This window comes from Talpa europaea (assembly GCF_964194135.1).
Source record: "Talpa europaea genome assembly, chromosome: X".
In the NCBI taxonomy this organism is placed as follows: domain Eukaryota; kingdom Metazoa; phylum Chordata; class Mammalia; order Eulipotyphla; family Talpidae; genus Talpa; species Talpa europaea.
The window spans coordinates 13,010,009-13,072,407 of NC_140081.1; the positions used below are offsets into that span (position 1 = coordinate 13,010,009).

At 42.9% G+C, this 62,399-nt stretch overlaps 1 protein-coding gene across 1 annotated transcript; it reads left to right on the plus strand.

Moving 5' to 3' along the window:
* Positions 1–2,470: 2,470 nt before the first annotated feature.
* On the plus strand, positions 2,471–57,871 carry PDK3 (pyruvate dehydrogenase kinase 3; the record flags this gene model as incomplete). The annotated part of the gene is made up of 12 exons (XM_084258096.1): positions 2,471–2,576; positions 27,243–27,384; positions 31,902–31,973; positions 34,111–34,295; positions 35,552–35,641; positions 41,720–41,797; positions 48,913–48,989; positions 50,261–50,362; positions 50,745–50,855; positions 53,746–53,859; positions 55,587–55,726; positions 57,841–57,871. The coding sequence occupies 12 exons, from the start codon at positions 2,471–2,473 to the stop codon at positions 57,869–57,871; spliced, it is 1,248 nt and encodes a 415-aa protein (XP_084114222.1).
* Positions 57,872–62,399: the final 4,528 nt, after the last annotated feature.

The following is a 62,399-nucleotide window of genomic DNA, read 5'->3' on the forward strand; positions in this document are numbered from 1 at the left end:
AGTAGCCTAGTTATGGAAACAACCTCAGTGCCAAGGCCAGATGAGGGGATTAAGATGTGGTGTATACACACAACGGGCTACCACTCGCCATTGTGACAAGAGCGAAATACCACTCTTGCCATTTGTGACAGCATGGATGGAACTGGAAGGGATGACGCTAAGTAAAATAAGCCAGGAGGACAAAGACAACTACTGGATGGTTTCACTCATCTGTGGCATATAAAGAAACAAAACAAAGACTTCAACAGAACCAAACCAAAAATCAACTCAAGAAATCTGACTATAGAATTGAGGCTACTAGAGGGGAAGGGGAAGGTGGAGAGCAAAGGGTGGAGGGGGCCCAATGGACTGTGGGGTAGAGGACAACGTGTTGGTGGGGGTTCTTGTGTGGGGGTGCGTATGGTGAGGTGTGAACCTCTAAATCATATACAGTGCTGTCAACCAATGTCACCTCAATCAAGAGTAATACTAAATTTCACAAAAGAAGAGACATGGTCATTTATGTAGCATTCCACCATCAAGGTGACCAAGATGTACTTGAAAACCTGGAAGTGTGGAAGGCCACTGGGGTGTCTTTTAGTGTGTGCGTTACTTTAAGTTCAGAGTCAAGATGTAACTTGAGCAAAAAATTGTGGGCATAAGCATCCGGTGAGGGCACAAAGACTAGCTAGCTACATACCAATAATCAGTGAGAAAACCAGTCCAATCAGACCAAAGGAGTGGTTTCCAGTTACACTTACCTTTCCTGAGAGAACATTCTACCTTTTAGTTGATGTGTACCCACTGCCAGAAATAAAATCGGGTTTGGTGGAAAGGGTAATCAAGCAGAGCTTCATATATTTACATACATGAAGCAGGAAGTTGCCTCTTGGAACGGAAAGTTCCCTCGGTGTGGGCTTGCCCACAGTAGCAGCCACGGCTACCTTGACCCCCTTCACAAACAATAAAGTCTATGATAGAGGGGTGACAAGCTCCTGCATACAAAGTGTTTAAAACCTTACCGTTCCTGCAATTCGGGGCTCAGACTTTTGGGAGCTATTCCACTGGGCCCGCGGGTGTGACAATTCAATCTCCTGCTCTCCACCTCTCTGAGTGCCGCCTGATTTCTCAGGGAAATTGCCATAACATTAGGAAATCGTCATTTCCTATAGTGAGCTCCGAGTTCAAGTTTAGTCTTACAAAGAATGCCCAACACACGTCGTGTAGCAGAGACTTCGCCCAAAGCATTGGTGCTGGTTTGGTGAAGCTGAAGAGTTGGGGAGCTGCCCTGTGGTGGAGGTGGTGTTGAGGGGTCAGGAAAGATAGTGCCAGTGACCTTAAATTTGACCCTATCCAATGGTAATGGTGGTAGGGGCATGCGGCAGAGTCGTGACTTTATAATTCATCTTGTGCAAAGGTGTTGGCCCCGATGGGTGAAAAGAGGTCGCGAGGGCCTCCCCGGTGGCGCAGCGGTTGAGCGCTGGGTTGCGAAGCTGCCCGCAGCCTCTGCAGCGCCGGTTCGATCCCCGGCTGCTCCCCGGACACCGGAGGAGGGTCCCACATGGCGCGCAGACCTCTCCTGCCGCCCGCTGCTCCCCTCAGCAGTGCACTTCGGTCCTTCTGCCTGCTCTGCTCCCCGCTCTGGCTCTGGTGAATTCTCTCACCCTACCGTGCTTCTGACTGTACCCAGTGCTTGTATAAACAAATAAATCTTAAAAAAAAAAAAAAAGAGGTCGCGAAATAGATTCAGGATCCTAACAGTCCTGTCTGAAGGTGTTCATAAGAGTGGAGGTGGGCGGGCGTGCGGGGCACAAAACAGTAACATTGCAATCCTGTCAAAATTAGGGGGTGGGGGGGCGAAACCAGCCAACAGTTAAATGGTAAATAGAATATGAAAGTGCAAGTGGCAAGATGGTACCAACACCCTGAGATCGCGGGTCAGTCTATCCCGGAGAGCTTCCCGGAAGAGGTGTCTCGCTCAGCAGGGATTCTGGGCGTGGGGCTCGGGCCTCCTCCCAGTCCCCGGACACCTTCGCCACCTTTCGGCCGCGGCCGACCCAGCCCGCGCGGGGGGCGGGGTGGGGGGCGTGGCCGGCCGGCGGCGTCCCAGGGGCCGGGGCTGGGGGGGCCGGCGGGGGGAAGTGCCCGCGCCCGCGCGGGGCGACACCGGCCGCGAGAAAACCCCGGCGGCGGCGGCGGCCAATCGGCGGCCTGCGCGTGCGGCCGCGCGCCCCCCGCGCCCCCCGCGCCCCGCGTACGTGCGGCGGCTGGCTCCGCCCACCGGGGCGGGGCCCGGGAAAGCCGCGGGCGGCCGGCAGCGGCGACCCGGGACCAGCGGCGGCTCCGGAGGCGGCGGCGGCACCCGCGGCGCCGAGGCCCAGGCGGAGGCCGGGTGCGCGCTCGGCGGACGTGCCGGATCCGCGCGGCTCGGCTGCGCCGGCCCCCGCGGCCGCCCGGGCGTCGGAGCTGGTGTGTGCGCGGCCCGGCCAGGATGCGGCTGTTCCGGTGGCTGCTGAAGCAGCCGGTGCCCAAACAGATCGAGCGCTACTCGCGCTTCTCGCCGTCGCCGCTCTCCATCAAGCAGTTCCTGGACTTCGGTGAGTGCGGAGCCGCGGGGCCCCGCGGTCGCCACGGCCCCCGGGTCGCGGGGCCGACGCCTTCCGGGCCTGTCGCCGCCGCCGCGCGTCTCCGCTGCGAGGCAGAGTCCGTGGGAACCGCGGGCGGAGCTCGGGAGGTCCGGGGGTTCGAATTTCGGGGCAGAGAGGGGCCGGGCCTGGCACCCACCCGCCGGCGGGGGGCTTACCCGGAGACACTGAAACCGTATCCGGATCCTCATCTCGGCCGGGACTCCTGAGACCCGCCAGGGCTGGCCTCACCTCCACTTGACGCAGAGCTCACCTTCCTTCAAAGTTCGGAGCGGACTGGGGGTGGCTTTTTACCGGTGTTGTTTGTGGACGATCGTTTCGTCGGGGCCGGGGCTGTTTAGAAACACCTCGAGGTGGGGTCAGTTAGGCAGCGGCGTCTTACTCCTTTTCTGCTCGAGGCGCTTCTATGCGGCCGAGCGCAGGACTCGAACTGTCGTCTTTGTAGTCTGGTAAAGCAGTTAGAGGCCTGGACTGCTGGCGCCTGAGCACCGGGGGGCGGGAGGAGGTGGGGGAAGGGTGCAGGGGGCGCAGCGCTCCGACGGGTGGGCCCCCTGCGTCCCAGCAGGCTCTGAGCCCGCGGGCCTCTCGCGCCTCTCCTTTCGCCCCCCCCCCACCTTCTCCCTCGTAGGGTGGGCTGGTGGACAGGTTCCGTGGATGGAGGTGGGGGGCAGACCCCCGGACCCCCAACCTGCTCGAGGCCTGCGATGGAACTCGATTCCACCACCTGCTGTGGAGCTGATCGCGCTCCCCCCAGCGGTGCGGTTTCAACGCCGAATCCTGGCAGTTGGGGAATGCGAAGGCGCTGGCGGTGAAACGCCCGAAAGTGAGAAGTGCGCATCCAGGTGTCGAAAGGAAAAGAAAATGGAGCTGCAAAGACGTCCAGGCGCTCGAGGGAAAGAGGCGCCTGTTCATTTCATCATTTTGGCGTAAAATGACAAGGGGTGGTGTCAGGTGGGCAGACAAAGTTCCGGGAAGACCGAGATGCCAAATTTGATAGTGTCGGTGGGAAGGGAGGAAGGAGTAGGTTGAAACGCTAAGACCACATGAAAATTTAAGATCGGTTGGTCAGAAAACGATGACGAAACTCAGAGTTCTATGGCATGTGGATTTTTTGCATCGTAAACTTCACTCCCTTAAGCTTTGGGCTAGTTTTACTTTCTACCATCTCTCGCCACTTGTTAGAATTTTAGACGTTAGAAGCAGCTCCTTAGTTTAGGAAGAAAATATTTAGAAAGAAAATGTCGCCATTGCTATAAATAGCATGTTTTCCATCTCGTATTTATGCTTTGGGAAGATTCTGAAGACATCAGCCTTTCATAAACTGAGCCAGGTTAAGGTTAATTACAAGAGAAGGACCCAAATGCATCCAGAGTCTTCCAGTTCTTACCACGCTCAAAGTTGAAGTAATAGTTTTAATGACTTGGTTAAATTTCACTGGATGTATTTCTATAGCAGCGCGTATCTACCCATGTTAATAGGTGTCTGGGCATGGATGTTATTTGAGTAGGAAAACCACAGCGCAGATGGTGTTTTCATGGAAAACCCATGGGACTGGTATCTGGAAGTAAATGTTCTCGTTCTTCCTCTGCCATTAGCTCATGAGTGTGGCCTTGGCTGAGTGACTAAACCTCACTGGGGTCATTTTCCTCACTAATAAAATGTGTGGATCATAGCAGGTCACCTCTAAAGCACACCTCGAAAAACTGGGTGAATAATTTCAAAGGAAAAGGGTGAGCTTTTCAAAATGATCAAGTCTTTTGATAAAGATCCCCCATCTAGGGCTTCTGACCTATCTTGGGGGGACAGGGAGGAATACACTAATGTAAATAATGCAAGAAGCCGAATAATTGAAGTCTTTTCCTTATAAGGAAGCTCATCAGGGAGCTATGTATCACTGTAGTGGACTTTGCTAGAAACTATAAGCCTGGTTTGTAATATCCAGAGATGAATCAGATAGCAGGCAGCCTGTTTTAATGACATGCCAATTAACAGAAGCAGGTCCTTACACAAAGGCCATCTCTCCTTCTACCTTAGTTCTCAGTTCTCTCTCTCTCTCTCTCTCTCTCTCTCTCTCTCTCTCTCTCTCTCTCTCTCTCAGCTCTATTTGGGCAGTGAAGTGGGGGTTGGAGACATTAGAATGGCTGTGGGGATATTTTTAACGTGAGGAGGAAGAAGAGTAGGGGGCTCTATACCCCCAACGGTTTGGAGAAAACTGCAGGAGAGGGCCACCTCAAATGCTTAAGGGGCCAGATGGGGAGCTGCAAATGACTGCAAGAAGCCAACCAGCTGGGGTCTATGGCAGTGCCCCAGGTATGTGCCACCTCGGGAGAGGCAGCTGATTGGTACCAATTTACTGTTTTAAAAGACCAGTGGCTTAAACAAAATGGACGCCTAGAGCCTCTTGACTCATGGGTTGCCATTTTGTGAACTGTATGACTCTCTTGGCTACTTTAGAAATGAGCTGTAAGTTTTTGGCTAGATTAACTAGACAGGGGCCAGAGAAAGAATATACATGGAATTTCATGTTTTATAGTGTCTTAGAATGATGTCAACAAAAAAAATGTAGTTCCTGTAGCCATTGAACTTAGCTTTATTAGACTTGTGTATCCACACTGGTAAATAAGGAGATTGTCTTGCTTAAGAATGAATTGTTTCTCAATGGGGACAGGTCATTGTTGGGGGGGATGTGGTGCTGTGCATTGTGGCAGCAGCTTTCCTTTGCCCCTGCCCACCTAGTGCCAGTAGCAACTTCCACCCACATCCCATTTGTGAGGCCTAGACATGTCCTCTGGGGGAGCAAAATCACCCTCTGTTAAAGACCTCTGATGTAAAGCATTTTAGACCAGCAGTTTTCATGCTGGACCCTTCTCCCCAAACATCTAATATAGTCTGGGGGTGGGGTGCAGGGCATTGGTATTTTTAGAAGATCCCCAGGTTGTTCCAAAGCATAACCAGAGTTCTTGAAACTCCCTCTGATTAGACCTTCTGCACCTCGAGTGCTATCTATCCCCTTTTCATTGGTGTGCTGTGTGCTGCCATGCCCTTTAAAAGAATAAAAGTTTCCTGAACTCAGTCTTTACTTGAAGTAAGGCCTTCACACAGCTAGCAAGTGTAGAAGGTATCGCAAGTGTCCTGTGTGGATTGTGAGTTTATGGTAGTAGTGCATTCTAAATGGTGGGGGTTGTTTGAGATTTTCTTTTTGGTAGAAGATTATATTCATATGATTCCAAATTCAAAAGGTACAAAAAGACATAGAAAAGTCAGCTTTCTGCTTTTGTCCACTTTGCCTCCCTGTCTTTGGCATACATGGCAGTTTGTTAAATACCTTTGCCTATACCTTTTTAAATTTAATATCTTAGAAAACTTTCCATATCTGTATCTGCAGAACTTCCTTTTACTTTTTTATCACTTCCAAGGATTAGCCCATTAGCAAACTCCCTGTTGATGGCAAGTAGGTTGTTTGCAATCTTTGCTGCGTGCGACAACTAGAGCTGCAGTGAATTGCTGCATGCATTATTTCATGCACGTATGAGTGTGTATATAGGACAGGTTTCTAAACATGAGGATCACTTCATCAAAGGGTATATGCACTTGAAATTTTGGTAAACATTGCCAGATTGCTTTCCATAGGTTGATCTGTTTACCTTCTCACTAGAAGTTTGAGCTTGCCAATTTTCCTCATACTTTGTCACACTGTTGTCAAACTTATTAATTGAAGAATGGTATCTAGATAGGATTTTTTTTCTCCTTGAGTAAACATTTTTTTAAGATTTTGGTTATTTTGAAATTTTAACCATATACAGACGTATATGGAACATAATGTGATGTTAGTCTCTAAATGTTTGCAGACTGTTAGATTTTTCTTATCAATGTCATACCTGTTTCACCAAAAAAAAAAAGTGTTCTCTTTCTATGCCAAGAACAATTCATCTTTCAAATTATATATTCTTTTTTTTTTTTTTTTTTGTGGGACCCTCGCTGGTGGCCGGGAACGAACTGGCGCTGCAGAGGCTGCGGGCACCAGGGGCTCAACTGCTGCGCCACCAGGGGAGGCCCTCAAATTATATATTCTTTAAAGATTTCATGGATTCCCCACCACCACCACCACCACCAAACCTTTTAAACCTAGCGTGTTAGAGGGACTATTGCTTTTTGACAGCTTTCTCTATTCTGTGGCATTGATCTGCATCGATTTTTTTGTTCTGGAGTGTGTTTTGATACATTTCTAGAGACTATTACTCCAGTCATGAAGATTTTGAAGTCATTTTGCATAACTAACATTGTAGTCTCTTTTCAGTCTTAATTTTCTCTGTCTCTGCCCCCTTTCTTTCTTTTGTATTTGTTTTCCTGCCCCCTTTATTATATTAGATGGTGATTTATTTGATTGGACTCTTATTTTATGAGTTGTTTTCTAGTTAATTAATGTCCACCTTGACTTTATTAATTCCCTCTGATTTGTTGGGGTTTATTTTATTTGTTCTTTTTGAATTGGGTACTTATTTTCTTTCTGTTTTGTTGTTTATCTCAGTATTTAAAGCTATAGTTATCCCTCTGAATACTGCTTTAGCTGCTGGTGTGTATAATATTTGAACCTGCCCACCCTGTGAACTAAGAGTTATTTGAGTTTTTTTAATTGCCTGTGTAGCTACATCCCATATTTTTTTAAATTAAAAAAATTATTTTTGAAGATTTTATTTATTTATACAAGAACCAGGGTACAGGCCAGATGTACGGGAGGGTGAGAGGATTCACCAGAGACAGAGCGGGGAACAGAATAGGCAGACTGAAGAAATACACTGAGGGGGAGCAGCAGGCGAGACAGGAGAGGTCTGCTGTGCCATGTAGGTTTCTCCCCGGCTGGCCAGGATCGAACCCGCGCTGCAGAGGCTGCGGACAGCTTCACAGTGCGATGCTTAACCACCTGTGCCACCAGAGAGGCCCAAATTTTTTAATAAATTAATTTTTTAATTTTTTACATCATTGTTCATTTTTAAACATTATTTGCTTCCCCCCCCCTCAGGTGTAGTCCACATAGAGTTTCCTTCACCAGTGCACCCGTGCACCATCACCACAGTCCCCTGTGCTCCTCCCTCCCTCCCTTTGATCCCTTTCCCTCCTCCTCCCCTGCAGGATGTCTCTGATTTATAATTGTTTTTGCTTGATACATCCCATATTTTGATTCATGTTTAGTTTTGTTGCACTGTGAGCAGGGAATGTTGTCTGCATTATTATTTCTTTAATTTATTGACATTTACATTGTGTTCCAATATGTGGTCATTTCCTGTGAATATTTTTTAGGCAACCAAAAGCAGTGAATATTCATTTCTCAGGTTACAGTTTGCTGTACCAGAGCTACCGTATTAATTATGTTATTTAAGTTTTCTACACCTCTACTTTTTTGATGTGTCATTGTCTGAGAGAAGTTAGTCTCCTAATAATATGATTCTATTTCTCCATATATGTCCTATAGTTTTTGCTTTATGCCTATTAATGATACGTTTGTGGCTTAGATAGTAACCATCATGTCCTCCTTGTGAGATATACCCTTTACCCAGTGTGTCCTTTTACTAGTTTAGTGTTGTAGCCCTGACCTCAATTTAGTTAATATTGAGATCTAGATCCCTGTTTTCCTTCTGGTTACATTTTCCAGTATAGCATGGCCATCCTTTAATTCTTCCGTCTTTCTGAATAATTTTGTTTTAAATACTGTCTGGAAATGCAGTATAAAGTTGGGTGCAGTTTTGAGTCAGACTTTCCCTTTTATGTGGTAGTTTAACTTATCTGTATGTATTGAAATGGCATTTCTCATCTCTAGTAATAAACATCTGTAACTCTCTTTGATGAGTTTCTATTTGTAATACTGTGATTTTCCTTCCACATTCTAGCTTTGTTTGTTTTTTTTTTTTTTAAGATTTATTTATTTATTTATACAAACACTGGATACAGTCAGAAGCGCAGGATGGTGAGAGAATTCACCAGAGCCAGAGCGGGAAACAGAGCAGGCAGACCGACGAAATACACTACTGAGGGGAGCAGCGGGCGTGGCAGGAGAGGGCTGCGAGCCATGTGGGACCCTCGCCCCGGTAACTGGGGTTTGAACCGGCGCTGCAGAGGCTGCAGGCAGCTTCGCAGCCCAGTGCTCAACCACTGTGCCACAAGGGGAGGCCCTATATTTGCTTTGTTTAATCACATTCCTTTTAATAATTAGGCTTGCATTTTTGGTTGTAGTGGTTATCTTTATCATGAATCCTCACTTCTGCACATTCTTTGTCCAGTACGGTCGCCACTAGTCACATGTACATTTTGAACCCTTGAAGGGTGGCTAGTATGACAGAGAAACTGAGTTGATTTAACTAAAGTTAAAATTCATAGTTAATTCATAGTTAATTGAAAACTTCTAAGTATGTTTAGAACAATTTGGATATGAGACTGTACCTTGTCAACTATAAATTTGATGGAATCTAACTATAGATCAATTATTTCTGATAGAAATTTGGCTTCTAATCTGAGATGTGCTGAGAGCCTACGACACTGGATTTTAAGACTTTATTAAATAGTAAAATCTCTCACTATATCTTTGTGTTGATTACATGTTGAAATGATAATATTTTGGGTATGTTGGATTAAATACAATAATATCAAAAATTTTACCTCTTTCCTTTTATGTTAAAGTGACTGCTGGAAAATTTTAAATTACATTTCTATTGGACAGTGCAGCTTCAGATCGTATTTATTAATTCCTTATTAGGAATAATAGAAACATTGCATCATAATGTCCAGAATAAAATGTATTGATTTTAGTGCCTAATGCAACTTTTACATATCTTGTGTCATTATTTTTTCCCTATAAACCTGTTACTCTCAGGATTTGGGGACCAATGTATTGTCTTTGAATGGCAGTTAATGTTATGGTGGTTCACTGTTATACTTGCAAAAGTTTGAATTCTGTCTTAAGTAGCTATGAATGAAAAGTTCTCTATGATAGAAGAAAAGGAGACCTTGAACTGTCATGACACAAATTTTAGATAGACCCTCCTGAATCTTGAATGAATTCATAGGAAATGGTTCACATTGTCATTTGGAGATGCTTTTCATCTTCAGCCTCACTTTGTCCGATTCTGGTTCCTTCATCAACACTTTATCACCTCCCCACAGACTTGCTTCCTCTTGGCTTTATTTCCCAGTTCCTTTGCACTTGTCTTTTGCACAGCTGCACTTGTATTAATCTACTGGCACCTCCTTTTATTTCATTTTGTTCTAAACTGTTTCCCCAGAGGGCAGTGCTCGCCTCTTCTTTGTAGCCTCTCCCAGCTTCCTCAGCTGTCTGCTCTCTGCTCAGAGTGGGCGAGCCATAAATGGTGATTACTGACTCCAAGGAAAGGTTATTAAACATTATGTCACTTCAGTCAGTTGTTAGAGAAGTTTAAGCTTCCACATCGTCCCCACATTTAAATATAGCATCTCCCAAATAAAACCACCAGAAAGCAGGTTGTCTGACAACTCTGCCTTCTTTTCAGAGGAGATTTCTACTGTAGTCACACCTCACACCTGTTTAGGGAACCTTGGAGCCTTTGGCGATTAAAGGCAGAGGCCTGCTTTGATGATTCTTGAGGCTTAGGGGCCAGCCGCCTCTTCTTTTCCTTTAGAAAGTATTTTAAGGTTCTGGTACCCACTGAGAAGTGGACTTTGGTTCCAAATGACTGGTCTTCGAAATGCCTTGGTTTTTTAAAGTTGTTTTGCTCCTTGAAGCCTCATTACCACTGGGGAGGACAGTGATTTTCTTTCTGGAGAAGATGAAGAAGGTTTTGTTTCCGTTTAAAATTGTATTAGGAAAAGGGCAAAACGGTCATATTCTGTTTCTGAGTGTGTTGATTTTGTACCTTTATATACGTGTACATGACGCACCTTTTCTGGAAGCAGTTTTTTTTTTTTTTCCTGTGAGGAGTTGCCACTCTTTAGACTGCTTGTTTGGAGACAGAAGCCAACTTTCCAGAATTGAAGAGGGAAGAACACACTTTAATTTAGGGTAAAAATAATCTAACTTGGCCTAATGCATTTTGGTCAGTGTTTAAATTTACAGAAAGAATTGGCCTTCTGAGCCATAATGATCTGAGAGGATGGATTTCAGCATTACGTGGTCTGTCAGGCTCTGGGAACTAATGGTGTAGCTCGGCTTTATTGTCTTTGCAGTTCTGTGTATTTTTGAAGGGGAGACACAGCCCCACTTACTGATGTCTTAATGACTGAGTGGTTTCTTCCCATTAAATTTTGGAAAATTGATCACTCTTGGCAAGGCTTCGGAAACCTTGATTTGGTTACTGGATGGAATCAGAAAATACCATGGCTTTTCCTTTTCCATTATATTCCGTTGGCATTCAGTTATTTTACTTCTGCGACAATCTGGTTTCAGAGCTGAGCAAATCCTTTTATTTTAGGAAAACCTTAGTCTAAGGTAGGTTGTCAACCTGTGGTCTGATGATCTGCCACCTGTTTATTTTCTTTTAATTAACAGACCGTTTTTCAGAGTAGTTTATGTTCACAGAAAAATTGGGCAGAATGTGCAGGGAACTCCCATAACTGTCTTCCCCCCTGTACGGGCAGGAATGGACACGGTGCAGGTTTTCTAGATCCAGCAGATCGGGTAAAGGAGGTGTCAGAATCCTCAGTGGCTTTTTGCAGGTTTTTATTGGGATTACCACGTACACAGCAGGCAGGGGTGCTGGGGGGCCGGGAGGCTGGCAGGCCTCCCAGCCCCCAGCAAGTCTTCACTCTATCTGGGCTCTCCGGCGTTCTTTCGGCTTCTGCTTTTCTTGCTTCTCTCTCGGCTTCTCTTTCGGCTTCTACTGGTGTCCCTGTGATGCCGCCCTTAAAAACCCAGTTGAATCCCATCTACCTATGCCCACACCCTACTCCAGGTGCCCGCCATCAGGCATGCATTCGGGACTACAGTGTTCCGTCATCTATCCTAATGGCAAGAGGGCAGAAAAGCCTGATACCTTTTACCTTACCCTACACCCCCAAACACAACTTTCCCCACCATCAGCTTTCACAAGTGTGGAACATTTGTTATAACTGAACCAACAATGACTGGTCATTATCCTACAGAGCCCATAGTTTACTCCAGACTTCCCTCTTAGTGTTGTACATGCTGTGAGTCTTGACCACACTTGTTTTTGTAAATAAAGTTTTATTGAAACACAGCTGCACCCATTGGTTACATATCGTCTGTGCCTTCTTTTGTTCCACAACAGCAGAGTTGAGTAGTTGCTCAGAGACTGGCCCACAAAGCCAAACATATTTGCAGTCTGGCCCCTTACAGAAAGTTTGTGATCTCTAGCCTGTGATGATTTGGATCCCTTTTGAAGAAGCACGCACTGATTGCTCTTAATTTGTATTTAGATGTGATAAAGCTGTTTCTCCTGTATGCTGGTAACTGTAAACCTTGGTTGTCTGCATTGATTTTGAGGTAGCAAAGACCTTTCCAGGTAATCATACCTACAGGGTATGTGCCCTGAGTGGAATTACCTGGTGAAAGGCTTTGGGGGATTTTTTAGCTTATACTGCAGGGCTGTCAGCAAAGTTTAAGTGTACCAGTTTCTCCACAGCCTGCCAAAATGAGGTTTTATGATTTTAATTGTATAACCATTAAGATGGAAGATGAAAGTTCTATTTTTTCCCCCTTGTGGGTTTATTGTCTACATTTTGGTGTGTATAAAGTGGTCTTAACCATTTAGTAACTGGATTCTGGAATTTTTATCATTTGTATGAATTCTTTGTGTCTATTCAGCATAGTAAGCTACTGTGCTGTGTAAGTATTGTTTCCCATTGTTCTTCTTATATTTGGGAAAGTAATTATCAAAATATACAATTAAAGGCATTTGGAAAGACTATCTCCTATAATTCATTCATTTTTTTTTGTGATAGCCTCACAGCTTTTGCCCATATATTTACTTGTGTTAATACTGAGTATTGGTTTTCTTTATATTCAGTGCATAGTCTGAGTTTTTTTTATAGTCAGTCATTTACAGTGCTTTTATCATAGTCAGACTTAACCACTTATGGCAGTTTGTAAATTGTTACTGAATCTCTCTGGAATTTATTGCCATTTCTAACTGGACTTTTGTGGCTAAGTCAGTTTTGTTCTGTTCTCTGTCGAGTTGCACAGCAATCTTTACCAAGACCCCAAATCTTTCTCTGTTGTTTCTGTTTTATCACATAGTAAGTTCATAGACTAGTTTATATCTGTGGATTCTATTAGGTCTGATTTCTTAAAAAAAGATTTATTTATGCATACAAGAGCTGGGGTACAAGGCCAGAGGTGTGGGGGGTGAGAGGATTCACCAGAGACAGAGTGGGGAGCAGAACAGGCAGATCTACTGAAATACACTGCTGAGGGGAGCAGCAAGCGAGACAGGAGAGGTTTGCTGCGCCATGTGGGTCAGCTCCCTGGCTGGGAATTGAACTCGTGCTGCAGTGGCTGCTGATAGCTTGATAGCACTGAGACTTCACTGCTGTACTACCAGGGAGGCCCCCAATTTTTCTGAGTTTAACTAAATATCATATGTCAGCCTTTGTCTTGTAATTTGTGTTGAAATTTGATGAAGGCGGTTCCTTACTTATTACCCTAGAATTTTACAAATTCTTGTTGTTCTTGCCATTTATTCTTCTTTGGAAATTAGTTAACATAATAGAAAATGTGCTTAGGGGGCTGTGGGTGGGTTTCCTGGCATCACTAAAACTATCCTGAAAGCAGTTAGCCCATTTCACCATTATGGCAGAAGGGGCCAGCCTGCCTCTTTACTCCCCTCCAGGAAGGCAGAGTTGGGCTTGATTGTGACCAGGGTAGGTGTCCTTCATATCCCACAAGGATATGTGGTTATAAGTTGATGGTAGATTATTTCCCTAAGAATTCCCCCAGGCAGTCATGAGTTTATTTTTATTCTTAGACTTGATCTGCGATTCCACTGGAGCAAATGAGTGCTGCCAGTGTTGTTTTCTTTCTTACCTGGAAGTCAGTATGTAATAGTTTTAGTGTTGGGAATACATCAGTATCTCTAACGTTTTCTCAAAGCATGAAGTTAAATATTTCCCTGTGTATTATTGGCCATAAAATTAGTGGAGCCCTTTGAAAATTACATCTTTCCCCAACAAATTATTCATTTCATACACCAGAGCTACTTAGGATTCTCTCTGAACCTTTCTTTGAATCTCTTCCAGAAGAGTATGTTTCCTTCAGCTCGGAGCCAGATATCAATACCTGACTGTGAACTTTCCACACGTTTCATTTATTTCTTCTCCTGCTCCTGAAATTAAATAGAAAGGAAATGGTAATTGCTGTATTGCTGTTCCTATACTTGTCAGGTAATGTGCTCAAGTGAGCACTTCATTTCTAATAAGCCCTTAAGCTTCTTGCTCACAGTGAGTCCCCCCTTTCTCTGAAATCTGCCCTCCTCACACTGGGCACTGCTTTGATTAGTGCTCTGGACAACTTCCCGTGTCATCTCTGGCTGGCACATTCCTAGTCCTGCTTCTAAAATCTGAGCGTGGCTCCAGTAAAGCTGTTCAAGAGGGAAAATGAAAATGGACTCTATAGAAACCAAAGAAGACTCAATAGGCATCGCCGAGTCCTTGCCAACATTGGTATAAAATATGGTATTACTCAGTTATCACACTAGTCATGTGTTTTACAGATTAGGGAACAGAGATTCAGAATAGGTAAGAAAATGACCTGCTCATCTTACTGGCCTCCTGTAGCCGAGAAAGTAGGTAAAGGGTTGGGGTGGCTCAGGAACTAAGCAAAGTGGAGGAGAGGATGGCAGGTGCAGCGGCACCTTGTGAAGCCACCACATCCTGCAGCTCTGCCATTTCCTCATGTGCGTGTGCAGCGAGTTTTACCTTCCCCATTTACGATCACCTAAAAGAGAAAGAAAAAGGTAGTTGATGACGCCGACAAGTCTCCTGAGACTATGAAGACGTTTGCGGTCAGTTTCCTGCAAGACTGAAAGTAAACTCAAATGTGAAAACAAAGACTAACAGTAGAGGGGTAAATGGGAAAGCTTCGGGTGCTTAATCACCTCTGACTGAGCCTGTGCCACTCTTTGATTGCCGTTTTCTGTGATTAGACACTGGTCAGTGCTTCTTGGTCCTGGCTGCTCCTGAGGGTCACCTGGGAGCACCTCAAACTAGTGATACCAGCCCGCCCCCCCATCCCCCGCCCCATACAAGCCAGTTAATTCAATCCTGCGGCTCTGGTATAGGCACTGGTATTTTTCAGTTGTCCAGGTGATTGTAAATGTGCTTCCAGCGTTAAGAAGCAAAGAAGTTTTGGATCTGCTACAATTTTTGCTCAAGCCCAAAGCTATGAACCACTTCAGGGGTAGTCTGTGGAATGGTTCAGGAGCCCATCAGCATTAGCTGAAATTTTTGATTGGGAAGAACACATGCATTTATATGTGCTAGCCAAACTTTATGACTCTGTGAGTTTGTGGCATGATTTCCTGTGTCCCTACCTCTCCCCTGGAGGCTTGCGTGATAGGGCTGCTTTCTGGGAATGTATGAGGTGCTAACCCGATTTTCCTTCATCCAAAGTGTTCTTGGAGGCTCTCTGGATAGAGAACACAAGTGTAAATGTGTGTACTCTCTTTCTGAATTTCTACCTCCGTTCTCCTTGTCTGCTTATTCCTAGCAGGGCTCTCTCTAGATTTATCCTAGAATTTGTATGATGAGGCCAGGTGCAGGATAAATAACTTTAAAGGGTAGAGAGATACAAACCAAAGCCTTATCCTCTTAGATTCATTCAGTGGGAGGTTTTGCTCAGAGCTGACCTGGCTAACCTCTCCCCAGTTTCATGCCTGGGAAGTAGAAGTCCCGAGTAACAGAGAGACTGCCCAGACCGTCCACAAGCTGTTGATAGAACATCGTGGCTGCTTCTTCCAGAGTGGACCAAAAGGTATTCTTTCTTGGAGGGAAGGGGACTTGCTCTCTTCCAGACACAATAGTAGGCAGATTAGCTTACATTCTCACCACATGCAGTTGAAGTGGTTGTTTCGAGTTCTTGGATGAAGATGCTACTTAGATGATTTAAGTATCCTGCCTAAGCAAGGATGGGGTAAAAACCACAGTTAAAGTTTGGGTAGGTTGACCTTTTATTTTATATTTTTTAAAGATTTATTTATTTATTTATACAAGCGCTGGGTACAGTCAGAAGCGTGGAAGGGTGAGAGAATTCACTGGAGCCAGAGCGGGAAACTGAACAGGCAGACTGACGAAATACACTGCTGAGGGGAGCAGCGGGCGTGGCAGGAGAGGTCTGTTGCGCCATGTGGGACCCTCGCCTGTGGCGGGGGATTGAACCGGTGCTGCAGAGGCTGCAGGCAGCTTTGCAGCCCAGCGCTCAACCGCTGCACCACCCAGGAAGCCCTGACCTTTTATTTTTTATCTGTTTTTTACTGGCAAAGGTGAGCACTTTATTCAAGGCTACTATAGTAGTGACTCCCTGAAAATTTTTTAGTTGAGGTTTTATTTAGGGTATGGCTTAGAGAAAGTTCTTGAACTGAGTGGGGTGGTGGTACAGCATGTCCATTTTCAACATTCCTGTGATTTTTTTTTCATGATTGGCCAACCATGGTTTAGTGTGGTCATTGCTTATGTGTTTTTATTTGCTATTGTTCTTGTTGTTTTGATGTTTACATATAAGGTTTATTTTTATTAAAATAATTTCAACTTAATATTCATGATATTTTGGGCAAGTTTAAGTGATTCAACTTAAGCTTAAACACGACTCTACGTCTTTTCTGATTTGGTCACTATGTAAAAAAAAACCTAGCATTAAAATAAAATTTGGATTTATTATTTCACGATTCAAACTTTGTAAAATTCTTATGCTGGTAATAGACCTTGTGAATTGTTATTGTTTCCATAAAGGTTTTTTTTTAAAGATTTATTTATTGCTATTGAAGTACCATTGTTTTACATCCTTGCCAGAGTCTTGCCAAAATACAGTCTCCCCCCTCAGGTGTGGTTACCATGGCTCTCCCACCAGTGCGGCCCCTGTGCTCCTCCACCATAATTCTCCTCCACTGTGCCGACTGAGCTTTTAAACCTGTGCTCTCTTCACCCAACACCATATACCATATCATTTAACTTACCCCAACCATTGCCCCAATGCAATTCTTTTTTTTTTTTTTTTTTGTGGGACCCTCGCCGACGGCGGGAATGAACCGGAAGCTGCGGGCAGAGGCTGTGGGCAGCCTCGCAGCCCAGTGTTCAACCACTGTGCCACCAGGGGAGCCCCCCCCCCCAATGCAATTCTTTATAGCAAGCGGAGTTTCTATTTAGTAACGCTGAGGTTTTGTCTCCATTTGTTCTGTTAGGCCATCGAGAAATTGCATAATCTAATATTCATTTACTCTTGTTTCCCAACTATCAGACAGATACCCATTTCATTTACTTACACTAAAGGCAGTTTTTATTCTGAGAATCACCACCATTTGTTAGTCTGCCTGCTGTCTTCGGGAATCTGGACACAGTCTGTGTAGACATGCACTCACCCTGATTTCTGGTGCTTACGGCAGCATGAGTTTGGGCGGATCACTTAATCCCACTGTGTTTTAGTGCACTTATCTGCAAAATAGAAATGATAGCATCTAATCATCGACTTGTTACACAGATGACATTGAGATTGTGCAGTGCAGGCATGGCACATGGTCGGTGCCCAGTAGATGCTGGTTATGCTTTTATTATGGCAAGTTAGTGACACAGCATTTCTTGGATGAAGTCAGCTTCCTGCTAAGAATAAAAACATAGGTAGCTCTTAACCTTGACTGTTAATTATCTTAGTTGTTGGCTGAAGGTCCTAGCTATATAAGCTGATCATTTTCCAAGAAACACAGCATTTTCAGTTCAGCCTGTGCTTTGCAAGTGAGTGCCTTTGGGTCCTCTTCATCCACGGTAATAGTTAACTTGACATTTTGCCTCAATTTAACCTGGAAGAGTACAGTGTGACCTTAACTATTCCTGCTTCCATGACAACAAGACATCCTGTAATTCATCAGTCCACCAGCAGGACGGATCTTAAAACCCTCCCACCTCCCAAAGAATTATGTTGATGCAGACCTGTGGGTGGCTAGCTGGCCAAAGCTCTCCTTGTGATGTCGGGTCTGGGCCCATTTGTGCCGTTTCTCTCCGCTCTGATCCGGTACACCCTATTGACAGTCACTGACATTTTATTGTCACCTTCCTACCTACCTTTTGGCACTGCTTTTCTGAACACTAAAGTTTCGACTACCTTTAACCAAATATATAGAATGAAGTGATCTATGAATAAGAGGAATTTGCCATTACCGGCAAATGTTGCTGTGACCCCCTGAATTTTGGGGGAAGAGTAAGTTTATGCTGAAATTTAACTAGATATTTTGATTGTCAGTTCTAGCCAGAAAATATTTATTAAACATTTGCGATGTACCCAGTGTCATGATGGTGGACTCTTCAGCTTGCTAAAGAATCCTGGGACCCACGGAGTGTAGGACTCAGTGACGGGGGCCATGGTGGTAGGTTACCCAGGCAGAGGGCAGAAATTGTGGGCCCATGGGGAAGCCATTTACAACTGGCTTTGGTCTTACCTGGCATACAGAGGAGCAGATTTCTCACTCATTTGTTCATAGGAAAAATATTCATAAAGGGTATACAAACAGGGCCTCCCCTGGTGGTGCAGGCGGTTGAGCGCCGCGCTGTGAAGCTGTCCCCAGCCTTTGCAGCCCCAGTTCGATCCCGGCCGGCCGGGGAGGGTCCCACATGGCGCAGCAGACCTCTTCTGTCTCGCCCGCTGCTCCCCTCAGCAGTGTATTTCGGTCAGTCTGCCTGTTCTGTTCCTCGCTCTGTCTCTGGTGAATCCTCTCACCTTCCCGCACATCTAGCCTGCACCCCAGTTCTTGAATAAATAAATAAATCTTAAAAAAAAAGAGTATACAAACAGGATTTCTGAAGAGAGAGGATCAAAGCACTAGTGGGCCCTACTTACTTTCCTTCAGTGCCGCCACAGATGTCCTGCAGGGAAGGATGCAGTACCCCTTGCCTGCCTTATTGGAGAACCCTGTCATGAGGACATTTTCTGATGTTGATGTTGGACATCAACACCCTTAAGGCTCTGAAGTTTAGTGGGGGGGGGGCAAAGGGACATGAGGGATGGTGGTGGGGGAAAAACAAAATGGGGGAAAAAAGAATATTTTGCACTGATTTCACATTGAAATGATAATGTTTTAGATATACTGACTAAAACCAAGTATATTATTAAAATCACCTTCACCTATTTCTCATCATGTTTTTTACATTTATTCTTAGCCAAAAGGCTGAGAAGCAATCTCATTAAATTTAAAATTGAGTGAGGGGAATTTGCATTAAATTTTTACTGGATAGCAGGAGATTAGCTAATATTATTAGCCAATGTTAAATTTCCTCATTTTGACAACAGTAACTTGGTGTTGTAAGAAAATGCCCTTATTTTTAGAAAATACTGAAGTATTTAAGTATTCAACTTACTCTCAGATGGTCCCTCCTCAAAAAGGAATGCTGTCTCAATCATTTTGTACCCTCTTTTCCCATAAAAAACAACAGAAACCATTCCCTGAAGGTACCATGACTTCAGGCCCTGTTTGGAAGGTCTATGTATGGTAGCATGTTCTGTGTGAGAGTTGTGTATTTTGAAAAGAATGACTCCAGTAGATTAAAAAAGTAATAATAGAATGACTCTAGAGCCATTCCTTAAAAATAGAAGACCTTCTTTCTTGAAGACTGCTTTTGTTTGTAGAAACATTCTTTTAATGACTGTATTTCTCCATGTAAATATATAGATTGTAATTTATTTTACTCTTCCCTACATGTTCACTATTTAGCTTGTTTACAAGGTCCCTCTCAATCCTTTTATTTGGAAAAATTTCAGCCCTTAGGATAAGTTGCAAGAATGATAGCATTCACACCCATGCCTGGCACCTACAGTCACCAGTTCCTGCCATATCTGCTTTTTTCTCTCTTCCCCCTCCTTTTCCTCTCTACTTACACTGTTTTAGCAGAACCACTTGAGAGTAAGTTAACAGACATTGCAACTCTTCACTCCTAGGTATTTAAGAGTGTGCATATATATGTATATTCTAAGCATAAGAATATTCTTACAAGCTATATATAGTGATATAGGCCTGTAACTATGAGATAGTTATCACACTTGGGGGATTTACAATGGATAGCATAATAAAACTGAATATTCAAATTTCAATGTGACTGATGATTCCTGTGTTGGACAGCTCAGTTCTAGAACATACTCAAAAGGTACTGTGGTCATGGAGGCCACCCATGTTAAGTACATGTTAAGCCCCAGGAGAGTCTTCACCTCAATAATACAGTACCAATGATAATGGGTGGGAGTGACAGGTAAGGCTGCCTGAGTGAAAATAGGAGAATGAACTGGAAATTTAACAAATAGAAGGACCATCCTCCACCCTGCCCATCCGAATGTTAGTAGGCAAGCAGTTCCACCTAGGCAAAATAAATGGCATAAAGGGGGTTCTTTTCTGAAGATACTGAATGAACTAAGGAAAATTAGGGAAGATGATGTAGCGTTAGGATGTCACCAAAAAGCCCTGTGTAATCAGGGTTTGGGGATGTTCAGTTCATCTGTAGACTGCCTCACTCTCAAACATGACTGAACAAGTAAGTATCACCAGACATCTGAGAGGAGCCCACAGCGAGAAAGAGAGAAACTAAGATAAAAGGCCAAAAAATGACCTCAGAGGAAACAAATTAAGCAGTAGAAGAATGCTTTAAAATTTGATTTGAGAAATAAATCATCTTTTACAGCTCCTCAAGAACATCTTAGGGCAGAATGCATTTTCCCAAGATGGCTGTGATGATGCTTTTCTGTGATGTGTTCTTGCCAGCCCTCCATCAAAAGGGGGAGTCTAATCCCCTTCCCCTGGAGTCTGGACAGGCTTTAGCTGATTAGATGTATTGAGTACTGCAGAAGGGGGCTACGTGTGTGAGGCTGGGTCATAAAAGGCCATGCAGCTTCCTCCTTGTTCACCAAAGCCATGGAAGAATTCTACTAACTTGGACCTCCCTGGTGGCAGCACAAGGGGTTAAGACACAACCTATGGAGCTGTCTGCAGCCACTGCAACATGAGTTCAATCCCCGGCCAGGGAGCTGCCCACATGGCACAGCAGACTTCTCGTGGCTTACCCGCTGCTCCCCTCAGCTGTGTATTTCAGTCAGTCTGCCTGTTCTGTTCCCCGCTCTGTCGCTGGTGAATCCTCACACCCCCCGCACCTCTGACTTGTACCCCAGTTCTTGTATGCATAAATAAATAAATCTTAAAAAAAAAGAATCCTACTGACTCAAGACTACCATGCTGTGAGGAAGCTCACAGGGAGACCACCTGACATTGCTCTGGTAGGCAGTCCTTCTCAATGGTAGGTAATCATGGTTGGCAGTCCTAGTCAAGAAGTAATCTACCCAAGGACCAGACTTGTGAGTGTGGAGTCCTCAGATGCTTCCAGCCCCTGGTTTAGTTCCCCACACCCAGCCATTGAGTTTTCCCAGCTGAGGTGCCAGACAAGTCATCCCTCCTGTGTCCTACTGAATTCCTAACCCATAGCATCTGTAAGCATCAAAAATTAGATATTGGGCTAAAAGAAGTAGCATAATGTTTGGGTGTTGTTGAGGCATTGAACTTGATAGGGAATGAGTTGTGTGTCAGTTCCCTGCTCTTTGGCTCTGATATTTCTGGCCCACTGCTAGTAAAAATAACCAAAGCACAGTCTGGCCTCCATATCCACTAGGTATATTGATTTCTTTTTATATTCAGGAATAAGTTCCCCAAACAAAGGAAGCTGTTTAACTTCTTGGGCAGCATAATATTACTCTGGACATGGAATAAAACAATCCTTTTAAAAGTATAAATGACGCTTTTTTTAAAAAAGGGATTCTTTGGAAGGACATTTGTCATCATTTGGTAGCTCTCCATTTAGATTTCAGGTTGTTTCTTCTGAAGGGACTATTTAATCATTGTTTAGCCCTGGCAAATCCAAGAATTAAATAATTTAGATTCTAAAATTCAGTGTTTCTAAAAGATCAAAATTTTGCAAATATAGCTGGAGAAAAATCAAAGAGCTGCCCCTAAAATACTATTTTCTCAGTTATATTTTACCCGTTTTAACATGGTTAATGGTCAAAGTGATTTGCTAACTCAATTATTTAATTGACAGTATGTGGAAAAAGCAGTGTGTTAAGAATGAGCTGATCATTTTGTTGATTTTGGTGCTTTGCTATTAATTTTTCCATTTTTACTCTTTTCCACTCCCTGGTTCCATTACCACCATTCCCAAACTACCCTAGCCAAGCGCTAAAGCTGAAATGTGGACAAAGATAGACTTCAAGTAATTCAGGCAGACACTCCATATTTGGGGGGGGGCATGTGCTTTGGTTTAATTAAAAGGTACACTATCTGGTCATTTCATTAACTGAAGAAATAATGATTTTTCTGCTTCCTATAAATTAATCAAAAAGAGGATTAAAGATTCACCGAGATACAGGGTGCTATGGAAACCAGGTACAAAGCATTGCAAGTCAAACTCTTGCTCTCAGAAGGCCGGTCAAATGCTCCTTTCCTATCAGTTACTGTGACCAGGAAGGCTGCACACATTCAATTGAAGGTCATTTGTATTTCTGTGTCCAGTTATCCTATCTCTTGGTGAATGGAAAGCTATATGCACCCTTTCTAGAGAAATCATACCTTTTGCCAATGTTGTAATTGTCTCCAGCTTCTCAGTCAGAGGGCGACGTATGAAAACCAAACAGAAAGGAGAATTGAAAGCTCATCAAAGTAGGAAGAAAAACTGAAGAAATGCACCCGAGTATATTTAAGCCAGTGACTAATTTTTGTTCACTAACTCAGAATTTTCCATGCTTTCCCACCCCCTTTGTTGTCTTCTGAACTGTTACTAGGGAAAATTGTAAGTGGTAAATTTGAATAAGATGAAGTATATAGAGAAATGAAGAATAAAAATAGAAAATCAAAATTAAGTAATGCAGAGACCAAATAAGTGCAGAAAATAAGAAGTCAAATAACTGGAAAATACTCAATATGCCAGAAGACTTCTAAAAAAAAAAAAAAGGACCTTTTTGAGAATACATTAAGTTAAAACCCTTTTTGGTAGGCTTACTAAAAAAAAAAAAAAAAAGATTGTTGGAACCCTTTGATTTAAACTGAGTAGCCAGCATTAATACATAGGATAAAATACTTTGAACTTATATGAGAAAACCACAGAAAGGTTAAAAAAAATCAAGCATTTCATATTTATTTTTAGGTTCACTAATTAACTAAAAAAGTCTTATCCCCCTGTTAAGCTGATATATAATTAAGGTATCTGAGTACAAAGAATTTGTCTCTAAAGCTAAATTAGAATGTAGGAGGCAAAATCTGAGATTTTTCAGGTATTCTTTTTTTTTTTTTTTTAAAATACAAACTTCTGAAAGCAGGCTCCTTTCAGTAAGCGACTGAGCAGCTGCCATAGGCGAGGCCCTGGAATCAGTGCCACGGGGAATAGAGAGACGAAGTTTCTTTCCGCATGAGTTTATAATCCAAGAAGGCTAGAATAAATGCTTCCTCAATTTGTTTATCTTAGACCTTGACTAGTTAGCTGAGTTTTCTGGTTCTTGCAGAGTTGACCAATGGAAGCATTAAGGCTTTTATTTTAAAATAAATAAGAGTGAGTGGTACGGATACCGAGAATACTTTAATCCTTTTTAATCCTTTTTTAATTATGTAGAATCACCAAATGAGCAAGGAAACCACACTGAACCAGCATGCAGTCTCGCTCTTAGGGCTTAGCAAGTCTCAGACTATTTGATCTGGCACCCAGGGCCTCGGGCACTTTATCATCTTTGGCACCATTAGTGATTGTGGTTTAATCAACCCCCACTTCTAAATTTTAAGAACTTGTTAATGTTCAGTGTTAAGCACCTTTTAACCCTCACCACAACCTCTACGAGATAAGATAGGTGCTGTTCTTATTTTATAGATGGCTATGCAGAGGCCTTTCGGAAGCTTGTGGATGCCCGAGTTGAGATCCAAGTCCACCCAGTCTGGCCGGCACCTAACCTTGTCCTGATTGTTCTGCCGGATGGCAGCCTTTTATCCGAATTGTGAAGCCCAAAAAGCTAAAAAAAAAAAATTGAAGTTCTATTTTCATGTTTTTGATGCCAGAATTCATTCCGTGGCAAAACCCGACCTGAACTGACCTGGGGGGGGGCGGGGGGTGGCCTCGATCCTGCTCAGTGTAGATGCTCGCAGGGTCCGTGCAGCTGTGTTGTGTCTCTGACGGGCCCTGGTTTCCAATGGACGTAGTTTTAACCTTCTTTGGAGTCCAAAGACCTTACATTCTGAAACTGTCTACCCCATGGACTTCCAGAACAGACATAGGCCTGACCCTTGCCAAGCACTGCCCCCCTTCATCCTACTCTGGACTTTTAATTTGCCGCCCCTAATGTGCTGTGGATGTGCAGATTTAAGCATCTAAACTTGCATTACCCCAAAGCTCAGCCCGCTTTTAAAAATCCAAGTTCAGGACCTCCCCGGTGGCGCAGCGGTTGAGCGCTGGGCTGCGAAGCTTCCCGCAGCCTTTGCAGCGCCGGTTTGATTCCCGGCTGCCGGCAAGGGTCCCACATGGCGCGCCCGCTGCTCCCCTCAGCAGTGTATTTCATCAGTCTGCCTGTTCTGCTCCCCGCTCTGGCTCTGGTGAATTCTCTCACCCTCCCGCGCTTCTGTGTACCCAGTGCTTGTATAAATAAATAAATAAATAAATCTTTAAAAAAAAAATCCAAGTTCATATTGATACTCCTAGTTCCATTTCAGCACCAGGGAATTCTTCCTCTTCTTCCCCACTGCCTAGCTTCCTTCTCCCACAGGGAGAATCTCAACATTCCTTTGGTGCTTTTTTTTTTTTTAATGTCCTTTCTGTGTAACTAGGTTACAAAGTAATTGTCCTGGAGCTGAAAATGGAGCTGTACACTTGAGCTTAGATGATAGGGCCTCCATTTTATGATGAGATCGGCTATGGTTTGTTTTCAGAATCTCAGCATTTTAAAAATGTTTCAAATGAGCATAAATAATTAGTTCAAACATTGTATTTACACTTCAAACTATGTATTTAACAATGTGCTTAAATGAAATGGGAAATTCTAGAAAAGAAAATAACAGCATTTTTAGTGGATGGAGACGATTCGTCTGTATAAATGCTGGGTGTACAGCACGTTTGAGGAATGATGTGTATCATGGGGTGCTAAATGCTCAGTGTTTTGGATGTTCATCATCTAAAGCCAAGTGAATGTGCACAGAGCAGAGGTGGGAAGGGCCCTAGTGGGGTGGTGCACCCCTTCTTCCTTACTTTGGAGTACTTGCTGTAGGAGGAAAGTGAAAGATGGAATCCTCAAACAGTTAAAGGCCTTCCGTGTACTCATTTAGAATGAGGGGGGTGAGGAAAATGGAGAAGGGGGCCAGGGGTCAGTGGAGGAAGAAAGTTTATGCAGATAACTTTCAAAAGGTAGGTCCTTTTATTTCCAATCATTTTCAGTAGGAAAGTAGAGGAAAAGAACTAGAACTTGGCTGGAAATGTTAGAAACTCGGATTTACCTCTGAATCTCGCATTTGACTCCTTTCTCACATTTGGAAGAATACGGGAGTTTGGAGAAGACAATTTTTAGATGAGCTCTGCTTCCCCCTTTCTGGCCCTGGCTCTGAGGTTCCCCATTTCAGAACAGCCTCCAGGGACCCTGGAGAATTGGTAAGGACTCCCGGCATGTGAGACAGACATGGACCCGTAAGAATCACAGAGGACATTTGGGCTCGTGTTTATTGAGTGCTACTGTGTGTCAGGCTCCATTCATGTTATCACAGTCTTTATAAAAGCTAAAGTTTCTTTCTGCACCCCTGTGTTCATAGCAGCACTATCCGCAGTAGCCAAGTCGTGGAACCCACCTAAGTGCCAATGACAGATGACTGGATAAAGAAACTGTGGAACAGGGGCCTCTCTGGTGGCTCAACGGGTTGAGCGCTGCCCTGTGAGGCAGTCCGCGGCCTCTGCAGCACGGGTTCGGTCCCCAGACGGCCAGGGAGCAACCCACTTGGCAAGGCAGACCTCTCCTGTCTCGCCTGCTGCTCCCCTCAGCAGTGTACTTCGGTCAATCTGCCTGTTCTGTTCCCCACTCTGTCTCTAGTGATCCTCTCACCCCCCTGTATCTCTGGCCTGTACCCCAGCTCTTGTATGCATAAATAAATTTTAAAAATCTTAAAAAAAAGTAATTGTGGAACATACTCAATGGAATACTATTCAAGTATTCCGATGGAAGCTATTGAAGAAGATGAAATCATGACTTTGGGGACAAAATGAATGGATGTTGAGGTGATGATGCTAAGTGAAATAGTCAGACGGTGAAAGACAGCTTCAGATGGTTTCATTTATTTGTGAATTATAAAGAACATATGCTAGCAAAGCACAGTGAAAATAGTTCTTAGATTGTGAAACATAAACTGGTTACCAGAGTGGATAGAAGAGGGAGAGAGGAATAGAGGGGAGAAGGGACAGGAAGGGGACAGGTATGGGCACGGTGGGTGAAGCACACCTCATATGTGCACATATGAGGTCTGAAAATATACCCCCAAAGTTACACAGATATGTAAACAACTGACAAGTTAACAATTATGAAATGCGAGGTTTCCAGATTAAAGCAGCTGAGACTCAGAGAGGTTAAGATTACCAAAGCCTTCCCAGCCCCAATATGGAGGAGTTGGGCCTGGAGTACATTTCCGCCCCAGAGCTCATGCCCTTTCTGTCTTGCTCCCTCACCACCACCCTTCAACCATTATTGGGTATCCAGAAAGGCTGGGGGTGGGAGGCACAAGGAGTTCGGGGACTCTGTGCCATGGCAGCCAGGGAGGGGGTCTTTCTCTGTGTCCTCCTTACGTAAATGTACCTCTAGCTCAGGGCAACTAACAGAAGACTCCCCACTTTGTAGTCCTTCATGTCTTCCCTCGTGGACATGCCATAGTAGATCCCTCAGTTCTGCACCGCCCAAGAGAGGTGTCTGGTTCGTCCCAGTATGGAGGCTCAGTCAGAGCTGGAACCTGTGGCTGCTTCCCAGAGCAGCAGAGCTCTCTGGTCCCTGAAGAAACACATTTGACGAAAATCTTAGGAAACAGCCAACACACAGTAGGTGAATATTTATGGAATGAATGGATCAGTTGCCTTCTGGAAACCCCTATGGACAAGAGTGGATTTACACATTCTACTACTTTCATACTTGGCAGTTTGCCCACAGTGTTTATTTGAAAACAAATCCAGATTATATCCCAGGTCACTTTTATGTCGCTGCTGGTAGCACCAGGAATGTATTTGTGTTATGGAAAAAAAACTGCTTTCAAGGTTGCCTCTTGGAATCAGTGTGCTTTTTCCCTCCTAATTAAATTATTTTCTTAAACTTGCTATTTCAGAGGATAAAATTTTACTTGAGACTGCAGGATTATTTCATTTTCTCTGCCTGATTATAAGCTCATAAGCATTTTCTTCTCTTCATAGGGAGAGATAATGCATGTGAAAAAACATCATACATGTTTCTACGGAAGGAGCTGCCTGTGCGACTCGCAAACACAATGAGGGAAGTTAATCTTCTCCCGGATAATTTGCTTAACCGGCCTTCGGTGGGATTGGTGCAAAGCTGGTACGTAAATCAAGTGGCGTCAGTTGGGTCTTCCCATAATACCCTGAACACTTGCGATCGGGCCCATTTTCCCTAAAAGCGCACACTGCCTCCATGGGAGTGAGTCATTCAGAAGAGCACAATTTTCCCCACAATTAAAAGTTTATTTCTTTTTTTAAAAAACTGATAATTTAAAATTGTCTTAATGAAAATCCTGCTAAACTGCACTAGACACTTTCTTGACTATTCAAAACTTTTTCCTCTGGTAATAAATGTGATTGCACTTTGCAAAACAAAATTGGAAAGTATAGAAAAATAGAGACGAGTAACTGCAGTGGCTCGAGAATAGGCCTGCAATCCTTTGGATGAGGGATGTTTGCCCCCTTTGAGCAGACTCAACTCTCCTTTTGTTTTCCTTTTAAAGGCATTTCTTGAAGGCTTTCCTTCTTTTTAGAGCAAATTAAGTCAGGCTGGAAAAATATGAGTGCCTGCTGTACTTCATTTACCCTGTGAAAAGTGTGGAAACTCTTAGCAGAGTGTAGCTTCAGGTCCAAGCAGTTACAGCTCTGCTGCTTAAAGCATGTGTTATTTAATTGAGGAAGTTGAACCTGTGACTCAGCTACCCACTAGGTAACAGGGTGAGGTCGGTGAGCTGTAGGCTGTAGGCTGTAGGCTGTCAGAGCAGGTGGTGTATTTTTAGAAAGGTATTTGCATGTATTGGAGAAACACTTGCATGTCTTCTCCTATTATAGAAACAAGGCAGGAGTCACTGTGGAGAAAGCTGGAGATGGGGCGACCACAAGCAAAAAGAGCTCTAAAGCCAGCAGACGGCGTGCGGGGAGGGGGAGGATGGGCAGCATCTCAGCTGTGCTTTGGCACTGCCCCTTGACAGCTGGGTGGAGGTGACTGGGGCTGGGACAGGCGAGCATTCTCGGGGAAGGGAGCGATGTGGACAGATAGAAGGAGATGCAACTGTGTAGGGTAAGGAAAAAATGTCAGGCTATTCTGCCCTCCCGCCATCAGGATAGATGACGGATCCCTGCGGTCCTGAATGCATGCCTGATGGCGGGCACCTGGAGTAGGGTGTGGGCATAGGTAGATGGGATTCACCTGGGCTAAGACTGGGCTTTTAAGGGCGGCGTCACGGGGATGCCAGCAGAAGCCAAGAACAAGCAGAAGCTGAGAGAGAGAGAACCACGAGAGCAGAGAAGCAAGGTCATGAGAAAACGCCAGAGAGCCCAGATAGAGCGAAGATTTTCTGGGGGCTGGGAGGCCTGCCAGCCTCCCGGCCCCCCTGCGCCCCTACCTGCGGGGTACCCGGTAAATCCCAATAAAAGCCTGCAAAAGCCACTGAGGACTCCAGGACTCCTTCTTTACCCAGTCTGCATGGGATCCTAGAAAAACCTGCTCAGTGGTCTTCCTGCCTCTACAAACTGTCAGTAAGTTTGTTTTAGAGAGCAATGAAGGCCCAGCTACTGAAAGAGAATGGATAGTCAAGTCATTTCTCTCTATAATACTAATTATAGTAACTTTTCGGGGCCGAGAATGAATTGTCTGAGAAGCTCCGCAGTGCGCAGTCTTAGTGACCCAGTGTGCGGGCCCTGCCCCAGACAAGTGACAGCTTCTCGCCGTGCGAGGTGCAGGGGCCCTGGAGCCCAGGAGAGATCAGAGAGATGGCAACCGCAGCTTTGATCTCATAGGCACTTGTTTTCTCCTCAAAATTCATAGCTTGTTTCAAAAGGAGCAGCAAGCAAGTACTTGTTCGCTTGCGACCCCTTTATTGCTTCAAGACCATCCTTAGAGATTTTCCTGCAGAAAGTCTATAAGCACTTGTGGGGGCCCCTGTCATGGGATGGCTTTCAAGTTGCCTGGTCCCGGTGGTGGTGACAGTCAGACATTTACTATTGCTGAAGGCACATTTACTTCAGGGGGTTCACAGTGGCTTGCTGGCAAAGTATAGACTCAGACAGAGCCTTCCCCAGACTCACCCATTGTCATGTAGCAGCGTTTTGTTCTCTCCTCATTCTTTCATTCTCTGCGTACACATAAAGCACATAGGAATGTGTCACACACATGTGCACACATTTGTGGTATACCACACACACACAGTGCACACATAGACAGGCATACCTCAGAAATAGTGCAAGTTAGGCCACTGCAATAAAGCAAATGTCGCAACAAAGCGAGTCACACAAATTGGCTTCTCAGCACGTATAAAAGTTCTGTATACACTGCACTTTAGCCTGTTAAACATGCAGTCACATTAGGTCTCAAAAAAATGTACCTACCTTAACTAAACGTGACCCAGAGACATGAAGACTTGCTCAACACAGGGTCGCCACAAACCTTCAATTTGTAAACAGCAGTGTCTGCAAAGTGCAGTCAAGTGAGGTGTGCCTGCGTAACATACATGTTATCTTTTCCTGACCCATTGGGTTAATAGTAGAGATCATGTCCCTTCACCCCTAGATACTTTGACATGTCTCTCCGTAGAACCACTCTTAGAAAACCACAGCATGATTGTCAAATTTGGAAAATTTAACGGTGACACAGTAGCATTTTTGAGTGTGTAGAATTGGTTCTCATTTCATTAATTGTCCTAATAGCGCTTTTCTTTTTTTTTTAAGCACACCCTTTTACCCCCGCCCATTTAGGAATCGAGTTCAGGAACATGCGTTGTGCTTAGTTATTCCCTTTTCCTTTTAAAAGTGAGTTTTATGTATAACAGGCCATGAACCCCACCTCTGTCAGGGTGTTATCTTTGCTCCCTTGACTTGCAGACTGGGAGGCGCAGTATAATCTTTGACTTCTCTCCATTTGTGACTTTGCTTTTTATTTATTTATTTTTTTAATAGAGGCATGTTTTATTTATTTGTTTGTTTGTTTGTTTGTTTTTGTTTATACATGCACTGGGTACAGTCAAAAGCACGGGAGGGTGAGAGAATTCACCAGAACCAGAGCGGGGAGCAGAGCAGGCAGAAGGACCGAAGTACACTGCTGAGGGGAGCAGCGGGCGGCAGGAGAGGTCTGCGCGCCATGTGGGACCCTCCTCTGGTGGCCGGGGAGCAGCCGGGGATCGAACCGGCGCTGCAGAGGCTGCGGGCAGCTTCGCAACCCAGCGCTCAACCGCTGCGCCACCGGGGAGGCCCTGACTTTGCTTTTTAAAGGGGCTATCCCCTTCCAGAAGGATGGGATGCCTGCTGGCATGTGGCAGGGCAGAGGGCATTGCCCTGGATGACTGGCTGTAGCCTCTCAGGATGGTTTTATCTGATGACTCTTAACAAGTTCTAATCCATAGCTCTCTATGCCCAGAGGCCTTAAAAACATGCTCAGAGATGAACGCACTAAAGTATCATATATTGTCACAAAGTTCAAGTGAGGCTGATTAATAAGATGTCATTCCTGTTTATGTATTTGTGTGCTTAGTCATTTTCAGTTGCTGGAGTGCCCTCATCGTCTAGGCAAAGCTGGTGAGCAGGATTAATGGTAATTGGTTGTTAGAAATAATTAGCATAAGGGATAATTCTTCTAGGATGTGTTAAGACCCAAAGCGGAGATCACACCCCTCGAAGAAATTGAGATCTCTGAATCCCCACCAGACCCAGCAGGTCCTATCTGGATGTAGCTGCTGCACTCGTGTGCCTCCTTGAGTCCCACTTTTCTCTATTCTCCAGATCTTTATGTTGGACCCACTGTTTCTTGTACTGGCCCCGATGGAGTTTTGTAGCTGTTGGCCTTCCAGAGCTCCCGAGGGCCCTCCCTGCTCCTCCATTACATGTTAATGAAATTAGCTTAACTCTGTAAAGGAACCTTCTTAATTTCTAGTTTATAAGTTCTTAGCTTGCACTTCAGTGTCACGCATGTGCTTCTTATAGTTTATATCCACTTTTCTGGGTCACCGAACTACAGATGTGGTGTAGCGGTTAGGATATGTTTGTAAGTAACAGAAAAGTGAACTTAAAATTCGCTTAAAATTCATTGCCTTAAAATTCATTGCGTCGTGTGACTCTGAGATCCAGCACAGGGTGAGCATTTGGCCTGAGTTTGACTCTGATACTCATGAAGTTATCCAGGCCTTGCTTTCCACAGTGTCAACTTCATTTTCTGACTGGATTTCCTCCTGGTGGCAGGAGAGCTTCACCAGTGCAGGCCTCATATCCGTGTAGCACACTCTGCAAAAACAGAGCAAGTTGATTGATCTCTCAAATACCTCCAGCAAGTCTGGACTGAGGCAACCTGCCCACTGCTGAGCCAATCCCTGTCTGTGTTCAGGAGAAGGAGACTTGGGGCAGGCTTAGGCCTAGACCGTTGGGCTAATTAGTGATCAGTGACAAGACAAATAAGGTTACCCAGAGAAAAACCAAGCCACCCAGGAACTCTGCCTGCCATCACTTCCCCTGAAGTACTCAGGCTGCATGTGGAGGGGGAAGGGGGGGTAGGAGGGACACCTGAGTAAAAATTTGGGCTACTCTTAGGAAGAGGGAAAGGTGGAATGGATGCTGGGAAGATAATTAACATAGTGACTCTTCATGTTTTAGGTATATGCAGAGTTTTCTTGAACTTTTAGAATATGAGAATAAGAGTCCTGAAGATCCACAGGTCTTGGACAAGTAAGTATGGTGTCAAACTTAAACCTGAAAGTAAAAATGTCTAGGTGAAAAATGCTTTGGTAAACGGAGCCTATTATTACTACGCACTAAGAAATACGGTTTGGACAAAAGCATTGGGTTACTTAATGGGTAGCAACTGAGAATTACAATTTTTAAAAATTTGACATAGCACTGAAGGGATAGTGACACTTCAGATTACACTTCACGGTCAGGGACTACAGCCCTTCACTCTAGAACAGGCGCTCGCTGTCAACATTGCGGTAAATGTTCCACCTAGTGGCAGTTTTAAGAATGCAGTAGCCTGTGCCTATGGGTGACTTTATCTAAATCCTTAATGGAAATTTTTTTCAATGATACTGCTTTGGAGCTCAGAAAAGCTTTAAAGGTTTTATTTTGGAGAAGCGCAAGGGAATGGGTGCTTTTTCTCTAATAACCTGAATACTACTGCTGCTCTTAAATGCACAAAAACCCCTAAATCTCATGCTGATGAAAAATATTTCTGGTTTTCATATTCATTTAACCAGAAATCACTAACCCTAGCTCTGAGCGTGGCTTCTCCCATCCCCAAGAGAAATTAAACACCCTCTGCACATTCTCCTATTTCACTGACACGATTGAATACGTACAGCAGGTCCGTTGTGCCGAGGAATCGCTACGTAGCAACCTAGTCCACAGGACAAAGAGGTGTTCCGTAGAAAGAACTAGAGAAGCACCGTGTTCTTCAATGTGGTCATAGCTCCAGGCGTTTCACCTGGCCCTCCCGATTCACAGATAAAGGAACTGAGGTGACCAGAGTGCAGCGATTTGCCCAAGATGGTGACATTAGTGAGCAGAGCTGGATCTGTCCATCATGTTTCCCTTTCCATGGTGCCTTTTTCTTTACCATATCATTCTTTACCATACCACCAGAACTGGTTTGAGCCATGAGGAGCTAGTTAAGTTTCATTGTAAATTAAAATATAAAGGGAAAAAATTCTAGCCTGTTTTGTATGCAGCTTGGTGTTTTGTGGAATGGATCTGGCTGACACTTAATTCTTTGCAGTTTGATAAGTGAAGAATAGTATTGCATTGGCTTAATTTGCTTTTTTATTATCTGCAAAGGTGAAATTATTGGCATTTTAGTTTCCTTTGTGGTAAATTTTCCCTACCAGATCCTTTGCCTGGTTTTCTGGTAGGGTGCTCATGTTTTCCTTTATTAAAAATAGAACTCTTGCCCATGTATTTTTCTATTTTCTCTTTTTTTGGACTTTATGATATTTGTCCCCATAGAATTGCTGCAATTCTCCATAGTCATATAATTCGCTTCTTCCTGGGGTCTGCCTTTGGTGTTAAGCTCAGAGCAACCTTCCCTACCCCAAGGTTATATACTTGTTCACCTGATTTTCTTTTTTCCCCCTGTGGTTTTGTTCTTTTAACCCATTTCTTTGGCTTAAGTCTTGAAATCAGGAAGTGACTTAAATTGTTAGCCAGCTGCCCTAGCTAATGTGTTTCTCTAATAACTTGCAGTTTCACTTTATCAATATGCTAAATTTTTATACACATTCATTCACTCACCCATGGGCATGGTTCCAAGCTTTTTGTTTGGTTCCATTGACTGTTCTAAGTCGCCATTCTTAATATATTTTTCCCTCCATGTGTTTATAATAATATACCAGAATACCGAAACAGATTTGTTTTCATTGCATTTGTCTTATCTACATTCTATCACTATACCTTATTTCTGTGAGAAGTTCATTTTAAAGTTTTATTCTAAAAAAATTTGATAGTATTTATTCATGGAAGTTACTGCTTTGAGTTTGCATGATAAATCCTTGGAGATGTTTTTGGACTGTTCTCATGTTATCAGAAGAAATAGTAATATGTTCTGCAGTTTATTCCACCAACATTTATAGAACCTGATTGTGTAATCACTTATCCAAAAAGTCAATGGATTTTTAAAAGGTCTTTCAGCATTTTTCCCTTTCTAGAACCTTTTACTTTTTGTATCTCTGCAAAAAGAGTTTCTGTACAAAGTTTCAAGCAAAAACAAAGTTTCAAGTAAAAACTCTATTACTTCCTCACAGACTGTGGTGATAATGATGTATGCCGTCAGCCCATGAGATAGAGACCGATAACTTTTTGTTTCCCTCCCGTACAGCTTTCTCCAAGTTCTGATTAATGTCAGAAATAGACACAATGATGTGGTTCCTACCATGGCTCAAGGAGTGATTGAATACAAGGAGAAATTCGGGTTTGATCCATTCATCAGCAGTAACATCCAGTATTTCCTGGATCGGTTTTATACCAACCGCATCTCTTTCCGCATGCTTATTAACCAGCACAGTAAGTTCGGGTTTGTTGGTACCATTTTGAGGAGGCAACCACGGTGACCGCTCCCAATGTTTATCTGTTACTTCATGTTTAATTTTACTGACCTGCATTTTTGCCTGTAGAAATTTCTTTTCTGGTTCACTTTTTCCTAGATGAATCTTGGCTGTTAAAAAGTTATTTATTCAATTAAACTCGTACACCTCTTTTTCTTCACTTAATCATTTGGAACTTTGCATATTGGTCTAATGCCTTTATTTTTCCTTTTTCTTAATTAAAATCTGCCCTGTTTTAATCATTCTCCTCTTACGGAGCCTAAGTTATTCCCAATTTTTGGTTGATTTACAATTAGATATACCAATATAAAAATTTGGATTCAGATTACTATTTTCTTTGGGATTCCTTTTGGCTTTCATTCGAAAGTAAATGTTGGCAAAACTTGTGTATGTGTAAGTATTTGAATGTACTTTTACAAATACTTGAACGGTATTATTTGTGTATACAACATCAAAAAATGATCTCCATCTCAGAGGCATTTGCAGTGTTTGCAGCGAAGACCCTTGGCAAACCTGGCCTTGTGGTTCAGAGTGCATTTTTGACATATTAAGTAAATGTCGGAATCACTGCCTGGAGTAGTGGTATCGTGAAGGTAGGTCAGCTTGGCTAAGGACAAATGGAAGTATTTCCATCCCGGTCACATTGGATTCGGGAGCAAGGGTTGGACTGCTGGCATAGGTCATTGCTTTCAGATCCACTAACTGCAATTGGCAGGTCTTAAAGCATGTCCTTCCCCCGCCACTGTCAGATAGAATTGATCACCCATCGATTGTGTGGCTTCTGTTGCTTTAAGTCACTGTGGATGCAAAAATGATTCTTAGGAATAAAAGAATCTTGGGGCCTACCTGCTGGCGCAAGGGATTGAGCACAGCACTATGAGGCTGTCTGCAGCCTCTGCAGCACGAGTTCGATCCCTGGGCAGGGAGTGACCCACATGGCGCAGCAGACCTCTCCTGTCTCTCTTGCTGCTCCCCTCAGCAGTGTATTTCAGTCAATCCGCCTGTTCTGTTCCCCACTCTGTCTCTGGTGAATCCTCTCACCTCCCCCACCTCTGGCCTGTACCCCAGTTCTTGTATGCATAAATAAATAAATCTTTAAAAAAAGAAATAAAAGAATCCTAGAAGAATCCTTTCAAAACTTAAAAACCCCTCTATTTCTCTGCTTGGCCATCTCAGCCTGCATTGCTTTAATCTCCTCTCTTCTTGTTTGTTTAGCACTTCTCTTTGGCGGTGACACTAATCCTGCGCATCCTAAACACATAGGGAGTATTGATCCCACCTGCAGTGTGGCCGATGTTGTGAAAGGTAAGGACACCACACCCCACACCACTGTCATGGTCTCAGTTGTAGCCCCAACTAGAGTGTGGTTTCATCGGGGCAACTTGACTATCAGGTGATGTCGCCAAGTTGTTTGCTGATTCATCAGGCCCCTCTGGCCCAAGCCACTTGATTCAAATAGGACACGAAAGTTCAGGAAAAAAAGCATATTAAGACTACTCCAAATCGGAATCCCTACTTCATTGATTAGTATTTTACCTTTCTCTCTGAAACTATCAACGTTTGTTAGCTTAAGATTCTAAGTTTTGATTGCCAGTTACCTGAAAGTTTCAGAGAAGGCAAATCCTTGTTACAAAATTAAGCTGAATTCATAAGTTGATAAAATTTCACCATCTTTCTGATGTGTACACCAAGTTTTAGAATCTGCAAGGCCTGTAGGCTTCTCAGGCTTCTTAAACACCTGGCCGGATTCCAGTAGTCTTAGAGTAGAACGGAGCACTAGAGCTCTAAGTCCCTGGAACCCAGCACTTTGCTTTTGAATAGCATTTTCCCTTGATTCACTTAAGACAGATGCTTTCTCTAGGAAGCCTTCCCAGTTGTCAGTGATGCACCCGATTCTTGGACCTCCAGTTTTCTTCTGTGCTGCCTCACGTCCCCAAACTGCCCCTTCCCCAGATCGTGTCTCCTACTGTGGCCCTGCTCCCCCTCGCTTAAACACATGCCTGACACATTTTGCGGACCACAGCTCTCCCCAGTCTTCATCAGGGATCTTTGTTGCTCTTTACTTTTCTCTGAACTGTGTAGCTGCATGGGTAGGCAGTGGGAGAGGGCCTTGGCTCCTTGGTAGAGCTCTCAAGCCCACCTCAAGCAGAGGGACCTTTGCTGTTGGAGTCTAGAGGACTGCACTTAGACTCTATGTTCAAGTGGTTTTTCCAGCCCAGTGTGCATCATCTTTATTCTTCAATGGAGCATTGGCCTTAAGTCGGTTACTTTTCTTATGGCAAGAGGAGCTAGGTACCCAAGCAGGAAACCTGAAGGCTTCTTTTCTCTGTAGACTAGCGGGCATGTTAACAGGCAGATTCTGGTTCATTCCCTATGAGCCCTACTCTTAATTCTCTGAGTGTCAGAATACGCAAGCAGAAGTTTTTTCTAAAATAAGACCAGGAGTCTTATTTTAACCCCATGGTGGTACAGGGGTTAAAGGCACAGCGCTATCAAGCTATTGGCAGCCACTGCAGCATGAGTTCGATGCTAGGCCAGGGAGCTGACCCACATGGTGCAGCAGACCTCTCCTGTCTTGGCCTCTGCTCCCCTCAGCAGTGTATTTCAGTGGATCCACCTGTTCTGCTCCCCAGTTTGTCTCTGGTGAAGCCTCTCACCCCTGCCCCTGCACTTCTGGCCTATACCCCCATTCTTCTATGCATAAGTAAATAAAAATAAATCTTTTTAAAAAGTTAAGTAACATGGTCTATTTGAAGACAAAATATTATATGCAAAGAAACCTGAAGGCTCCACCAAGAAACTATTAGAAGTAATCAATTAATTCAATAAAGATACAAGATACAAAGTCAATTAAAAATTAAATACCTAGGGTCTCCCTGGTGGTGCAGGGGTTAAAATCTCAGCACTATGAAGCTATCACCAGCCACTGCGGCATGAGTTTGATGCCTAGCCAGGGAGCTGACCCACATGGCACAGTAGACCTCTCCTATCTCACCTGCTGCTCCCCTCAGCAGTGGATTTAAGTAGATCTGCCTGTTCTGCTCCCCACTCTTTGAGCAAAATGGCACTCAAGTCTATACCCCAAATGCCGCAGGAGCAACATCAGAACATCTCAAAGGGCCAAAGCCTCCCTGCTCTTCTTCCCAATACCCCTAAGAGCTGTCACGGAAAGGAAGAACTGCATGTCAGTTTCCTGCAAGTCTTAGTGAAATCTTACCACACCCTTCCTCTTTTTAAGAGTAGTTGGTATTTTCCACCACTTTTTGACTTCTCTGTGTATCTTCTGAGATTTCTCAGTTAATCTTCAGTTAATCTGATTTCTCAGTTAACTTGGGGTCTCTATCACTAATAAGTTCACCTTTTGTTTTAAGAAGCTGGATGTGAAGTGGGTAGGGGATTTCGGGTTTTAATCAGGGCTCTACTGATTTCTTCAGCTCTGGCAATCCTACATGGTTTAAGTATAATCAGATGTGTCCAGCCCAAATGACTCCTGTGTGTGTGTGCACACACATGTGTGCATGTGTGTTTGCATGCCTATGCATATACCTGCACATACATTGTTTATAGTCTTAGGAGGCTTAATGAACTAACAGTGATTCCATACTTAGATCTCTTAAGACAGACCATAGAAAACTTTTATGTAGAAGGAGAGAGACAATATTTTTGACTAGACAATTGTATAAATTTGTAAAAGTGGGGTGCATCCTGCATAACATTGACTGGGCAGAACACTGAAGCATGTCTCCTTGCTGCTGATTTAGCACATTAATATCTACCTTTACACATCTTCAAATTACAGAGTCGTGGTAGAGAATGCTAGAATTAGTGTTGTAGAGCAGTTCCTAATATCCTCTGGGATGTCTTTCCATTGTGACCCTTTTTCCTCCTCTCTTTGTAGAACCCAGGAAATAAAATGGAAAATCCTGTGGTAAGATCATTTTAAAGGTGCACACTTAAATACTTGGGAGAAAGGTCGGCGCCCACAGCTGTTGGCACATCTGTGTCGCTCCTGTGTGCTGTTACTGCGCAGGGTGTGAGTGTCCCTGAGAACGTGTCATTATTCTGGTTCAGAAATAATGTCTTGGGCTCCCACTTTGGGCTTTTCAGGTTGCAAGTAATGGAGACCCATACACGCTAGCTCAAGCAACAGCTTTTTTTCAAGAACCTAGTAAGTTCCCTGGTGATCCCAGGCAGGAAGCCCTTTACAGTTGGAGCCATAGAAATTAGAACTGGGAAACAGAAAGCAAGGTTGCTTTCTGTACATCCTTGCCTGTGGTTTTGCGAGTCATGGCCCCTACACTTTGCTCTCAGTCTGTAGACTGGTGGGCTTGTTTAGGGCAGCGTGTTTAGGGCGAAAACGGGCACTTCAGGCCTTCCAGGATCATAACTCTCTCTGTGTCCTTTTGGCATCGGCCCTGCCTCAGTGTCTCAATTGTATCCCCCAAAGATAACTTTAATTGGGTCAGCCCATCTTTCTGCCCATGACCACAAGCTTTAGGGTTGTGGTCAAACTGATGATCAGTTGCCCTCGCAGTGGATCTTCTTCCCCCCCCTCCTCTCTAGTTGACTGTGGTGTGGAAGGTCACAAGGGTCCAGTACTTAAAAAAAAAAAAAAAACCTAGTATTGCCCACTTGGGTTGGGTTTTGGATAGCAGGATAATTGTAGACATATCAGAATGCTTTGCAACTTAAAAGGGTTTCTGAAAAGGATTTATCTGTGACTTGCACTGTTATGGTCCTTTACATTTGCTTGATTATAGCTGTGGTTTCTTCAACTTGAACCCTCCAGGCTCAAAGTTAAGGACCATGGTGCCTTCATTTTTTTTTTTTTTTTTTTGATATTCACTCCAATTCATCATAGTCCAGCAGGGGTTTCTAGGGCTTTTACACTTAGGACATTACAACGGCCTTTAGGGTTCCCTGTCAGGTGCCAGGGGCAGAGACCAGCATCTGTTCTTTCTAGTATCTCACAGCAGGCTAATGCCATGAGCAACTAGCACAGTTACTGGGGTGGGGTTCTTGTCCTTTTTGATAGTGAACTGAAGAGCAATGTTTGGACATCTTTAAAGGTGTTGAATACTTTCATGATGACACATTGGCTTTGGATATAGATAACCAAGTGTCACTTCAGATTTCAGTATTTGTTGGTTTAAGGAAAGAGGCTTTGGAAGCTCACGGCCGGCTCTGTGCTGTCATGTCACTAGGTGGAGATGTAGTATTGTTTGGTGGTGTAGCCAAAGCAAAAAGAGTATGTCTCAATGTCTCTTTGTAAAAGTACTTTAAAATATTTGATGAGGTTTATTACCCCCTAGGAAGAAAACTGTAAATTTAATACAATTCTAAATTTTAATTTTGGGGGGAAGGGTTTAAATTTCAGTCCTTTTAAAAAATTTTTGTTTAATTTTAAAAACATTTTTTTTATTTATTTTTAATTGAGGTAATCTTGGGATACCCTTATCAGGTGTTACCACCATGGTGCCTACTTTTAATGTTTGTGTTCACACTGATCTCTTTCGATTTCCTTCGCTTGCCCTCATTATTTCATCTTGTCACAGTTATTCTAAGTCTCTATCTGTGGTTCTTTAAAGTAATTTAATTCTGAAAGTTTAGTGAGATAATCAGATTTTTTGTTCTGGAGTTGAACATTATATAAAATTTTAATTTTATATGAGGCAATAGGAGGTTAAATAAACCAAAACCTATAGTTTGAACATGCTCTAATCTTAACTTATTTTAAGTTGACATTGTCCAATTTTAGCACATTTAAATTCTGTATTTATTCCCTTTCCTTCTCTCTTTCTCTTGCCTTTAAATCTTAAGTATCTATTCTAGGCACAGTGTAGATGTAAGGAATAGAAGTATGAGACTGTTTCCAAAGATCAGACACCCAGTTGAGATCCAGCTGCAAATGTGCCCATGAACATTTTAATGTAATTTGATTATCTGATCTTTAGAAACTATATGGGTGAAACTTAAAAAATATCTCCTCACTTTAGAAAACTCTCTATTACTCACAGGTTTAAACATAGAGCTGCCATATGATCAAGCAGTTTTCCACTTCTAGGTATATAGCCAAGAAATGAAAACATGTTCACAAAAGGCTTGGATGCAAATGTTCAAAGCAGCGTTATTCATCATAGCTCAAAAGTGGAAACAGTCTAAGTGTCCATCAACTGATGAATGGACAAACAAAGCGTGGTCTGTTTGTGCAGTGCCATATTACTCAGCAATAAAAAGGAGTGAAGTACTGATGATACAGGCCACCACATGGAGGACCCTTGAAAGCATGATGCTAAGTGAAAGAAGCCAGACATAAAAGATCACGTATTGTACGATTCCATTTATATGAAATGTCCTGAATAGCAACTCTGTAGAGACAAAGTAGGCCCATGGTTGCCTGGGGGGCTAATGGTTAAGGGGTTTCTTTTTGGGGTGTTGAAAATACAAAGTTGATTGTCACGGTGGATGCACAACTCTGCAAATATACTAAAAACCACTGAATTGTATGTACACTTTAAATGGGTTTTTTTTGAAAGTACATTATCCAAAGATTTAAAATTTATCAAACCAGGGGATGTTTATGGACCATGTATGTATACAGGCATATAGTAAGTTATTTGCGAGTTATGAAACAAGTGTAAGGCATCAGCCCGGATCTCAGGTTGCTTACAGTTCAAGAGAAAAGACACATGGATGGCAGATAATAATGCACCTTTGCTGTCTGAACTTGTTCACTATCTTTGGGATGTAATCTCCTGACCTCTCTTTTAGCTATTTTGTAATGGCCCTGATGTTCTTACCCCCCTTTTTTGTCTTTCTTTCAAAAGCAAACTGTTGCTCTTCAGACTTTGATAAATACTATTTGTCTTTAACTAACTTAAATGGTATTTTCAAGCACTTGTAGTGTCTCCAGTAACTTAAATTGTGTGGCTCAGCGAAGCCCATTAACTCAGCAAACACTTCTTGATGTTTCACCTACATATAATTGACAAATTTGAGGACTGTTGGCCTTATTATTTTGAAAATTACAACAAATGTCTCTTTGCTACAATTAATCAAGTTACATGGTGTAGAAAAAGAGTATGGTCTTCAGTTCATAGATTTTCATTAAAAGAGCCTTTTAGGAATATTTAAAAGTAAATGTATGCTGGCCATATTGCCGCTAGTGCAAATTTAAAATCATTGTGGTCATTAACATTTTGAAGAAGGAGAACAGGTGTAGTAATTCTATCATAGTCCAAAGAAAGGTGTTTTTTTCTTTTTTAAAGGCAGTGGTTGATTATTCTGAAATCTGACAAGTTAGAAATCGTCCTTGTTTGTTTAGTTATCAGATCTACCTGTTGTTTGTCTGTGCTGCAGCTAATCCCTTCTCTTTCTTTGCAGATGCATATGAAACTGCTAAGATGCTGTGTGAACAGTATTACCTGGTAGCTCCAGAACTGGAAGTTGAAGAATTCAATGGTAAAAGAAAAATGATTTTAACCTTAAATACAAAGAATCTGACTAAAATGCTGATTATACCTGAGCTATATTTCAGTGAGATCCTAATACTGTGCTGCTTTTTCATCTTTTGTCTTTTTTTAAAAACTTTTTCTATATCTTTGATCAACTAGGTACATTGATGTAAGAAGTTATTGTACAGGACTGTAATTATACATATTACTGTTAGAACTCAAAAGTTCTTGGCACAGAAGTAATCAAGGTAGAAAAGATACAACATGTATATTTATAATTTAATTTAATTTTATAAATATGCATTTGTTCTCAAAATAACACATGCAAATGGTCAGTATTTAATTCTAGGGAAAAGTATTTAATTCTACTAATCAAAGAAGTACAAACAAAAATACAGAGAAATGCCATTTTTGTCTTTTAAAATTGGCAATACTTAAAACATTTTAGTGCTCTGACTTGGTGCCCAGAAAAATACTTTCTCCCCAACACTTATACATTTCTAATGTAAGTTTACATTGGTCTAGTCTCTCTCAGAAAACGCCAAGACCCAGTAAAATTAAATTCATCACGGTCATAGTCTTTGGTCTAGTAAATTAAACTTCAGAAAATTTATTATAAGAAAATAGAGATGTGCACAGATGTGTAAGAGTGCATAGAAAAATTGGAAAACCCAGGATTTCCACAAGAGAGTGCACGTTAATAAATTGTGGTGGACCCATGACATAGGATACTATGCAGCCATTCAAACTATTGCTTTCACAAAAATGGACAATTATAAATCAGAGACATCCTGCAGGGGAGGAGGAGGGAGAGGGATCAGAGGGAGGGTGGGAGGAGCACAGGGGACTGAGATGAGGGTGCACGAGTGCATTGGGGAAGGAAACTCTATGGGGACTACACCTGAGGGGGTGGGGGGAAACATATATTATTTAAAAATGAACATTGATGTAAAAATATATATAGAAAAAGTGATGGGGACAGGCAAAAAAAAAAAACAAAACAGCTATTGCTTTCAAAGAATGTTTTAATGTTGAAAAAGTTGAGGTTTTTTTTTCCCCCTAAACACAGGCTGTAAAAGTTTGTGCCAGTTCATTGGTAAATATTTTGAAGGATTTTATAGCACCTGGCTATAAACAACAGCTCACTAGTGGGGCTATTCATTAATCATAGGATTCTTTTATCCTTTTATTTTTATTTTTTATTTATTTTTTTTTTTTAGAGGCATGTTTTATTTATTTATTTATTTATTTGTTTGTTTGTTTTCATTTTATACATGCACTGGGTACAGTCAGAAGCGCGGGAGGGCGAGAGAATTCACCAGAGCCAGAACGGGGAGCAGAGCAGGCAGAAGGACCGAAGTACACTGCTGAGGGGAGCAGCGGGCGGCAGGAGAGGTCTGCGCACCATGTGGGACCCTCCTCCGGTGGCCGGGGAGCAGTCGGGGATCGAACCTGCGCCGCAGAGGCCGCGGGCAGTTTCGCAACCCAGCGCTCAACCGCTGCGCCACCGGGGAGGCCCTATCCTTTTATTTTTAAATGACAAAAGAGACATGCTGGTTGTTAAAGTACAAACAATGCAGAAATGTAGACTAAAAAGTGAAAGTCCCCGCCTACTCGCAGTCCTATGAGAGGTTTGTTTCTTTACATGTTCTATAATGTGTGTATTTTATTCACCTTCACGGTCTTTGCATGTGTGAATGTCATTCGAGATCATCTATAGTGTAGGTTACCATAATCCCATAATCATCTCCCAGTGGGTGGACTTTTAGGATTTCTAATTTTCTCATATTCCATGTAATGAGCAATGAGGTGATTTGGGAGAGGGAAGTTCATGAATGTGTGGAATTATTTGTTGGGTGGAATGAAACAACTGAGTCTCAGAGTGTGGACATTTGGAGTTAAAGACAAACCACATTCCCTCCCCAAATTATACCTGAAATATGTTTCTCTAATAATAAGATGAAGACATGCAGAACATTCAGGCTGCTGTTTTAGGGCCTTTGCCCCACTGCATCCTGATAGCAGATCTGAAGTCAGAGCCGCTTTCAGGGTCTGTGGTTTCTCTGATAAGAGCTGCTTCCCTGTTTTGATGGATGCACGACCAGGACTGTGTGGACTTTGCTTCTGTATTCCAGTGCAAGCATCTGCATATTCTCTTTTTCTTCCTACTGGTTGGACCTCATTGTCCAGATTTATGTGGGTCGGACACGGAACTTGAATTATCAGGCGGTAACCAGTACCTCTTTTGAAGGCCAGAGAAGCCAGCCTGTTCTCGCTGATGCCTGGCTGCCAGCTGTGTTGGCATGTTCCTTCCCTACCGTGCTGTTCCGCTGGGCAGTGCCCCCTCCAGGAGGGGAGCCTCACAACTGTTTCGGGCATTGTCTTGTGCGCTCTGTGAAGCCCCTTCCCATCACTGAGATAAATGAATCCTGGGGGTTACAAGTTGCCTCTAGTTCCCTGTTGTTTTAGGTAATGTGTTTAGATTTATGTTTACAGTTTCTTGAATGTCAAAGCTCTTTGTGAGCACGCTAAGGACGGCACTTTTCGCTCTATTAAGCTCCTTGCTAGAGATGCAGGTTGGAGGTTGGTGCTGAGCACCCGAAGTACATGTGGTTGCTTTGCAACGAGCAAGCACGTGCCTCCCAGAGCCTGATGGTGTGCTCTGTTTTCTGGGGGACGTCTCAGATCCAGAGTCCATGGATTCCTTTTCAGGACCCATGTGAACTCACATCGTATTCCTGTTCAGGATGCTGCCATTACCCAACAGGGCCTTTACCAGTTAGCAGAGGTGTCCTCTCTGCTCTCTGCTCTGCATTTCAGAGGGTGACGCTGCCATTCACCCAAAGGGACGGCGTGTAGCTGCTTGAGAATTTAAGGTCTACTGGTTTGACATTTCATCTTTTTTTTCTGAATTTGGTTTTCCCCCCTTTCCCAATGTCACCCCAGAGAAAATAGTAAATAGGATTACGGAGGACATACTGTGTGAACACCCTCAGTATTTACCAGCCACATCTGCCTTTCTTCACTAGTTGTATATTAGTCTTGTCCTGATAAGACAGTGGCTCATAGTTTTGGTTTTGGTAGGAAAAAAAGATTTCAATTCATACTATGTGTATTTTGTTAGGTATGTATCGACCCTACGGCCTTTGACCTCTCGTTTCCCCACATTGGATACCTTTGGATATTTGCGGTTAAGTGGTTCCATATCACAGTCAAAATCCCATCACTGGTAGCTCAGTTCTCACTGTGAAAATTAATTTTTCATAATGATAATAGCCAACATTTATTGAGTGCTTACTGTGTGGCAGACTCTGTAAATTAGTTTATCACCATTATCTCATTTCATCCTTATATTCACTCAATGAGATATGTACTTTGTCTGTTTCAGAAATATAGTGCCAAGGCCCAGATGGGTTAAATACCTACTAATATATCTACTAAATGCCAGAGTCAGGACTTGATCCCGGGGTGACTTTGATCCTCACCATATACTGTCTGTAATAGCTTTATCCCATGACTTTGAGAGTTGATCAACCATCTGTAAGTGCTTCCTTTTCTCTTAAATGTGTTATTTCTGTTCAGCCTTTGGGTTTTTTTCAATCTTCTAGGAGATCTATCTGAAAATAAAATTCTTTATAGCCTGTTGTAGAGTCCAGTAGATATTTTTAAAATGTTTCAGCTAATGGTGTTTGGCGCAATGACTAAGCAAAGTAGAGGCTTTATTATTACCTGAATCTTGAGCATGAAAATCCTGGACCATTTTTTCCATCAACTTTTAAAATACACCCTTAGCTGGAAAACATCTATTAAGGGCCCCCTACATAAATGCCACTGGACCCAAGGTTAGGGAAAAATAGTTGACATGGCTTGAAAAGGAAAGAAAGAACCTAAACTCTAATGTGTACAAAGAAAAATACAATTAGTCGAGCAAGCCTTCAGATGACTCCTGGAAGTGTTGGCTGAACTGGAAAAAAAAAAAAAACAAAACAGAACCATCAAAGGTATTTTAATTTCCCTGATTTTTGGAGTGAAATGGTTGAATTCAGAAGGCTGTTTATATAACTAATCATACCTTTTGGTACAAGATAAACTAAGCATTCAACTTGCTCCTGGTCTCCATTAAAATGACAATATAGGGACATAAAGCTCTCATCAGTCCACCACTGCCCCCACCTCATGCCAGGAAATAACCAGATGGAAGCACACTGATTAATGGAACAGAGCAGAAGTCACCAAGGAGGAAGCTGCAGCTGAAGTGGCACTGGATTTGCCAGAGGTTATCCTGGAGGACTCTGGGAGGAGAGCCAGGAGGTGTGAAGGACTGGAATGGGAAGCCACAGGGAGGGGCTAGTTGGAAACTGATCTGAGGAAGAGGCTGAATGGGTGATGGGAGTAGCTTGCCTCTGTCTGTGCCCTGTTGGCCATGAGTATTTCCTCTGGGGCAAAAATAAAAACCTAAAGTACTGTCTTCAAAAACAATCTGGGAAAACGGGCTGTGGTGTGAGTGTCATAAAGCCCTCTTCAGTCCATTCGAGCATTTGGGGGACCCTCTGATCAGAGGCCAGCTTACTGTCTGCTCATCATAAAGCCAGATAAAAAATCTTGACCAGGAATACAGAATTCCAAATTTAGCCTTCCCATTTGAGGGGAGAGTCCCAAGGGAGAAAGAATGCCAGCTACCTCAAATGATTAATCTAGTTCTTCATTCTTAAACAAGAGTATACAACCAAGGTGTGTCAGACCTCGAGGAAACACCAGCAGTGTGCACGCTAACCTGACTGGCATTAAACATGTCAGCTGCACTGTCATTGCCGGAAGCCCTGACCCCTGTCTGAATTCTGAGAGAAAATGATTTCAAACCTAGAATTCTCCACCTAGCCAAACCTCCAATCAAGGGAATCAGAGAAGTAAAGGTTGAGAAACGGATCTCCCATGCATGCTTTCCTGAGGTAGGCTAACTGACTGACTTGGTGGTGGGTATAATATGGACATAAGAAATAACACCTAGAGCTTCAATAAAAAACCACTTGAAGGTGATGGTTATGTAGCACATTGGGAAAGCTATTGATGCTGATTTGAAAAATCATCAAGAATGGAATCGCCATCATGCGGTAGGACAAAGAGCTGGACCATCTCAGTGATGTGAGGAAACAGATGTTCCTTGTCCAGTTACCCGAGAGGAGGGTTTGTTAGAAATTGCAGGAAATATATATACAGCTGTTAAAAAAAAGACACAGTCCAGATACTCAGTAACTCACAAGGGGCAATGTGATTTTGAGCAGTTGGAGGAAGATAAAGAGGACAGATTTCACCAGGACACCCAGAATGTTCTCCTGCAAGTGACACAGGAATCCTGCCGTGGGGCTCAGGGAAGGCGATGTCCTGCTGGTGCGCTCTCACGGCTGCTCTGCCATCTTCACGACTTCCCTGGCTGGGGTATTACGCACTATGGTTTCCAGCCTTCCCCCTCACGAAATGGTCATAGCAAGTAAGAAAACAGAAAGGACCTATAGGCACAGTACAGAAGAGTTAATTGGGGTTCCAGAAGGTAATGTAAATTTTATCAGCCAAAATAGTTGTGAGTGGCTGCCTCTGGGTTCTGGCTCAGGTGTGAGATGGGAAAGGCGGAGGGACTTCTACTTTTCTTCTAAAAAAGCATTTTAACAACTTGTATGTATTACTTACTAATTAAAAATATGGTGATCAGGAGCACAAGGTGACCGAGAGGGGAGCCAGTTGGGCTTGGCCTCTTGGGAATTTGATTCTGGGTCTTGCACTTGGGCGCAGGCCTCACCTTGGGTCTCCAGAGGCAGTTCAGGTTCTCCTCGCTCAGTCAGTCCACAGTCCCAGCGCATTTCAGCAGGAGCATTGGTGCTGCAGCAGTGGCGTTTAATGAGGAACTTGATCCTGTACAGAAAACCTTTGTGGACAAGATTAGGGAATGCAGGACTGCGTGACAGGCATCTGGAGGACCCGTTGCTACCGGCAGAAGATGAACAGATGATGGCAGAGCAGACATCAGTGCGTTGCCTAACCTCACATTTCAAGAACCCAAATTTGAAGTCATTGAAAAACCCAGTCCTGAAGAAGAGATGTGAAAGTTATCTGGTAATCTGGTTTAGACTAGTTTCACAACTGATAAGTATCAGGATGAACATACATTTCACCCCTGTCACATGTGCTTTCAATTCTGATTCCAAATAAATAATTTGGTGATGTTGGACATTAAAACAATTCTCATCATCAAGTTTGGGGATTTGTAATCCAAGGCTTCTGGCTCAGGTATCCAATATCAGCATGTTTTCTGCTATGGTGGGCAAGTCACAAGGTCTCTGCAAGGCCATTGTCCTCACCCATAATAATGCCACTGCCCTATGAGCCATGCAGGATTGGGGAACATACACAGTCAGATAATGTAGAGTGGTCAGTCTCCTAGAAGGTCTTGGGTCACCAGGAAGAGGAAGGACTAAATTTTCCAGCTTCCACTCTGTACCCCACAGTTCTTAGTGCTGTTCATAGGATTCTGTGTTTCTCAGATTTCCCTCAGAAGATCCCTGATGAGGAAGAAGGGGTCTGTAGGCCTCTGGGGCTTGGTCTGCTCGCTGCTAGTAGAAAAAAAGTTATGTGAGCCTTACAGTCTACTCTATAATACACCTTGTTTCTTGTAATTTCACAAAATATAACTTTACTGTTTGGTGCAGGTCGCCAAGAAAATAGCCCCTTGTCCTCAATACTCCTCATTCCCCTGGTGGCTCACCACAGGGGTGGGTGGTGGAGGGGGTATCTCCCAGTTTGAAAAACACCGAGCAATATTTAGATGACCCTATGTAAAGTACAAAACATTATGACAGAGGAGATAATACTCCAATTTTGGTCAACAAAGTCTCAAAGGAGATTGGGTCATGTGCCCAGGGTCGTAAAAGTGACGACTGTAAGTGAAGGAACTGGATTTTACCTCAAGTTGGTTTGACTTTTGCTCAGACCTGTCTTTAGAGGTGGGAACCAAAGTTAATCTTTGATTGAGTTCTTTTTTATGTACTCGGAAAATAAAATGCAAACAACGTTCTTGACTTTCTTATAGTTTTGTTCCTTATTCATTGACATTTTTCTTTCTGTTTTCAGCCAAAGCTCCAGACAAACCTATTCAGGTAGTTTATGTGCCCTCACATCTGTTTCACATGCTATTTGAGTTGTTCAAGGTAAGTGGAATTTAAAAACATGGAAAGAAGTCTTCATTTTAAATTTCTTTGATTCAGGGCATAATGGATTCATTAGATTAGCATAAGAAAAAGGTTTTGCATAACCACTTTTAAAATTCTATTTCTGATATCCTGTGGGCTTTATAATTTGTACACTGTGAGATCAAAAATTGCTGTGTACAGTATAGTTTTTGTGAATATTAGTACATATTGATTTTCAAGCTTAATTGTACTTTAGTGATTTTATGTAAAATCCATACCGTTTTTTTCTTCAGTTATAAGATTAGAAATGCTTTTTAGTTTCCAAACCTGGCAGACTTTATTGGTGATAGCCAGATCAAAATAAAAACATGTTTTGCATATTTATGCTTTTGAACATTCACTGTGGTGTTTGCGTCCTGGGGACACTGTGACCCTCTTACATACTTGAATCCGTTCTAAAGACCTGACACTATGGTCGACTGGGCCACAGAGGCATAGGGAAAAGATGTAGAAAACTCTAGACTTTTTACTGCTTAAGCTATTGCTTTTGTTAACCAGTGCTTATGGCATTTACAGTAGCATATAAAAGGTCACGAAGCATTTGAGCTGAAATTTCATTTCTTCCAATGTATAAAGCCCTAAATTGAACACCTCAAAGATCAGTTTTGCTGATGTGCTTCCAAAAATTATAATGTTACTGATGTAAACTCTTTTAAGGTTAAGGTGGGCATTCAATTGTGAACTTTCAACAGCTGTGGCTTTTTTAGAATTTCTTTATAACTGACATTTCTTCTGCTTCTTTCTGTTTTTTTTTTTTCCAGCCAAATGATTAATTTTGCTAGGAAGTGTGAATCTGCTCAGGTTTTCTGCCTTCTTTCGAGGAAAGGTGCACTGTAAATGCAGACTGCTAAATAGGATTTTAAGTGCTTCCATGAGCCTCTGCAACCTCGTTATGTGTGATCAGAACATTCATTTTGGTTTAAGAGTTGAATAATTTAAATACCTCAGAGCCAAAACAAAAAGAAAAAAGGAAGAAAAGAGAAATATTTAGTGTGGTACATGGAGCTAAAACTAGATGACAGCCAAAATCAAGCAGCAGGAAAATATTCCTGAATCCAAGCACGCATTTAGCTAAGTTTCTTTAGAAGGAAAAAAAAGAATCCGATAAATCAAACTAATACTTGCCCCACAAAAGAACGGTTGTATCTAAGTAATCTTATACTAGTTTCTCTTTCTGTATTGTGGTTTGTGAGTTGGCTGCAGGCTAAGAAAACCTCCTGTTGTTTCAGAACTCTATGAGAGCCACAGTGGAACTGTACGAAGACAGAAAAGAGGGCTACCCAGCTGTTAAAACCCTGGTGACTCTGGGTAAAGAAGACTTGTCCATTAAGGTAACTGCTTTAGTTAGAAGCATCCTCTCATTCTCAGATAGTTTCACAGTGTCTAGACATTGAGGAATCGGAGGGGCAGAAAACTGACGTTAAGTATCTTACTTCGAAGTCCTGCTTTGGATCGTTGCCTTAAGTCACTGCATTTCGACGTCATTAGAACCCCATTTTTCCCAGGGCGCTAAACAAGATCTCAGAGCCAAGCATGCAGATCCTACTGCACTGCCCAGCCTGTTGTGTATTGTTCACCAAAGGAGTCATATTTCATTGGGCGTTCAAAGCCCTTATGTGTTTTAGAGTAATCTGCTGTGGACTTTGTTTAATGAACTCTGCTTCCCGCGAAGTATACGGTGACTTTTTTTTTTTTATGTTTTGTGTATTACAGATAAGTGACCAAGGTGGTGGGGTCCCACTTCGGAAAATAGATCGTCTTTTTAACTACATGTATTCCACTGCTCCTAGACCGAGCCTGGAACCTACAAGAGCTGCCCCACTGGTAAGCGTCTCAACTGCTGCTTCAAGAGACCATCTCCAGCAAAGGCACGGGGACAGAGCTGACTCTGTCCCCAGGTTATGGCACTAGCTTTGTTGACTCCAGATGTTTCCTGCCTGGTTCAGAGGGGGGGAATTTTGTGCTGCTGTCCTTTGGACTTAGATTTCTTGTCTAATTTGTGCCTAAGAAGCACTCAGAGCTGAGTGCCTCATTCCCAAACACAGAGAAAAAGCATTTCCCTGTGGTTAAAACTACTGGAGCGCCATTTACTGCCCGCATTCCCATTGGAGGGAGTGGAAGGTAAATAGCGGGTGAGCAAAGGAACAGCACAGCGTGCCTGGCTGCTGCCTGGTCCTGGACACTTGGGCGCCACATGCTGCAGAGCCCAAATCACCCCGGGCCTTTGAACTTCTCCCATCAAATTTGTTTATATAATTAAAAGGTTAAATTATGAACACATTACATTTTTTATATTAAATAACATAAGCAGGAAACATACAGGTGGTGTATGCATTTTCAGAGCCCTTTCTGTCTTGCTCTGGAAATAACCTTCAGCCTTATTAAGGCAGTGAGAAAAGCCTCTGGTTACCATGGCAGCATTTAGAGCCTGGTAGGGCCACACTTTGTTCCCCTGCTGAGTGTTTCTAATTGACAAACAACAATTGAACCCTTTGTCATTAAACACAGCAACATATCTATCAGTCTGCAAAATGGTTCAGGGTATGCATTAAGTTTCATTTTAAAGTCCTACCTGACTGATAAGCATGTAAGATTATATTTTATTTGTATGAATAAATTCTAACACTTTGCATCATTTATTTGAGACAGAGTTTGTTAACTCAGCATGTTGGGAACAGAGAGGAAATCATTTATGCAGGGTTCAAGAAAATTCATGCAAGATCAGTTTTGTAAGGCATTGCCTTCACCGGACTATGGTACCTACTTAAATTTAAGTGTCAGAAGGAAAATAACAATCCCTACAAGCACATCCCAAACCTTCCCTTGTTGTTTAAAAGGAGTATGGATTGTCTTTCTCAGGTCTCAAGATAGCATCCTGGAGACAGCTGTTATGTCATGGTTTTATGTGAACCTGAACAGCTGAAGTAAGAGACCTTAAGAAAATTCTGTATCCAGCTCCAGCCTCCCACTTCATATATGAGGAAATAGATGAGTTTAGTGCCTTGCCCTAGGTCACTGAGCTAATGATGCAGATGGTCTTGGCTGTGTCTGCATCTTCCCAGTGTCACATATGGCCTCTCCTTTGGAAAAATGCTTCCACTTGCATCTCTCCCCAGTTACTAAACTGCCCTCAGCTTTCAAGGAGGCACGTGAATACATATACATGATTTCCTCACCAGACAGCTTGCTGTGTTACAGCTCTTACCTTGACATGTCATTTCTTTTTGGGGATGTCCACCTGGCCAACTCCTGTCGATCCTTTGATGCCCTTGGAAGACTTCCTGAACCTTACCAGCTCAGAGTTAGAGGTCTGTCCTCTGCATTCCACAGGACTCTTGAGTTCAGCTGTCTCCTCCTTGCATTGCATCAGGCTCAGGCGTGCTTGGCTCTTCCCCAGTACACCTGAGGGCAGGCTCTGGACCTTGCTGGCATGGAGGAAACATTTCCTGGCCCTCTTCTTGGAAGCCTGCTGCTTTCTCTGCTGTGGTGACTTCAGTCACCATTACAGCTATCTGGTCTTCACTGCCAGCCATATTCTGCCAGTCCTCAAGCCCTTAGGTAACTGGGTGGGCTCTGTCACATCGGGACCTTTGATTTCAGCCCCACCCCGAGGGAGGGTATCAAGGAGAGATATTAAAAAATGGCAGCGGTCCATGTAACAGAGTAAAGTTCCTACCCTTTGGTAGCTGTAATGACAACTTCCGTTTATTTAGCTTTACTGTGCCTTAGGCACAGTGCCAAGACTTTACACTTATTATATCATTTAATCTTTATAGTAGCTCTGAGGTAAGTTTTAATTAATTTTCAAATGAGAAAACAGTCCCAAGAGAGGTTGATTAAACTGCTCAGAGTTGCTCCAAAAGTGGGTTTCAACTTTGGTCTCTCAGAGCTGAAAGCCCATGCGGTCACTGCCCTGTGAGCTCTCTCCTGCCCTGCTCCTCTGTAGCCTTGTCCATGGATTTCATCAGAGGGGCCAAAGCGTGTGGGAGAGCAGCTTCCCCTCCACCCCAGAGTTACTGAAACCACTCTTAGTCGTTCTTACTGTTCTTGTCAATGTCCAAGACCTTTTGTTTTCCCACAACCTGTCCCTGACAGGATTCTATGACAGAGATATAGGAGGGAATTATTTTCTTGTCTCTCAATATGGACTATGGTATATCAAAATATTGTAACAGTGCCAGAACCTTAGGAAGGATCTTCTCAGGAAATGCATGAGCGAGGCAGAAAGGGCTCTGAAAATGTAAACACCACCTATATGTCTCTGCTTATGTTATTTAATACAAAAAATTCCCTGTGTTACCCTTGGTGCTGGTAGATTTGAACTCCGGTGCTACTCAATTTAATTTTCGCTTCACACAGCAAGGAAATCTCATAATGGAACTTTGAAAAGATGTGGCTGAGTTTTGTTACCAGATCAAATTCTTGCTTTGGGGCTTGCTTTTAAAATGCTAAAAATTTGCTTTATAATACTTAAAAAAAAAAAAAGCATTCATCCAAAATTGGAGTCTCTCTATTATTTTCCAAACATATGAGAAGTGTTTTTCCAAGGTGAAAATAGATTGTTTGACATAGGTGAACACATTCACCGTTGTAAAGGTTGAGCCAATAGTTTGATTTAAATCTGAATCGAGAATTTATTCTTTCCAATGGTCCTCATACCCAATGTGGTAGCATTTGTGCTTGTCTCACTGTATTAATTTTCTTTTCTCTGTAGGCTGGATTTGGTTATGGCTTGCCAATTTCTCGTCTGTATGCTAGATATTTTCAAGGCGATCTAAAACTGTATTCAATGGAAGGAGTGGGTACTGATGCGGTCATTTACTTGAAGGTACTGCACTTTACCTCTCTTATACAAAGCCGTCTTTACTTTTTAAATTAATACATTCTAGGGCCTCCCCTGGTGGCGCAGTGGTTGAGCGCTGGGCTGTGAGGCTGCCCGCAGCCTCTGCAGCGCCGGCGAGGGTCCCACAAAAATAAATAAATAAATAAAGTAATACATTCTAATACCTTTCTAATAATGGAGACTGGCGCTATTTTATCTCTTATATTCAGCTCAGTTTTATTTGAAAACCATGTTGTGTCCCACCTTTAATTTTTATGCTCAGATGAAACAAAGTGAAAGTGGAGATGTAAAATGAAAATATTCAATTTTGAACCATAACTCTAAGTTGTGACTTTTAAAAAACCACATATCCATTGAAAATCAGAACCTGAAAAGAGACAGCCTTCTATAAACTGAAGTCTTGTAGTCTTTTGCTTTAAAAACATGTGACTTTTCCAAAGTCACAAAAATGCAGTATCATCATCTGGTGACATAAAAGGCAGATCTAACAACAAAGTTCTCTGTAACATGGATTTTCTCATTCATTCGTGCTGTCAGACTTTTTATTCATTTCTAAACTCTAGAATATTTGGAGTATTTTTTGAATAAGTAATATAGGCGCACGTTACACAATTTTATTTTTAATATAATTCATTTATTTATATATATTTTACATCATTGTTCATTTTTGTACAGTGTTTGCTTTCTCCTCTCAAGTGTAGTCCCCCTAGAATTCCCACCACCAATTCACCTGTGCACCATCTCCATAGTCCCCTGTGCTCTTCCTGCCCCTGTTTTGTTCCCTCTCCCTCCCCTCCCCTGAGGAATATCTCTGATTTACAGTAGCCTGTTAATATTGTTTTTTATTGTTATTATTTTTCCCCTGATCCCTTATTTGGTTCCCTGTGTTCTTCCTATAAGTGAAACCATCCGATATTTTCCTTTTTCCTTCTGACTTATTTCCCTGAGCATAAACCCTTCTAGCACCATCCATGTTGCTGCTAGAAAAAGAAAATGCTGAAAGTCTTCCCCATCCCTGGTCTGGAGCTCCCCTCTTCTCTTCCCCGCAGCTGATCCTGGGTGCCAGTTTCTTGTGGCTCCTCCTGGAATTAATTCTGCTTTGATAAACATGTGGGGGGAAGTTAATTTTTGTTCACACAGATGATTATTTCAGCACTTTGCCTTTTTAAAATCTAATATATTCTGGAGATCTTTGCATATCAGTTCAGAAGGAACTTTACTGTCTCCTTCTTCTTAGTAGCTGCTTCGTGTGTTGGTATGTACTACACCATAACTTAACCAGCTAGTTGGAGAATTTATCTTAGATGCCAATGCATTTAAAAGATGTGATACTTGATATCACTTTATGGGTTGATGCTCTTCAGTCTAGTATATGAACCTTGACTTTCTGGGCCTTTGGGAAAACAAATTGCCCAGTAAGTAATAGTGCTTGGTCTAAGCACATATAGTCAAGGTAATTGAGTATCTCAAAGCAATATGAAAATGTTGTTTGTTGTGGTCATGTGCACTTAAGCACTGATTTTGAATGAGTGAATGATTTTGTTTCTTTAAAAGTGTTTGTTTTATCTTAGTCAGTCAAAGTAAACTGCTATATTAAAATGTAATTTTAATAAAATCCCCCCCAGTGAAAAATTTAGAATATTTTAAGTAGTACAATGTGGGTTAGGATTTCACGTGAGAAAAATGACACTCTATTTTTGTTTTTCCTTTAGGCTCTTTCAAGTGAATCATTTGAGAGACTTCCGGTTTTTAATAAGTCCGCATGGCGCCACTACAAGACCACACCCGAAGCTGATGATTGGAGCAATCCCAGCAGTGAACCCAGAGATGCTTCAAAATACAAAGTGAAACAGTAATTTACCATTTACCTCCTATTAGACAGTATATGATTGTTGTCCTAGAATGTACTAGCCAGACAATTGGTACTTTCAGCCAAAGTGATCCTAGAGAAAGAGTGGAGCAGCTTTTTCCCCCCAGAGAGGAGGGCTAGCAAGATTTGGGTAGCTAGAGGAGCCATTCTGTTCTAGGAGGCCTTGCTCTGTGGGTCTACTAATAGCAGTGAGCACAGTTTATCCTGCCATGGATTTTATTAAAAGTCAATTCAGTTTGTAGTTTGTTGCTACCCATAAAGATTAACTAGAAAAAAGTTTAGAGAAATTCTGAGTTGAAACTGAAAAAATAAAGATGTCAAGGTAAGCAGCCTCTGGTTTATGCATACAACTGAGACCTATCCAGCTGATTAATCTTTGAAAGCTTCCTGTTTTCTGGGCTAACATGATATCCTATGCTCATCTACACCTTCTGTGCCCCCATCCTAAATTAGGAGTCCCCAAGGAGTCCTGTTCCTTTTCAGTGGGTAATAGAGACTAGTCTGGGAGTTGGGAGTTCATGTTAGAGCTTTTCTAAGCCCCTTTTCTGGCCAGGGCTATAACATATATAGATATCTTGTTTAAAAACCTTAAGTTAATATTGATATTTTTGATTCAATTTTAACATTGCGATGTTTCTCCCCAATATATTTAAGTGTAAATATTTCTCCTTACCTTGACTCTTAACATAATGCAATATAAAGGGATTTCTATGCAAATGCAGTTTACATAGCTTTTTCATTTTATACCATGGTAGTTGCATTAGTCCTTTCTGAAGAATGATAGAAAAGGTGTGGATACTGGTATTTCTTTCTTTCTATGGCAGGGTTATGATGTACCTCTGTACAATATTGCTGTACTGTTCACTCACCTCAAATGATTAAATTTAGGAAGTTTGGTTTTTGCGCGTGTATGTGCATGTGCACGCATGTGTATATGCACGTGCAGACACACACACACACACACACACACACACACCCCATCCCCAGCTAAATTCAGTAAAAACACATGGGTCCATTTCCCTTGATCCCATTTTAGTGTGTATGTAAGTCAGTCCAGTAGCTTGTTGGGTATCAGTGTGACCAATCCATTCAAGCTCTTACAGGGGGAGTTTTTTGGTAGTACAGAAGCCGTCTTCATAAATCAATTTAAAAAATCTAAATAGTTTAGTGGTTTGTGTACTAGTTAACTATAAATACCCATTTCTAATATAGTATTAGACAAGTACATTTTAGCAGAACTTAATCTTTAAATTTCTAAAATGATTAGTCTGCCATTTAAAATTGTTAAATTAGGGCCTCCCCGGTGGCACAGAGGTTGAGCGCTGGGTTGCGAAGCTGCCCGCAGCCTCTGCAGCGCCGGTCCGATCCCCGGCAGCTCCCTGGCCACCGGAGGAGGGTCCCGCATGGCGCGCAGACCTCTCCTGCCGCCTGCTGCGCCCCTCAGCAGTGTACTTCAGTCCTTCTGCCTGCTCTGCTTCCCGCTCTGGCTCTGGTGAATTCTCTCACTTTCGCGCACTTCTGACTGTACCCAGTGCTTGTACAAACAAACAAACAAACAAATAAATAAATAAATCTTTAAAAAAATAAATAAAATAAAATTGTTAAATTATACAAATAGGTTCATTGGTGACCTTGGGAAAGTATTTAGTAGTATGTTAAATTTAGTAGGTGAATGAGAAATTCTTAAGAAATTTTGTTCTTTAGTCAAATTTTTTAACAACATCTTTATTGAAATATAATTCACATACCATAAAATTCACCCTCTTAAAGAGTATAATTCAGTGGTTTTCAATATAGACACAGAGTTGTAGGGACCTTCACCACTACCTAATTTCCAACACTCCAAAAAGATACTCATACCCGTTAGCAGTCATTCCTCATTTCTAATGTTTTTAACTAAGAGTAAAGAACTGTTTTAATATATAAGTAATGAAATGGTAATTGTTTTTCTGTAGTGACCATCAGAGAATAATTCTAAGCTCTAAGGCAAGAATTTTTGATTATCACTGTATAAATGCTTTGAGCAAGTTTTGGTTAAAATCGAGAATGTCCTACTCATAATCTCATTATGGTTATTTCTGTTATTTTCTTTGTAGAGACAAGATCAAGACCAATAGAACTTTGTAGTGAACTGAATGCTTCGGTTCTCTCTGTGATGCAAGATTGTCTTCCAAAGCCAACCAGAGAGAATGCCTGTCCTCCACCAACTCCGAGTGTGGCACCATAGTTATTCCAATGCTTGAATGTGTATTCTCTGTACCAGCTGGACCATTTCCACAGAAATTTCCTGTAACTGCTCCAGATATTCCACTAAAGTAACAACTTGAGTAGTTTCTCATAGTGTGCTGTGGTTTAGTTGGCACCTGTCACACAAGAGCGCAGAGGCGCTTAGGACTCTCAAGTCCTCTTAAGTCCCTCGTTGTTATCATATTGTTGAGTGTCCACAGTTTTCCCAGGATCCTGAGGCCCTTCCCCATTCGAATACAGTTGCTCTTTGTGATTAAATGCCATGTTTGTCCCAAGCCACCGACTAAGGCCTGAGGAACCTGGAAATTGAAGACCCCAGCTGAGTATGTCTGGGCGATGCATACTCAGGGCCTTTCCTCTCTCTGCCTCTCTCCTCGCTCTCTGACTTCAACTTTGCTTTCTTCCATCTGAAGGTATTCTCATGGTGAGGTTGGGGACTTTTGTGTTAAATCTTACTTTTTTGATGCATTGGTTTTATTTTAAAATTCTTTCATATATTTCCATTCTGTTCATTAAAGCATTCCAAAAGTTGTCTTGGAATTTTTCCCTGAACTGTTTTGTTTCAAAGATCTTAAGTGAAAAAACGACTGTCTGGTCATTTTCGAGTTTGTAAAGACTGGGAAGTGCACTTTTGTGCTTCAGTTAAATTTTTATTTAATACTATACCTTTGTTTTATTATATTCCTTTGTAGCTTTCTAAGGAATTGGAAATCCCTGTGTAATGCACTTTACTGCCTGTAAAATAGATTATCAAAGGGGAAAAAGTTTTCTGGTTTATTCTGAAAAATACCCTAGGTCTTCATAATTTTCATTTTCATGAATTTTAATGAACTTTAGAATAGTTCATCTGATTTTCATACTTTTTGTTGGACGTTGGAATTGGCAGAGCACGTGGGGAGAGGAAAGTGGAGCCATATTACATTTACCCTTGTCAGTGGAATTTGGGAGAGTTTGGGTTAAAATCCACAATTCATTTAGCTCCAAAGCATGTTTCTCTTCACTGTATCTTATTCATATACATCATCTACTTTAACTTCTCCTTTCTGTCCAATGTTAAGGCTCAGTTTAAAAGTTGTGATTTGGAAAGTGTTCCTTGTCCTCCAGCCATACAGTGACACCCATGCAGCTGGCTCGCTGCTGGCACAGTGCAGCGTTTCTCCCCGGGGGTGGGGGTGCTCTGGCCCGCTACATGCAGTCATGCAGCTCCGTTCCTCCTAGTTCCACTAATCTGACTTGCTTTCATTTCCTTATGTTACCTGAGCTCCTGGCAGCACCTTTCACCTTTAGAAAGATCTCATCTCTTCCATCCTTAGAAACATCTTTCAGAGAAGTCATATTATCAGGTAAAAGACCGAGACTGATGTCCTTCCAAAATAAGGGTGATGACATGGTGTCCCTGGAGGCCAAGTCAGTGTCTTGGAGATCGGGTGGTTCTATAGGATTATTTCCTTCTGGTGCAAAAAAAAAAAAACAAACATAAGAATAATGGTCCTTTATGTAAATTCAGAGACCCCAACTTCCTTATAAATATCAGGTAGTGTGTATCTTACCAAGTCTTCCACGTCCAACCATAATCCTTTGCCACTTTCAAGTGTGATTTGTTATATGAAGAGGAGGTGGCAGTTGAGGAAGTTCCTGCTTACCTTGTCCTGGCTTGTCCTGGCTTGTCCTGTTTTAACTCTGTGGATGAGGAATGCCCGTGGATTGCTGTTCCCTTACCACAGGCGCCATGGACAGGTTGAAGATAGATAATAAGGTGTGGACAAATCTATCACAGTCTCCCCTTAGAGGTCTATTTCAGAAGTAAAGATTCCTGTCAATATTTTAATAACTTAATTGAAATCCTTTATTCATATGCTTTCTGGCTTTCTCATCTCTATCTACCCCAGTGCAATCTAGCCTCTCCTGTCTGTGCTGTCTAAATTAAGACTTTAGCTTTGCTCCCAAAACAACTATAAGAAAAGTTTTCAGAACATCTTGCGTCCTCAACATTTAATGGTCCCAAGTATTCGTTTTTCTCTTTTGTCAGCTGCACGTGACTGAACTTAGGTGCGCCCCTCTGCCTCTTGGCTGGGTTTGTGTCTTAAGCAAATGATGGAATTTCTACATATAGGTTGTAACATTAAATAGACATCAACTCTTTCTCAGCTAGATTCATTTAGTTTTCCCAATTCCTTTGTGTTTCCCTCTCATTTACTTGATTTTATTTTAAGAATTTGAAGACTATGTCTACTCTTTGGAATAGTGCCTGGCCTTCATACCCATTAGTTAAATCAAAAATGAAAACAGGTTTGCTGAAAGAGAGGTCTACGCAGTCGCAGGCCGGCAGCCTTGGGAGGAGAGCTGTCTCTGCTGCTCTGCAAGGGAGGTGAGTGAAGAGAAGCCCTGGCACGGGCACAGGTCACAGGCGGGCAGGAGGGCTGCCACCCTGCAAAGGGAAGAGTTGGCGGCGAGGAGCACCTGGATAGGCATAGGGCAGAAGGGCTGCTGCTGAGTTTCCATTTTCATAGCGCTAAAAAGTGACTTCAAAATGTAGTGAAAGGAAAGGAAGTAGGATCGGATCCACGGGAGCCATCCTACCCTCCGTCTTGGAATCTCTGATTTTGGCTCCTTTAATACAGTGGGTTCTTCCCCTCTAGTCAAGTAACATAGTTCTATGATCTTCTAGATTCCAAAGAAGTTCCACATACAGCATTTCATGTGCTCCTTCCCGTGCCATGCGGTGACCATGCAGGTATTACCTCTTTTGTATGAGTCCAAAGCTGTTCGGTGGTTTACCAAGATCCTGTGGTAAGTAAATGGAAGAAGCACGGTGTGAGGAGCTGGGTCTTCTTGTTCGTAGGCCCTTCTGCTCAGCCGTGCCCCAGGTAGTTAGCAGTATCACTGTTCAAGAATTCCTTGGGTATGTTCGCCCTCAAGGGTAAAATACAAACCAAAATTTTTCCATAGTGCAAAATCCACTTAGGAAAGGTTCTTTTGTGTGTTTTCATTTTGGCACAGTTCGTTAGAGGAGAGAATTGAATAGATTTGGCAGCTTTTACCTGGAAAGACAGGCACGTTAAAGAGTGTAGCAATAGGTAATTACTAGAGTTCTGTAGACTTAATTCCGTGTGGGAATGAATTCAGTGCTCACCGCCAGCCCTTTCGAACGGAGAGTGTGCATTCCAGAGTTGATGCTTTGCTCTGGGACTGCATTAGTTTCCCGTGGATTTTCTTGCCTCTTGCCCAGGGTCCGTCGGTCGCCATTCCTGACGGACAGCCGCTGGGCTGGCTGGCCGAGTTTCGAGCTCATCTTCTCTGCCTCAATTCTTTGGCGACATCGCAGGATCAGCTCGTGTCTGGTGGTGCTGAGAGCGTTGAGTCCCGAGAGACGTTTCTACCCCTTTTGTAGACAACTGCCCTGGGTCCTTGTGATTTGTTATTTTTCTTTGAAATTCAGTAACTTTATTCGCATATGCGTCAGAGTTGACAGTCCCGTGGCTTTTTGTGGTAGGCGGTGAACGTTCAGATTCTGCCGTCGGCCCTTACTGCGTTTCCTGACACGTGTTCTGTTCTCTTCCTCGGCGATGTGTCCCTGGCTCGCTCTGTGCCCTTCGTATTTCTCTTTCCTTCGAACCCTTCCTCTTGTCTGTCTGGACGCTGTGTGATTTCTCAGGTCTGACCCTCTCGATCACAGACTAGTTTTCTGCGGTGTTGATTCTAGGCCTTGAAGCTCTGCTATAGTTTTATTTTTTAATCCCTGTGTCTCTCCTTGGCTCTGCCGGCCTTTTCTCTCACTCCATTGTCCTCTTTGACTCCTCCTTTCATTCCTTTGAAGGCTGGACTGTGTCATCTACAATTTTCATGGTTTCTGAAATCATTCTGAAATCATTCTGTGTATCTGGCTTTGCTTTCTTTCATTCTTTGGTGGTGTTTTGCTCTTTGGTGTTGCACAAGGAGCGTGATGGTTTTCTCTGCTTTGCATGGGGCCAGTTCTGTCTGCCCGAGAAGAGTCAGGGGAGATCCTCCTTGACTCCTTTAAATGAGAAGGCCTTGCATGATCTCCTGACTTGAACTGTAAGGCTAGGCCTGGGTGGGTTTTGATGTGGAGGCTGTTTTCCTTTTTCTTTCTACTGTGGGGACGTTTGAGAACCAGGAGTGAAGCAGAGCCCCTTTGGCACATGTTCTCTCCAACCGCCTCCCCCAGGTGCTGGTTGAATCTTCTGCTCTGGGGGGGAGGAGGCAGGTCCCACCGGGCAGCGTCCTTTTTCCATCTCCACTGGGCGTCTCCTGGCAGGAGGGGGTGGATTCATACTGCCCCCGCCCTCGCTGCACTAGCTGTTGTCAGTGTTTCAGTGATTGCCTCCCGAGCTGCTGCTCCCCTGCACGCAGGGGGTGCGCCCGAGCCTCCCGCCTCGCTTGGCTTCAG